The sequence below is a fragment of the Nicotiana sylvestris genome, chromosome 10, assembly GCF_000393655.2.
Source record: "Nicotiana sylvestris chromosome 10, ASM39365v2, whole genome shotgun sequence".
NCBI lineage: Eukaryota > Viridiplantae > Streptophyta > Magnoliopsida > Solanales > Solanaceae > Nicotiana > Nicotiana sylvestris.
In genome coordinates, this window is record NC_091066.1 from 15,851,798 (window position 1) to 15,923,886 (window position 72,089).

The 72,089-nt window shown below is 37.2% G+C and overlaps 3 protein-coding genes and 1 long non-coding RNA gene across 7 annotated transcripts; all 4 read right to left on the minus strand.

Annotated features, from left to right (window-relative positions):
- Positions 1–15,403: 15,403 nt before the first annotated feature.
- LOC138880427 (uncharacterized) lies at positions 15,404–28,280 on the minus strand. 3 transcript variants are annotated; one of them, XM_070160557.1, is made up of 4 exons: positions 20,897–28,280; positions 16,664–16,736; positions 15,956–16,244; positions 15,404–15,682 (listed from the first exon to the last, which is right to left on the minus strand). In XM_070160557.1, exon 1 carries the CDS (start codon positions 26,759–26,761, stop codon positions 25,658–25,660), a length of 1,104 nt encoding a protein of 367 aa, XP_070016658.1. In that variant the 5' UTR covers positions 26,762–28,280; the 3' UTR covers positions 15,404–15,682; positions 15,956–16,244; positions 16,664–16,736; positions 20,897–25,657. The 3 variants fall into 3 exon arrangements, with proteins under 3 accessions (XP_070016658.1, XP_070016657.1, XP_070016659.1); XM_070160556.1 differs by lacking the exon at positions 16,664–16,736; XM_070160558.1 differs by lacking the exons at positions 15,956–16,244; positions 16,664–16,736.
- Positions 28,281–33,464: 5,184 nt separating this feature from the next.
- Positions 33,465–34,094, minus strand: LOC104211160 (uncharacterized). Its single transcript, XR_011403229.1, has 2 exons — positions 33,997–34,094; positions 33,465–33,845 (listed from the first exon to the last, which is right to left on the minus strand). It is a non-coding gene; the product is annotated as an uncharacterized lncRNA (long non-coding RNA).
- Positions 34,095–39,876: 5,782 nt separating this feature from the next.
- Positions 39,877–40,593, minus strand: LOC138879042 (secreted RxLR effector protein 161-like). The gene has a single exon (XM_070158616.1). It carries the CDS (start codon positions 40,591–40,593, stop codon positions 39,877–39,879), a length of 717 nt encoding a protein of 238 aa, XP_070014717.1.
- An 8,099-nt stretch (positions 40,594–48,692) lies between these two features.
- LOC104244399 (uncharacterized) lies at positions 48,693–53,061 on the minus strand. 2 transcript variants are annotated; one of them, XM_009799809.2, is made up of 3 exons: positions 52,928–53,061; positions 52,479–52,768; positions 48,693–48,948 (listed from the first exon to the last, which is right to left on the minus strand). In XM_009799809.2, the coding sequence occupies exon 2, from the start codon at positions 52,759–52,761 to the stop codon at positions 52,486–52,488; it is 276 nt and encodes a 91-aa protein (XP_009798111.1). In that variant the 5' UTR covers positions 52,762–52,768; positions 52,928–53,061; the 3' UTR covers positions 48,693–48,948; positions 52,479–52,485. The 2 variants fall into 2 exon arrangements, with proteins under 2 accessions (XP_009798111.1, XP_009798110.1); XM_009799808.2 differs by having other exon boundaries at positions 48,693–48,953.
- Positions 53,062–72,089: the final 19,028 nt, after the last annotated feature.

Here is a 72,089-nt window from a genome sequence, read left to right on the forward strand (position 1 = left end):
TGCGGTGCGGGTACTCCAAGACCCCTGAACACCTGAAACACTATGTGAAATCTGAAATGCAAACTGAGCTGGCTGAACCACAAAACCTCTACCATGTCGTACTCTTCCTCCAAAATAAGGACCAATGGGTCTCTCCAGTCTACGAGGTCTCCTCACTTCCCTATACTCTTTCTTCTGACCTTGTCTGTCCTCTCTCTCTTGGACCCACCTGTCTTCTACTCGGCGATAGGTCATCACCGCCCGCTGAACTGGGACCACAGGCTATGTCGCTATGACGCTCGGAACCTGACCAATGAGAACTCGCTGCTCTGAAGTGGGGGTGGAGGAAGTCTGTGTCCCTTCCCCGATCTGTGAAGTAGTTGGTACAACCTGAATCAACCCTGCCTGAACTAACGTACCAAACATGCTCAGGAACTGTGCTAATGTCTCCTGAAGTGCTGGAGCAGTAGTAGCAGTAGGCGCATCTGGTGCCTGGGCTCTGGCTGGAACTGCTGGTGGCTCCTCGGTGGCAGCTAGTGCGGGTGCTCTTGTTTTACTGCGTGCGCGTCCTTGGCCCCGACCTCTGACGGCTCTCGCAGGGAGCGCGGGTGACTGATCATCTCTGGTAGCACGTGTCCTCACCATCTGTGAGAGAATGGAAGACAGAGGTTTAGGATTCGTGATGTCAAAAATTCCGCACGACAGGGAAATCAAATGAAGTGGAAATTTCCTAACGATTACATAGCCTCTCGTAGATAAGTACAGACGTCTCCGTACCGATCAACTAGACTCTAATAAATCGGCTTGTGATTCACGACTCCTATTAACCTAGAGCTCTGATACCAACTTGTCACGACCCCAGTTCGCCCTCCGTGAACCATCGTGACGGCACCTAGTCTCTATGACTAGGTAAGCCTAAGATGCGGAAGATAAACCAAATTTGCGGAAGAAAACAATTTAAAATAGAAATAGAGTAATAAAACAACGTTTAAAAGTGTCGCTCGGCATACACAATATTAACTCTTAAAACCAATACACTTTTCCAAAACCCGAAAACCCATGAATCACAAGCTAAGAGATACATAAGAAGCTCTAACTCCAGAAATGTCTAACAAAAGGGGAATACTGAAGGGCTATACTATCACAGAAAGATAGAAAGGGACTCCTCGGTCTGCGGACGCGGCAGATATACCTCGAAGTCTCTACCGAAGCACCTCGCCTCAAGGATGATAAGACAAAGTGAAAGTACCTGGATCTGCACATGAAAAACATGCGCAAAAAGGGCATGAGTACACCACAATGGTACTCAGTAAGTGTCAAGCCTAACCTCAGTCGGGTAGTGACTAGGAAGGTCAGGGCCCTACTGAAGTAAAATAAAAATATAAGGTATGACAGTATAAGATAAGTAGTACAGTTGAAAGCTAACAATACGAATTTAATACAGGAAAACAAGGAATTCAATAACTGAAACAGAGGCAAAACAATCACAAGGAAATAACCAGGGATCTCTCAGTATCCTGAGGATCTCTTAGTACCCTCAATATATGTCAGGGATCTCTTGGTATCCCGAGGATCTCTCGGTATCCTCAATATATGTTAGGGATCTTTTGGTATCCCGAGGATCTCTTGGTATCCTCAATGTATGATAGGGATCTCTTGGTATCCCGAGGATCTCTCGGTATCCTCAATATTTGCTAGGGATCTCTTGGTATCCTCAATATACGTGCTGAGGATCTTTCGGTATCCCGCACTTAAGCTCAAATCGTAAATGTGTTGCAATATTTTATTTTATATGTTAGTTTTAACTACAGAAATACGCATGGCAACACCCGATTCAAGCACATAAAATGAATATTATTAGATACATTTAAAAATAATTGATTTTTATATAAACTAATATTCTACTAGGTCCAAAATAAACAACAGAATGCTTTGAATTTTAAATATTATTTACGATATATCTCAATAATCTTTACATATAGAATCTTTTATTTTCTAGATTTATAATATGGTAGAAATGATCTTTACATGACTCTTCTTTTGCAAAATTCATCATCTTGATGTATCAATGAAGTGATAAATCAAGTCGAGAGAAATCCCCAAATACAGCTCTTAAGTTTTATTACTTGTGAATTCTCTTTTTTTTTTTTTTTTTTGCAGTGTTTCATGGCTTCACCACAAGAAAACAAGGTTCTCAAAATCCTCAACTCATTGCAAAGGAATGGACAAAACAACCAAAGCACAATTCCAACTTATATAAGTCCGCAAGAAATCAATTGCTATTAATCACTCGGTGACTCTCATGGTGAGAATCCTTTAGAATCTTCAGTTCTCTGCCCTTTCCAGGCACTCCATTTGCCAATTCAGCAAATAGTGCCAAGTTATACTCAAGGTTTTCAAAAATAAAAAAATAAATAATTGGATGAGATAAAAATACTAGGAAAAATTCAAGAAATGAGGAGGATTCATGAAGATAAATACAAGAAAAAAAAAATGCAAGGACCATCATAAGACGTAGGAATCAAAAAGCAATCGAAAAAATTGTCCTATGATGATCCTTTTATTTGTTTTTCCTTTGTTCATCTTCGTAAATCCTCCTCATTTCTTGAATCTTTTTTAGTATTTTTATCTCATCTAGTTGTTTATCTTTTACATTTGAAAACTATAAGAATGAACTTGGCACTTTTTGCTGAATTGGAAAATGGTGTGCCTGAAGAGAGTTTAGACACGGGATTCTACAGTATTCTTATCATAAAAATCATCGAGTGATTAACGGAGATCAATTTCTTACTCATTTCATGGGTTGAAATTGTGTTTTGGCTGTTTTGCTCATTTCTTTGCAAGGAGTTGAGGATTTTGGCGACCTTGTTTTCTTTTGGTGGATTCATTCACCATTGCAAAAAGAATTGCAAAGTACTAAAATTTAAGAGCTTTGTTATGATAATTCTCTTGACCTGATATATCATTTCATTTGTTCATCAGTATGTTGTATTTTAGGTAGGAAGAGAAATGTCGAGATTATCTATACCATATAAATCTGAAAAATAAAAGATCCAATATATATTGTTTGATTCCAATGATTTAAGAACACAATTCATGCATGTTAACCAATGTATTAATAAAATACATCATCTAACAAGTTGAAACCGATTTTAAACTTTCATACGCATCTATATTCCTGACTAAATTTCTACATATAGAAAGGTGAACAAAGATCCCATGTTTGACATAGTTGTTTGCAGTGGCGGAGTCAGAATTTTCATCAAAGGGTGTCAAAATATAAATAATTAGATACATCGAAAAATCAAGTAGAGTCAAAGTATAGTAAATATACATAAAATATAAAAAATTATCTAGCAATATAGTGTAATTTTCCGGCGAAGGGGTGTCGCTTGACACCCCTTGGTTCAACGTGGCTCCGCCACTGGTTGCTTGTTGTCATTTAATTCTTACAAGAGGGCAATTATGACTTTTCATGCTATCTTAAAAGCTTTCCTATCCTCTGCAACTGATACACATCTTCAGTCTTCTGCACGTTACTCACAATATTTCTGGAATGTTTCATAAATTTATTTTCTTTGGTATAAGTAATGTAACTTCACTTTACCCCATGATTCAAATACCTCTGTGAAATAGAAAATTAATTAAAAAGATTAAAATGTATAGTATTTGTTTAGAAAATATAAAGTTATATACTCCTAGAATCTTTATTAGCCACGTAAAAATAAAATCACATCCCATTTAACCTTTTTTATCTTATATGTTCAAAAATTATCTTGGATTTAATATAGACATCATTTCTTTAAAATTATGCATTACTTCCAACATGAAAGGATTGGAGTCTTGGCAAAAAAATAAAGAAAAATATTTAATCTTTCATGTTTGAAATGTTACTTGAAAGTTGAAACACAATTAAGAAATAGGTGTAATGAAAAGTAAACGTCTTATTTAACCTTTTTTTTTTTTCTTCTAGTTCTAATGAGGAAGAAGTTTGTAAAATCATAAAGTACGTTAATTTTGCTGACATGTGATATTAGAGACATGCGAACCAATATTGACAACTAATCTGAAAAACCTTGGGCCGTGCAAAGCACGATTACAACATCTAGTTATTATATAGTAGAAGTGCGGAAAAAGGCCCTAGGGAAGAAAAGATTGGGAGAGTATTAGCTATGTCCATTTAGAAGTAGCTTATTACAAAAATTAGCTATTTCATAAAATATTATTAATATTAGCCAATTAGTTATTTGTAGTCAAAAAGGTTAAATTTTTGTATTCTTTTAAGTTAGTGTTATTTAGAATAGAATGGATAAATCTTAAGGAGCTTGAATCTCAGTTTTGGGATGATTTGGTGGAGTTTTGAGGTGGTTTGAATAGAAAATTCGAAGTAGAAGATGAACATGAAAAAAAAAATGTGTATCACATTCTGTATCATTTGTGTATCATATCCGTATCAAATGTGTATCACATGTATATCCATGTATACCTGTGTGTGAGATACATGCGTGATGCATGTTTGATACATGTGGCGCAGAAGAATTTTTGAACTCGATTTTACGAATTTTTATACCAAATCAATACAAATCACCTCCAATCTCCCTCAAATTTGTATATTGACTCATCTATATATTTTCAATGAATTTTAACCGTACACATTGAAAAAGATCATTTTTGCTTAGATTTTTAGAATCTTGTATATATATTTTTTGTATTTCATAACAATATTTATTATCCCATCCATGAAATTTTCTTTCCGTCTTGCATCTTGTGTTACTAGTCACACTTAAAAATATGGAAAGAGATCTTTGCGTGTTATTCTTGGAGATAAAGAACCTTATTTATTTGGGTTTTTAATTTTTATATGTGATTGACTAGTTCTGGTAAATATTGTTGGAAAAATAATTTGATAACTCAAAAAGAAATATTCAAATAATTATGTCTAGGTTCATTCTCTTAATATAATATTAATGATATTTATTGTACTAATCAATTTGATTTATTTTCTTCATATTTATTTAGTGCAAACATGATTTTGAAAAATTGTTCAAAACGGCTAAGACAATTAAATAGTCTTAATGGCATTTACTAATATTCTGAGATGTCTTCTTTTGTAACAGAATGTTAGCCTTATATCAATTATTTTCATCATTTAAGGTTATTTGAATAGAACTTTGGTTGACTATCAAGAGTTAGACATCCTACTATATATATATATATATATATATATATATATATATATATATATATATATATATATATACATACATATTATCTAGTCCTTTCATTAGAAGACAGATTTGAAGACAAAATTTTCTTCTCGTTTCTTGTAGTCTGCTGGGTTATCTTTGTTAATCTTTGTTGTTTCTGCTCCTAGTTTATACTAGAAGAGCTTATTTAATCCCGGGGGATACGCCTAATTTTATTTATCATGGTGTGGGAGAAATATCCTTAAGAACAGTGTCTTTGACACGCCTCAAGCTAAATCTTATTCTCCATAATCCAATATCTTCCAATATTTTTTCAACAATATTAAGGATATTTCCACATTTTTTTATTATGGAGAATCGAATTTGACGTTGTCCAAGTTATTGTTCTAATTCTGAAAATGGAACCTACACTTCAAGTTTGCACAATGGTCTTATGGAGAATACCACTCTTTATTAAAATTATTTTTGTGAGCAATGAAATGTATATCAAATTGCTATTTCAATTTTGTGCATTATCGCATTATGGAGGGTAAATTGCACCATAAAATTAAGGTATGCTTTTTATAGTATTTAAATGCGCCTAAGCCTACAAAAATGTAGACTTTTTTGTTATCTATTTTTTAAAATCTTGAAAGCTCTAAGATAGTGGGTTTAAATTTATTCTTCAATTTCAATAAATTCGAGTTTTGAATTTGGTGTTATAAATAAAAGCACGGTTGATTTCTATACCCAAGTTGTATAAGTTCTTTGTTAATTCTATGAGAATGAAAGAGCGAATAATTTACTATACATATACATGATAATCATTCATGTCAAACAGAATTTGATAGATTTTTCTTATGAAAGGGAAGATGATGATTAATGTGTTAATTTTATAAACCTCCTCTGTATTAGTATGATAGAAATAATAGATAAGATAAGATCTCCGTGTTCTTGTGACTTATTTGGTGAAGCTATATCATTAGCTTGCTATTTATAAATTGGTGGAACTATTTATAAGTTGTGAAAATGTTATCTCCTTAACTTGAAATTTTCGAAAATATGGGGACCATGGTGTCCTGAGTTATCTAGCTTGATCCTAAGGGAAAAAAACTGTTTATTAAAATTATAACATTGAAGCCTTACAAAAATGAGATTTTTTGTGGAAAAGAAATTATATTGGAAGATCAAAAGTATGTTGTATTTTTGGCTCTAAAAAGTTATTTCATTACGGATCTCTTAGTCATTTGGGTGATGAAGAAATTATTGAATTATGATCTGCTTCCTATTGATTTGAGATATTTTTATAGAAGTTAAAGTTGCTTTTATATTTTAGAAAATTTTATTTTGGTGCTTGACTATGGAAGATACATAAAGAAAATAAATTTTCATGTGTTGAAAGATGTTTCAAAAAGCACTGGTACAGAAGTCAAGTTTTGTTTCATTTGAGATGATTTTATGCCTTATTTGAGAAATACTATGATTTAGTATTTTGTATGTGAATCTTCCACTGTATTAGAAGGATACAGTGATGATATTGAATTTCTGATTCAGATGAGAAAAAAACTAGCTAGTTGTTGTGTGATCACCTTTTGGTGGTTGTTACGATATTGGAATTTTCTAGCAATAAGGTTGATTAAGCAACCTCTTGGTGAGTTAAACTGACAACAATTATGTCGATGAATTGTGATTTCCAAGGCGCAATAGCCATTGTAAGAAAATAAATCTTTCAATGGGAAGAGTAGATATTTCACGACCCGGATTTCCCACCTTCGGGAGTCGTGATAGCGCCTACTCGTGAAAGCTAGGCAAGCCGCGTAATATAGAATCACTAACTCTTTTATTTAGCCTTTTTAACAATTTAAATTAACATGTGAATAATAATGAAATATTAACGATAAATAAATACATGCGGAAGACTTAATCTGATAACTTAGCCAAAATCAGTACGGCAATACCAACATACATCTCTATCCGGAATCCGGTGTCACAATATCACGAACCACCTATGAATACTACATACAAATGTCTGGAAAGAAAGGTACGATCTGTCTCTGAAGTAAATAAAAACAGAATACATATAAGCATAGAAGAGAACGTTGGGCCTGCGGACGCCTGCAGGACTACCTTGGGATCTCTAACCGGACTGAAGGCAGCCACCCAAAGCTACGGTCCAAAAGCTATCGCTTTGGGATCTGCACATAGTGCAGAGTATGCTATCAGCACAACCGACCCCATGTGCTGGTAAGTGCCTGGCCTAACCCTGCGAAGTAGTGACGAGGCTAGGACCAGACTACCAAATAAACGTGTACAGTTATATAATATGCAACGGAAAATAAAACAGGAATAAACAAGTAAGGATGGGAGGGGGTACATGCTGCGGGGGAATATCAATACCATCAGTAAATTAAGGGAAGGGAATAAGGACAATTTAGAATTTACAGTAAAATGATAAGGAACTCATAACCAATCTATAAATATTTTGTATTATCTATTGTTGCGGCGCGCAACCCGATCCCAAAACATAATAACATTGTTGCAGTTTGCAACCCGATCCATATCATTTATCACTATTGCAGCGTGCAACCTGATCCAATTATATTATTGTTGTGGCGTGCAACCCGATCCAATTATATCATTTTTGCGGCGTGCAACCCGATCCAATTATATCATTGTTGCGGCGTACAACCCGATCCAAGCATAATATTATTGCGCCGCACAACCCGATCCAAATATAATATTATTGCGACGCACAACCCGATCCACATATACAGTTCAACACCAATCAAAACAAGAGTCCCAGCAAGGGATCAATAAAGAAACAACACTATCCCGGCAAGGGAATCGACAGTAGTAAATACATCCCGACAAGGAAAAATCAGCTATAACCAAACTTGTTCCAACATCTAACTACCTCAACTAACACCAATACTCAATCATAAGTATTTCCACGAGAATAATCATAATCCTTTCTCAATACAGAGAATCAACAACTTAGGTATTCGTAGTATTTATTAAGAACACAACAATTTCAATTTAAGACTCACGGTCATGCTTGATACCAATGTATAGATACTCGTCACCATGCATATACGCCGTACTCAACAAGTAATATGTAGCAAATAGGACACAACTCCTAATCCCTCAAGCTAAGGTTAGACCAAACACTTACCTCGAACTTCCACGGCCAACTCATGCCTCAAACACCGCTTTTCCTTTAGAATTTGCCTCCAAACAACTCGTATCTAGTCCAAATTGATTTAACAACATCAATAAATGCTAAAGAATTCATACTCAATGCTCAATTATAGGTTTTCTATCATTTTTCCCAAAAAGTCAAAAATCAACCCTGGGCCCGCATGGTCAAAACACGAGGTTCGGACCAAAACCCGATCACCCATTCACCCACGAGCCCGAATATGTAATTAGTTCCAAAATCCGACCCCAAAACGAGGTCTAATAGCCCATTTGGCCAAGCTACAAAAATCAGCTTATTTTGAGAAGTGCTTTTTTTCAAAAGTGCTTTTCTCAAAAGTAATTTTGGTGAGAAGCAGTTTGTGTTTGCCTAATTAGTTTGAAAAGCACTTCTGAGCAACAATTAGTGTTTGGCCAAGCTTTAAAAAATGCTTCTAAGTGTATTTTTCTCAAAAGTGCTTCTCAAAAAAGTGCTTTTGGAGAGAAGCTACTTTTTTCTGCTTCTCCAAAACTGCTTTTGTTTCTCCTCAAAAGCACATTTTTCCTTCCAGAAGCTTGTCCAAACACCTCAAATTGAGGCCAAAAGTGCTTTTGGCCAAAAAAAGCACTTTTGGCCAAAAATAAGCTTGGCCAAACAGGCTATAAATTTCAATTATGCAAAAAGCTCTAACTCTACCCAAATCCCTAATTTTCTATCCTTAAGAACATGATTTAGGCCTAGAAATCTAATGGGTGTTAATGGAAATTGAAGAAAATGAGTCTAAGATTACATACCTATGAATTTGTGGTGAAGTTCTCTTTCAAAAATTGCCCAATTTGGAGTTTGGAAGAAGAAGTTATGAATTTTTGGTTTAATCCCGAGTGTGTTGTTACTGTTTAAAAATCGCTGGGCAGACCTTCATCGCGTTCGCGATAGGTCTGCCGCATTCGCGAAGAGCAGCCTTCCTCAGGCTTACGCGATTGCGAGTCCTCTTACGCGTTCGCGAAGGGTTGGACCCCTTGACCTTCGCGTTCGCGGGCCTGTGCACGCATTTGCGTAGAGGAACGATTACTTCCCAGACCAGCCCCCCATTTATGCTACGCGTTCGCGGGACGTGGGTCGCGTTCGCTTATTGCAACCCCCAGTGCTCCGTGTTCGTGATCCCTACCTCCCGTTCACATTGAACAAAATCACCCTTGTCCATTTTTCCTTTCGCGATCGCAAAGCACAGAGGGCCTGTGCATCAGAACAACAGTTTCTGCAATTTTTCACAAGTTCAAAACCTTCTGAAACTCATCCGAAACTCACAGGAGCCCTCGGAGCTCAAAACTAAGAAAGTATCAACTTTCACAACTACGGGTTTGAATCACCTCAAACGACTTCTAAGACCAAGTCCCATATTTTCCTACGGACCCTTTGAGACCGTCAAATCACGGGTCTGGGCCCGTTTACCCAAAATGTTGACCGAAGTCAACTTAAATCTATTTTAAAGGCAAAATTCATCATTTTTCACACATTTTCACATAATGGCTTTCCGGCTACGCACCCGGACTACGCATGCAAATTGAGGTGATGCTGAAAGAGGCTTTTAAGGCCTCGAAATGCAGAATTTGTTTCTAAAACAAGTGATGACCCTCCACCTCTAAAACAACTGTTCGTCCTCGAACGGACATAAGAAGGAAGTACCTGAGTCGGGGAAAAGATGGGAATAACGGCTCCGCATATCGGACTCGAACTCCCAGGTCGATGACTCAACAGGCTGACTCCTCCACGGAACATGACTAGAAGGAAAGCTCTTCGATCTCAACTGACGAACATGCCTGTCTAAAATAGCTACCGGCTCCTCCTTCTAAGACAAGACCTTGTCCAACTAGACAGTGCTGAAATCTAATACGTGGGATGGATCGCCGTGATATTTCTGAAGCATTAACACATGAAACATTGGATGCACGGCTGATAAGCTCGGTGGCAACGCAAGTTCGTAAGCCACCTCTCCCACTCGATCAAGAATCTCAAACGGGCCAATAAACCTAGGGCTAAGCTTGCCCTTCTTCCCAAATCTCATCATGCCCTTCATAGGCGACACTCGAAGCAATATCCGCTCACCGACCATGAATGCCAAATCATGAACCTTGCGGTCGGCATAACGCTTTTGCCTGGACTGAGTTGTACGAAGCCTATCCTAAATAATCTTGACCTTGTCCAAGTCATTCTGAACCAAATCCGTACCCAACAACCGAGCCTCCCTCGGCTCAAACCATCCAACCGGTAACCGACATTGCCTGCCATGCAAAGCCTCATAAGGAGCCATATGGATACTCGACTGGTAGCTGTTGTTGTAGGCAAACTCTGCTAAAGTCAAAAACTGATCCCACGAGCCTCCAAAGTCAATGACACAAGCTCGGAGCATATCCTCCAAAATCTGAATAGTCCGCTCGGACTGCCCGTCCATCTGAGGATAAAACGTTGTGCTCAACTCAACTCGTGTGCCCAACTCTCACTGAACTGCTCTCCAGAAATGTGAGGTAAACTGCGTACCTCGATCCGAAATGGTAGACATGGGCACACCATGAAGACGAACAATCTCCCGGATATAGATTTCAGCTAACCTCTCGAAAGAATAGAAGTCTGCCATGGGAATGAAATGTGTTGACTTGGTCAGCCTATCAATAATAACCCACACTGCATCGAACTTCCTCTGAGTCTGAGGGAGTCCAACAACGAAGTCCATAGTGATACGCTCTCACTTCCACTCAGGAATATCAATCTTCTAGAACAAACCACCAGGCATCTGATGCTCGTAATTAACCTACTGACAGTTCAAATACCGATCCACATGCGCAACAAAGTCCTTCTTCATTCTCTGCCACCAATAATGTTGCCGCAAATCCTGATACAACTTAGTGGCGCCCGGGTGAATAGAGAACCGGGAACTATGGGCCTCCTCTAAAATCAACTCTCGGAGTCCATCCATATTAGGTACACAAACTCGACCCTGCAATCTCAGAACTCCATCATCACCTAAGGTAACCTGCTTGAAACCTCTGTGCTGCACCGTGCCTCTAAGGACACACAAATAGGGATCATTATACTGCCGATCACATATACGCTCCAATAAAGAAGAACGAGCAACCGTGCAAGCTAACACACGGCTGGGTTCAGAAACATCCAACACCATGAACTGATTGGCCAAAGCCTGAGCATCCAAGGCAAGTGGCCTCTCACCGACCGAAATATAAGCAAGACTGCCCATACTGGCTGACTTCCTACTCAAAGCATCGGCCACCACATTGGCCTTTCCCGGATGATATAAGATGGTGATATCATAGTCTTTCAATAGCTCCAACCACCTTCTCTGCCTCAAATTTAGCTCCTTCTGCTTGAACAAGTATTGCAGACTCTTGTGATCCGTGAACACCTCACATGCCATGCCATACAGATAATGCTTTCAAATCTTCAACACATGAACAATGGCTACTAACTCCAAATCATGAACTGGATTGTTCTTCTCATGAATCTTCAACTGCCGTGAAGCATAGGCAATGACCTTGCCATCCTACATCAACACCGCACCAAGTCCAATACGAGATGCATCGCAATAAACTGTATATGGCCCTGAACATGTGGGCAAAACCAACATCGGTGCCGTAGTCAAAGCTGTATTGAGCTTCTGGAAGCTCACCTCACACTCGTCCGACCACCTGAACTGGGCACCCTTTTGGGTCAACCTGGTCATCGGGGCTGCAATAGACGAAAACCCCTCCACAAACCGACGATAATAGCCTGCCAACCCCAAGAAACTCCGGATCTCTGTAGCTGATGATGGTCTAGGCTAGTTCTTGACTGCCTCAATCTTCTTCGGATCAACCTGAATACCCTATGTCGATACCACACGATCCAAGAATGTAACTGAACTCAACCAGAACTCACACTTTGAAAACATGGAATATAACTGACTATCCCTCAGAGTCTGAAGAACTATTCTAAGATGTTGCTCGTGCTCTTCCCAACTGCAGGAATAAATTAAAATATCATCAAAGAAGACTATCATGAACAAATCCAAGTAAGGCCTGAACACTCAGTTCATCAAATCCATAAAAGTTGTTGGGGCATTTGTCAATCCGAATGACATCACCAAGAACTCATAATGCCCATACCGAGTGCGAAAAGCTGTCTTAGGGACATCGAATGCCCTAATCCTCAACTGATGGTAGCCAGATATCAAGTCAATCTTCGAAAATACCTTGGCACCCTGAAGCTGATCAAACAAATCATCAATCCTTGGCAATGGATACTTATTCTTGATTGTAACCTTGTTCAACTGCCGGTAATCTATACACATTCACATCGATCCATCCTTCTTCATAACAAACAACACCGGCGCACCCCAAGGCGAAACACTAGGTCTAATAAAACCTTTTTCAAGAAAGTCTTGCAACTATTCCTTCAACTCTTTCAACTCAAGCGGGGCCATACGATATGGCGGAACAGAAATGGGCTAAGTGCCTAGAGCCAAATCAATACAAAAGCCAATATCCCTGTCGGGTGGCATACCCGGCGGGTCTGAAGGAAATACCTTAGGGAACTCACGAACAACAGGCACAGAATCAATAGGAGGAACCTCGGCACTAGAATCACGAACATATGCCAAATAGGCCAAACACCCCTTCTCGACCATACGTCGAGCCTTCACATAAGAGATAACACTACGGGTAGAATGACCTAGAGTCCCCCTCCACTCTAAATGAGGTAAACCCGGCAAGGCTATGGTCACAATCTTGGTATGACAATCTAAGATAGCATGGTAAGGTGATAACCAGTCCATCCCCAGTATGACATCAAAATCAACCATGTCTAGAAGTAACAAATCTACACGAGTCTCAAGGCCCCCAATCACAACTATACAAGAACGATGGACTCGATCTACCACAATAGAATCACCTACCGGTGTATACACATATACAGGGACACTCAAGGAATCACTAGGCATGACCAGATATGATGCAAAATAAGATGACACATAGGAGTATGTAGACCCTGGTCAAATAAAACTGAATCATCTCTGCCACAAACTAGAACAGTACCTGTGATAACTGCATTGGAAGCCTCAGCCTCAGGCCTGGCTGGAAGAGCATAACATCGGGGTTGGGCCCCACCATCCTAGACTACATCTCTGGGATGGCCTGCAGCTGGATGGCCTCCACCTATAGCGGTCTGAGCTCCACCTCTAACACCTTTACCTCCACCTCTAGCACCTCTACCTCTACCCCTAGCTGGCGGAGCAGGCGGTGGAACACCTGGTGCCTGAACCATAGCATGGGAACCCTGCTACTACAACTGAGTACCCACTAATCTCGGACAAGCCCTCCATATATGACCATACTCATCGCACTCAAAACATCCACCTGGATGTTGCGGCTAAGGAAATTGAGACTGACCCTAGCGACCTGAATAACCACCCCGAAAACTCTAGAGCGGCGGTGCACTGATAGGAGCTGGTGGTTCACTATAGGGCTGCTGATCAGAATACTGCATATGAGATCCACGACCACCTGAAGCGCCGTAAGAAACCTGAAGTGCTGGCTGAAAGGGCCTAGGAGGATGGCCTCTACCATACAAATCCCTGCCTCCAGACGAGGAACCACTGAATCTACCTAAATGACGAGGCCTCTTTTCAGACCCCTGACCACCTTCCTGCGACAGAACGATCTCCACTCTCCTAGACACATTGGTCGCGTCCTGGAAAGAAATCTCACTCCCTGTCTCCTTAGCCATATGAAGTCGAATCGGCTGAATAAGTCCCTCAATGAACCTTCTCACCCTCTCTCTCTCTCTCGGTGGGAAGTATGATAAGAGCATGACGGGCCAAGTCGATGAATATGGTCTCATACTGGGTAATAGTCATAGAACCCTGCTGGAGACGCTCAAACTACCTCTGATAGTCCTCTCTCTGAGTGATAGGGATAAACTTCTCCATAAATAGCTAAGTAAACTGCTCCCAAGTCAAAGTTGGTGATCCGGCTGGTCTAGCCGAACAAAAATCTCTCCACCAAGTCTTGGCGGATCCAAATAAGTGAAAAGTAGCAAAATCGACCTCATAGGTCTCCACTATCCCCATGTTCCTGAGAACCTCATGACAACTGTCTAGATAATCCTGGGGATCCTTAGAAGATGCACCGCTGAAAGTAGTAGGGAAGATCTTGGTGAACCTGTCCAATCTCCACAAAGCATCGGCAAACATAACTGCTCCATCACCGATCTGAGCTACCACACCCGGCTGAACTACTCCAATTGGCTGAGCTGCTGGAGTTTGAAACTGGGGAGCCATCTGCTCTGGAGTGTGAGTAGCATGAGTCTGGGATCCTTTTCCAGCCTGAGAAACGGTTGGTGCTACAGGAAGCAAGCCTGCCCAGGTGACACTCTCCATGAGGCCCACTATACGGACCAGAGCATCCTGGAGTACGGGGGTAGTAATAAACCCCTCTAGGACCTAAGTTGGGCCAACCGAAACTGTCTGGGCGGGAACCTCGTCATCAAAGTCAACTTGAGGCTCCACCACTGGTGCTGCTGCTTTGGGCTGAGCTCTGTCCCTACCTCGGCCTCTAGCACGGCCTCGGCCTCGCCCTCTGCCCCTCATGGGAGCTGCTACTGGGGGCTCGGGCTATTGATCGGTGGATAAGGAAGCGCGTGTTCTCGCCATCTGCGAAAGAACAGAGTAGAAATTCAATTAGCATTGATAAACCAAACCGCACAACAGGAAAGAATAAATGTGAAGTTTTTCCTAACTCTATAGCCTCTGGGATAAATACAACTATCTTCGTACTGATCCCCCAAACTCTACTAAGCTTGTCCGTGAACTGTGAGACCTATACAACCTAGAGCTCTGATACCAACTTGTCACGACCCAGATTTCCCACCCTTGGGAGTCGTGATAGCGCCTACTCGTGAAAGCTAGGCAAGTCGCATAATATAGAATCACTAACTCTTCTATTTAGCCTTTTTAACAATTTAAATTAACAAGCGATTAACAATGACATATTAACGATAAATAAATACATGAGGAAGACTTAATCTGATAACTTAGCCAAAACCAGTACGACAATACCAACATACATCTCTACCCGAAATCCGGTGTCACAATATCACGGACCACCTACGAATACTACATACAAATGTCTGGAAAGAAAGGTACGATTTGTCTCTAAAGTAAATAAAAACAGAATACATATAAGGATAGAAGAGAACGTCGGGTCTGCGGACGCCTACAGGACTACCTCGGGATCTCTAACTGGACTGAAGGCAGCCACCCAATGCTACGGTCCAAAAGCTACCGCTCCGAGATCTGCACATAGTGTAGAGTGCAGTATCAACACAACCGACTCCATGTTCTAGTAAGTGCCTGGTCTAACCCCAGCGAAGTAGTGACGAGGCTAGGACCAGACTACCAAATAAACCTGTGCAGTTATATAATATATAGCGGAAAATAAAACAGGAATAAACAAGTAAAGATGGAATGGGGTACATGATGTAGGGGAATATCAATACCATCAGTAAATTAAGGGAAGGGCGTAAGGACAATTTAAAATTTACAGTAAAACGATAAGGAACTCGTTACCAATCTATAAACACTTTGTATTATCAATTGTTGCGGCGCGCAACCCGATCCCAAAACATAATAACACTGTTGTGGCGTGCAACCCGATCCATATCTTTTATCACTGTTGCGGCATGCAACCCGATCCAATTATATTATTTTTGTGGCGTGCAACCCGATCCAATTATACATTATTGCGGCGTGCAACCCGATCCAATTATATCATTGTTGTGGCGTGCAACCCGATCCAAGCATAATATTGTTGCGGCGTGCAACCCGATTCAAATATAATATTGTTGCGGCGCATAACCTGATCCACATATACAGTTCAACACCAATCACAACAAGAGTCCCGGCAAGGGATCAATAAAGAAACAACACTATCCCGGCAAGGGAATCGACAATATAAGTAAATACGTCCAGACAAGGGAAAATCAGTTATAACCAAACTTGTTCCAACATCTAACTACCTCAACTAGCACCAATACTCAGTCATAAGTAATTTCCACGAGAATAATCATAATCCTTGCTCAACACAGAGAATCAACAACTTAGGCATTCGTAGTATTTAATAAAAACACAACAATTTCAATTTAAGACTCACGGTCATGCTTGACACCAATGTATAGATACTCGTCATCATACCTATACGTCATACTCAACAAGTAACATGTAACAAATAGGACAAAACTCCTAATCCCTCAAACTAAGGTTAGACCAAACACTTACCTCGAACTTCCACGGCCAACTCAAGCCTCAAACACTGCTTTTCCTTTAGAATTCGCCTCCAAACAACTCGTATCTAGTACAAATTGATTTAACAACATCAATAAATGCTAAAAAATTCATACCCAGTGCTCAATTATAGGTTTTCTATCATTTTCCCCAAAAAAGTCAAAAATTGACCCTGGCCCGCATGGTCAAAACCCAAGGTTCGTACCAAAACCAGATCACCCATTCACCCACGAGCCCGAATATGTAATTAGTTCCAAAATCCGACCCCAAAACGAGGTCTAAATCCAATTATGCAAAAAGCCCTAACTCTACCCAAATCCTTAATTTTTTACCCTTAAGAACATGATTTAGGCCTTGAAATCTAATGGGTGTTAATGAAAATTGAAGAAAATGAGTCTAAGATTACATACCTATGAATTTGTGATGAAGTTTTCTTTCAAAAATCGCCCAATTTGGAGTTTAAAAGAAGAAGTTATGAAATTTTGATTTATTCCCGAGTGTGCTGTTTACTATTTAAAAATCGATGGGCAGACTTTCATCGTGTTCGCGATGGGTCTGCCGCGTTCGCGAAGAGCGGCCTTCCTCAGGCTTATGCAATCGCGAGTCCTCTTACGCAATCGCGAAGGGTTGACCCTCATAACCTTCGCGTTCGCGGGCCTATGCACGTGTTCACATAGAGGAGTGATTACTTCCCAGACCAGCTCCCCATTTATGCTACGCGTTCGCGGGACGTGAGTCGTGTTCGCGTAGAGCAACCCCCGAGTGATCCACGTTTGCGATCCCTACCTCGCGTTTGCATTTAACAAAATCCACCCGTGCCCATTTTCCCTTTCGCGATCGCGTGAAGGGCTTCGCGATCGCGAAGCACAGAGAGCCTGTGCATCAGAACAACAGTTTTTGCAATTTTTCACAAGTTCAAAACCTTCCGAAACTCACCCCAGCCCTCGGGGCTCCAAACCAAACATGCATACTAACTCAAAAACATCATATGAACTTATCCGTGCAATCAAATCGCCAAAATAACCTCTTAACCAACGAATTTAGCATAGAAATCTAAGAAAATCTCAAAACTTTCAAAGTTTCAACTTTCACAACTACAGGTCCGAATCACCTCAAACAACTTCCGTTTCTTATCAAATTTCACAGACTCGTCTTAAATCACATATAAGATCTGTACCGGGCTCCATAACTAAAATATGGGCTCGATACCATCAAAATTTAAACGCATTTCATTTCCAAAACTCATAAATAATTCCAGAAAATAATTTTCTTTAAAAAATTATTTCTTGGGCTTGGGACCTCGGAACTCGATTCCGGTCATACGCCCAAGTCCCATATTTTTCTACGGACCCTTCGGGACCGTCAAATCACGGGTCCGAGCCCGTTTACCTAGAATATTGACCGAAATCAACTTAAATTCATTTTAAAGGCAAAATTCATCATTTTTCATAGATTTTCACATAATGGCTTTCCAGCTGCGCGTCCGGACTGTGCACGTAAATTGAGGTGATACTGAAAGAGGCTTTTAAGGCCTCGGAACGCAGAATTTATTTCTAAAACAAGTGATGACCTTTTGGGTCATCACAAGATACATTCTCTTGAGACATAATGTGATAAAGCAATTGCTTAAAAAGAAATTTTTATACATATTATGTGTAGTCAAACGAGGATTTGGCAAATCCTTTGACTTATAAGTAAAACATCGAGGGGTTGAGACTTTTGCCAATTTGAGATGTATCAACAATGATGGTAACCCAACCTATGTGATTGGGGATCCCATGAAGTAGGTTCATATGGGTAATAACAAGTCATTAGTTGATCAAATGTGCACTATTAAATTATGTTTCTTCCTATGGTGTGTGTGTATATAGTGCAAGACTGCAAGAAATGTGAGGTTGAGTTATTAAACTCTTAATCCAATAATCTGTAATCTTTTATAGGTGGTGTATTGTGCTGCAGAATACACTTGATGGATGGATCTATATGAGTGTGGAGTGGGGCCGCTCCTATGAAATTTGTGGCAAAAATTTCTAGAGCACTCATGAAAACCAAACGCGCGCATGGCCTATTAGCGCAAAACCGTGATAAACAACAAAGTGTGTGGGGATATAATGTGATAGATAAGACACTAAACTTACAAAAAAATTCTTGGTTAATAGAAGTTTTAAACTTCACCAATTTTTCTGTAAGTTTAATCTTATTTTATCTAGGTCCGGTTCATAGTCCAAGAAACACCAGATTCAACGCATTATGCTCATTATGAAAACCCGGCAAAATTTTGTATTTTACTCTATTACTTAATATTCTTTTTGAGTTATATGGGGGATTGTTGGAAAAATAATTTGATAACTCAAAAAGAAATATTCAAATAATTATGTCTAGGTTCAGTCTCTTAATATAACATTAATGATATTTATTGTACTAATCAATTTGATTTATTCTCTTCATATTTATTTAGTGCAAATATGATTTTGAAATATTGTTCAAAACGGATAAGACAATTAAATAGCCTTAATGGCATTTACTAATATTCAATATTAAGATGTCTTCTTTTGTAACAGAATGTTAGCCTTATATCCATTATTTTTATCATTTAAGGTTATTTGAATATAACTTTGGTTGACTATCAAGAGTTAGCCATCCTACTATATATATATATATATATATATATATATATATATATATATATATATATATATATATATATATATATTTATCACACCTCCTTTTTACTACCCCCATAAGGGGTATAAGGGAGTTTTTTCAATTTAAGTGACAATCGAAACGGAATTATTTATTTAAAATTCAGATTCGCCACTTGGAATAATTTATGGTGTCCCAAGTCACCGGTTTAAAATTCTGAATCGAGGAAAGATTGACTATGTTTTATAGTCCGCGAACACAGAAATCCGAGTACGGAATTCTATTAACCTGGGAGAAGGTGTTAGGCATTCCCGAGTTCTGTGGTTCTAGCAGGATCGCTCAACTGTTATTATTGGCCTATTGATCTGATTTTTTTGAAACCTATGTGCATTTTAAAACTCTTTTTTAAGAACCGCTTTTAATAATCCAATTGTTATACAATTAATTATTTGATTACACGTTGCAAATTATATCACGTGAACCGTACCCACGATCCACAACATGATTATTTTATTAACAAGATTAAATTGTGGCCGTGTCACATAAATGTACCCCCGGATTTTAGTGGTTAAGCGTCACAACTACGTCACGGGAACCGTACCCGTAGTTATGACAATTATATAATTAACGCTCCTAAAGAAAGCTACGAGAGTTTGGAGCATTTTCTAAACTGGCTTTGTATTTATGTGAGGGCCATATGTTATGAATTTTATTTGCGTATGGCGCACCTCAAATTATTTTAAAGAAGAAGGTTTGTATATATACTTTTGAAGGCAAACTAAAGATATTCCTATTTATTTAATTTAAAAAAAAACAAGTACCCCAACCATGTCACGAGAATCGTACCCGTAGTTGTAATAGTTTAATTATGTGCCTAAATCAAACTACGAGATTCATGACGTAATTCCTAAATTAACTCGAGATTTGATTACAAGATATGGTCTTTAACTGAGCTATGCAAGATCACGGAAACTCAGAACCGAGCCCAAAACTTTGATGCAACGCTCAGCTCTGTCGCACTTAAGCTACAGGAAAGAACATTTTTCATCCCTTAGAATCACTTGCAAATGAAATTTAGACTATTAGCAACAACGATACCTCATCAAAAGGAGGGTAACTCTAAATCATTTCAAAGTGTCATCCTAATTAATATTGGAAAAATTTATTAACCCTTTTATATCAACCAATAACCATATTACGTATTAATTCTTGAATTCTATATTAGACCCACAGAACCCGATTAAGAGAACAACACAACGGGATCCACATTTCGTTAAGACTCACAAAAGCATACTATAATTAAACCAAATAGAAACGACACTAAATTGAAAGACAAACAAGAAAACACAAATATCCAAGCATTTCCCAACTGGGTATACAAAGTATATACTGTTCAAAATACCGCATAACCTCACGTAACTGATCAATAGTCAAAATTGAGGCCTCAAATCATCACATAAATGACGAAATGAAACAGAGGAAAAGGAAAACGAGTATCAGAGTGATAAAGGAAAAATTATTATATATTTCAGTGTAATAGAGCATCCAATGACGATTACAGCATTTCGAATCGAAAGTTCATACCTGAAACGCGAATAAAAGTCGAAATATAAACCATAACAATGACCAAATCACCACCGGAACTTCGGCAGCTGAACATCGCTTGAAATCGGAAAGGGTTTGACCCTGTTTTTGGCTCGTCCCAGATCTGTTTTCACTACTGTTCACTCAATTTTTTTGGACCGAAATTCCCCATCTTTGTTTTGTATGTATGTGTGTATTCAAAAACGAAGAAGAAATTGAAGAACAGAGGGTCGTTTGGTTTTGGTTGCTGCGGCATTGGTTTGAGAGTGCCTAAGGCCTGTTTTTAATTTTGTCTCCTGAAGAAGATGATGATCGAAGGTCCCTTTCTCTTTTTTTTTGTGTCAAAACAGCGGAGCCCTCCATAGTATAGGTCTAGGTTTAGGTTATTTCTTGTATTTTGCTAATTAATCCCTAGGTCTTTTGTGTATTAGGTCCCTAGGTTTTAATAAAGATGTTAAGGTTATTGGGCTCAGGGAATGGGCTTGGGAATTATGGGCTAGGTCCGAAAATTAGGCCTAAAAATAGGTTGCTCGAGTCCAAAATTTATTCTTTCCCCACGAACGAGATTAAAAATGCGACCTTATTTATTAATTTATCCTACTTAAGTAAAATAACTATTAAAATAAGACTGACAGTTAAAACAAAACTATTTTTGGGTATTTTTCAAGATTAAAAATGACTACAAATATTAATGAAACTATTATTTTGTAATTTTTATTTTCTTGTAATAAAATAAAGTAAAAGAGTAAAAATGAGTTGAAATAGCTATATTAGGCCTAAATTAAATATTTACGTGCTAAAATATGAAAAAAAATTGGGGAGGGTCGAAAATCACATGTCTACACCTGCCCCTTTTTGACTGGAAACGCGAACAGTTTTCAGACAAAGAACGACTAGACATGCTTTTTGACCCGAGCCTTATTTGGAGAAACTAAAACTAAGAGAAAAGGGGAATGTGACCGAGCCCTGGTATCTGAGCTGTCTACATATCCTTGGCTATAAAGGAATCAGGCCACGTGTAGTTCAGAAGTGAGTGAGATGATGGAGTATGCCGAGGTAGAGAGCCAGTCGAGGTGTCGTTTCGTCGAGGTTCCGGTCCGTGGTCCTGTTATTTCACCAAAATCAAAAGAAATAAAAAAGACTAACTAAGCCTGTCAACTATGAGTTACAAGATTCATATCTATAATCTTCTTAAACTTGATCTTGAGTCTTAAATGGTTCTTCATGCAGACTTTGGATTTGAACCTTGACGCTTGCTAGCTGTAGGTGCTAGTTCATTCTTTTCAGCTTTTTGGACCAAACCCGGACACCACACCATGCTTGTGACTTCAGTCATGTCTTGAGTAGCTCACATTTTCATCAACTTCTGCATCTGGATTCACTTCTTGCCTTTCTCTTTTTTTTTTATTGTGACTAACTTCTGTTGATCACCTTGGACTGTTGACTCGCATTCTTTTCGCGAGCTTCTTTTGTTGCTGACTTGAATTGTATTCTAAAGTGAATTCTCTTATTCTCCAGGTAGGTGCCTGATTGTTGAACTTGAACCGTCCTCCTTTGACCACTGTTTCCTTCCCTTTGTTCTCTGGGTGGGCTCCTGATTTCAAGCATTTGAATTATCTTCCTTTCCTCCGAAACTTGTCTTGTTCTCCCTTTGTTCTCCAGGTGGTCTCCTGATTGCCGAACTTCCTTTGAACCTTGCTGCTTTCCTTTGTTCTTCAAGTGAGCTCCTGATTGTTGTCTTCCTTTGAACCCTGCTGCTTCCCTTCGTTCTCCGGGTGTGCTCCTGATTACCAACAATTGCGCTGCTTTTCCTCGAAACTTGAACGGCTTCCCTTTGTTCTTCAGGCGGGCTCCTGATTGCTGAACTCCTTTGAACCTCATTGCTTCCCTTTGTTCTCTAGGTGGGCTCCTGATTGCTGTCTTCCTTTGAACATTGTTGCTTCCCTTCGTTCTCCAGGTGGTCTCCTGATTACCAACACTTGCGCTGCTTTTCCTCGAAACTTGAACTGCTTCCCTTTGTTCTTCAGGTGGGCTCCTGATTGCTGAACTCCTTTGAACCTCGCTGCTTTCCCTTTGTTCTCCAGGTGGGCTCCTGATTGCTGTCTTCCTTTGAATATTCCTGTTTCCCTTCGTTCTCCAGGTGGGCTCCTAATTGATGTCTTCCTTTGAACATTGATGCTTCCCTTCGTTCTCTAGGTGGACTCCTGATTACCAACACTTGTGCTGTTTTTCCTCGAAACTTGAACTGTTTCCCTTTGTTCTTCAGGTGGGCTCCTGATTGCTGAACTCCTTTGAACCTCGCTCCTTTTGAACCTGATTACAACAAAAGACAAAAAAAAAGAAATTTTTCTGCCCCAGTTTGATATCGGGAACATATGTGAGTGTTAACCGAATCATGGTACCCGAAAGCTCTAAGAATTTAAAAGCTAAATCCCATTATCCAGGAGGGTCCTGAAAATTTATAATTAAATCTCATCTTAAGAGTGACAACTTCAAAGCTAAATTCTATTTCCTAAAGGTAAAGCTTACGCTAAATCTTCTTATCTATGAAGGTCTTAAAACTTAAAACTAGATCCCATTATCCAGGAGGTCCTGAGAACTTTAAATTAATCTCATTATCCAGGAGGGTCCTGAACACTTAAATTAAGTCTCAATATCCAGGATGGTCCTGAGAGGCCGAGAATGAACTTACCTGAGCCGCGCTCTCTTCCTAAGGATCTCTGTAGACCGAACAAAATTCCTTGCCCCTAAACCACGCTTTTCCTCATGGAGGGTTCCTGTAGATCGAACAAATATTCTTTCTACTTCTCAAACCGTCTTTGTGCTGACAAAATTTGAGCACGACACTTGAAAAAATTTAAACTTCCAAGCTTTGATTTGGACACAATTTTCGTGCCTGTTTCAAACAAAGAGAACTTGTGAGTTTATAAATATGGTGGTTGGTTTGTGGCCTTGATTTTGAGGGCGATTGCTCCTTCACTTCCCATGATAACTTTGATTTCAACTCGAAAGACCTTGCTTGTTTATAACCACTTTCTCTGTCACCCTTACCACGGAAAATACCTCTGATCCGTTCAAACCCAATACAATTCATCTATTGCATTGTGCTTAGGCATTGACATATACTGAGCCTTTGTGTTTCATAAGAATCCCAAAGCACGTCAATTGCCACCCACTTAGTGCGCATGCTGTTCTTTCCTAACTTAACCCACTGGCCTTGGCCTTGAGGTCTATTGCCCCTTCACTTGCCATGATAACTTTGATTTCCGCTTGGAAGACCTTGCTTGTCATTGGTTAACCATTTTCTCTGTCAACCTTATCACAGAAAGTACCTCTGATCCGTTTAAACCCAATACCCTCTATCTATTGCATTGCTCATAAATTGACCCATATAGAACCTTTGTATTTTACATGAATCCAAAACACGTTGAGTGTTGCCAACTCAGTGCGTCTACTGTTCTTTTTTTGACTTATGCCACTTTGATGTGCCAGACATATTCCGTTTGTGCAATTGGAAAGCTGGTAGCAAATTTTGTAGTCATTTCTCATATGTTCCGACCAAACAGACTCAGGAAGAGGAAGTAAACAAGACAAAGGAACAGAGTAAAGGACAATGGAAGGATCATTCCTAACAAGAAAATTACAAAGTAGAAACTTATCGGATGTGGATACCAACTCTAATGACCATGACATGCATTTTTGTATTAATGACCTAATCTATCAAGAAAGTCTAATGTTCAACTCTTGTTGTACCTTTTCGCCGTGAAACTGGGCTTCAATGCTCCGATTATTCTATCTGATTCTCGATTCCTATTCGACTTGTGGGGCCCGAAGGGTTTTCACCATCAAGCCTCTCTCATTTTGTTCCTTCTCTCAACTCACCATCGCCCTATGGTGCCTGTGAAGGTTTTCACCAATAAGACTCTCTCATTTTGTTCGTTTCTTCTTATTTTCTTTGATTCTGCAGATGACAAAGCATTAACCATGGTAAAAACATCATATACTCTGGGCATGTCTAAACTCAGCACTCTCAAAGATTATCTAGGAGGTCTATTTTGGACTGCAATATGGCTTTTGGATAGGGTTAGAAAGAAGGGACATGCCTCCGTCAATTCGGAGAAAACTTCCTTGACTTTATCTTGTAACTTTAGATGCACTTGAACTCAAAGTTGCTTGCTCCAAATCATCCGGGATGCACTCTCCCTTAACGAATTCTTGTCGCCCTATTAACTTTCCAAATTATCTTCCCCAGTTTCACACAATTCGGGCTTTAAGTGATCTCAAAATCCCTTTACTTAATTCGATCAAATGTCCTTATTATCTTCAAAATTGTTTCATTGTTTCGTGATTAAACTAACTTTAAAACCAGGCCTAGAATTATGCATGCATATCATGTCACTAGAGCCAGCATGAGAAAAGAAAAAAACTATAAAAGGAGAATAGAGCTAAACAAAAAATGACCAGAGATAACAGAAAACAGGAAATTGCATTAGACAGACGGTGAAAGGGTTTGAACAACAAGACAAGCAAAATAAACTGGGGTACAACCCTGGAACAAAACTAGACAACACTAAACGAGCTACTACGACTAAACAAACTAGGCAAAATAAAAGGATAGAAGGGTTCGAGTCACAAAGCAATATTCGGATTACAACCCTAAAAATAATCCGAACAACAGAAATGACAACAAAATAAACCACCACAACTCCTCCCCGGGATAACCAAGAATGGAGCGTCTTTCCAATTACCAGGCACAATATCTTAGCCACTGGGTTTCGCATCACCATTACTAGGACCTTCACAAGTCTTCACCACATTGACTTTAGCGAATTGCGTTTGGGTCCCTTTTGCCGGCTCGTTTTTAAGATCAAGCTTTGATAGCGCTGAAAGCTTCGCAGCACGTGGACCTCTGAGGACCTCAGAAGAATTCTCATATTCCTTTTCAAAACAAATCATACCCACTGTATGCGTCTCATTATGAACAGGCGATGTACTTTGGCTAGTGTCTACTGCATCTGGATTTTGCACGATAATGTCACCTGCATCAATAAGCTTCTGAATTGCTTTTTTCAGGTGCCAACACTTTTCTGTGCTGTGACCCGGGGCATTAGAGCAATATGCGTACCTTTGAGAAAAATTAAACTTCTTTGGCAGAGGGTTTGGCATTTTTATCTGAATCGGCTTCAGCAGGTCCAATTGCCTCAACCTTTGGAACAAACTGGCATACGATTCTCCAATATAAGTGAAAGCCTTTTCTTTTTTCTGTTGTCTTTTCAGTTTGTATTCTAGCCTCGGTTGGAACCTTTTGCGAGCAGGTGGCTGATATGCTTGAGGGGGCGGGTAAGACATTTGGGGAAGTGGTGCGGGCCATCGCGGGCCTCGCGGGTGTGGAGCATATGGTGGTGCATTATGGATAGGGTAATGGGAAAGTGATGTTTGACTTTGGGGTTTCTGTAGAGAGAAGTAGCATTGGGAAGGATCATCTGGTGCACAAGGATATCCATGGGGTCGATGTCGAGGCTGAAAGCGTTGAGCAGGAATGCCCAGTGGATCATCTTTTCTACTTCTCTTTCTTTTACCCAAACTTACTGGGATGTTCTGAATGTCTTCCGTAATATCTTTCATTGCCGAATAACTCATGATTTTGCCTGACTTGATTCCCTCTTCTACCATCTCCCCCATTTTTACCACATCATTGAAAGGTTTACCCAAGGTCAGAATCAAATGACTGAAATAGGTGGGCCCCCGGGCTTGTAGGAAAAGCTCAACCATTTCTTCTTCACCAATCGGGGGACTGACTCGAGTAACTTGCTCCCTCCATCTGAGCCCAAACTCCCTAAAGCTTTCCTCCGATTTCTTTTCCATCTTAGATAGGGAGGAGCGGTCTGGGGTAATGTCTAATTTGTATTGAAAGTGTTAAACAAAATCTTGAGCCATGTCGCCCAATGTATGTCACTTACCGACATCTTGACGATTATGTCATTCCAAAGCTGCCCCATCAAGATCTCACTGAAATACGCCATCAACAAATCATCTTCCTCGCCAACACTTCTCATTTCCCTGCAATAACCCCTCAGATAGGATACCGGATCTCCACGCCCCTCATACAAATTGAACTTTGGCACTTAAAACCCCACAGACAGATGAACATCAGGGAACATATGAATCTGATATCTCATCCCTTACATGCTCTTTAAGGACTGTTCTATACCTTTCAGCTTCCTGGATATTTCATCTCGCCCTCCTTTTCTTATGACCTTTTCATTTTCAGCATGAGGCTCATTCCGAGGGCTCTGCTTGTATGAGTCAAGAACTTTGTGGGCAACCTCTGAGGGGTAGTATTAGGCATCATGAGCTTTGAGTGGGTATTCATTGTTGGGGATAGTGGATATGACAGGAGGGCAATTTTGGGGAAAGGTAATTGGAGGACGAGTGATGGATCTACTAGGGTGATTGGGAAGGTTGTGATAAGCGAGAAAATCTGGAGAGTATGGGGAATCATCTGGCACTATGTCTGGAGTTTGGTAAGGGTAGCATCTAGGAAGGTAAGTGGTGGCGATGGTGGTGCTTTCCCAGTCATCCAAGCCCGATTCATGTCTGTCATGTGTTGTCTTAACATCCTCACCTCTTCAACCAACCCATTGTCTTATTCAACCAATTGCTTTTGGGCGCCCGTATCAACCAACTCAGTTCTGTTGCCATCTGTCATTGCCTTTCAACTTTATGTTGTAGAGAAGAGTTACCACTTTAAGAACCACAAACTAACCACCTTTCTGCTATAATGAAGATAACAAAAGGAAAAAAAATGAAGTCATCACATTACCGTTAGGGTATTTAACATAAGATAATCTCACTTTATGTGCAATGCACCTAGCCAGAGTTATTGGTTCTAAAATGACTCCGAGGGTACGAAGGTCAGTTGGCATCATCCCAATTTGTTCATCTCAATCCTCTCTTTTCTTTGCTTTTCTAGCACTTGCTTGCTCATTTTCCTTCCTTTTTATTCAGATTATCGCTCTTTTCTTTCCTCTCATTTCTCACATCCCATAATTTCACCTTTTTTTTCCTTTTTTTTTCTTTTGTTTTAATAAAAAGAAAAATGATTCGATCGAACCCTAGGTAGGTTGCCTACGTATCATGACGCCGCATGAATCAGATCTTTGCGTAGTTCGGGAAGATCAGGAATAAAGTAAACAAACTAACGTTCCCATTTTTTTACCTTAATGAATACTCTGATGAGAAATTATTAAGGAAAGCCCATTAGAAGAGAGAAATATTTTTTGATTCTTGTTTCTTAGATAGGAAACCTAAAGGATGAACCAAAGAAAAATATTTTGATTTTCGTTTGATATCCTGAAAGAAAGATTTCGAACCAAGAAATGAAAAAAATAAAAACAAATGTTTTTGGATTTAATTTGATTACCTAAGGGAGAAACTCTGAAAATAAACCAAAGATAAAGTACATTTTTTTCTTCTATGTACAATATCCTAAAATTCTAGCAGAAATAAAAAGAATTTTTTTTCATTTTTTGTTAATTTCCCAAAGAAGAACCTCAAAAGAAAATCTTTTTTGGATTTTTGGAACTAAAATCTTAAAGAAAACTTTTAAAGAGGTACTAAAAGAAAATTCTCTTTTTTTTTTGAATTTTTAGTCTTAATGTACTAAAAGGAAATATAACTGTCATTTTTTTTATTTTGAGTTCTAGAAATTAATTTCCTAAAGGAAAACCACGTTGAAAGAATTAATATTCTCAAAAAAACTTCTAATAGAAATATAAAACGCGAAATCTCTTCTTCTTTTTTGAATTTTTGAGTTACAGCACACTTTTTTAAATAAAAGGTAGAAAGTAGAATAACAAAGACTCGACATTATTGTACAAAACTAGAAAGTAAAAGACGACATAAAATGAAGAACAGACTCAAAACATAAAAAAAAAAATAAAACAAATCTCCTTAAGCAACTCTTGAATGAGCGATCCTTACTGGATGGTCACAGAGTGTCTGTGATGCTCAAACTCCGGTAAGTAGATCCACACATGTATAAAAAAAAAAACTCAAAACAACACTAGGTGAGACAATAACACTCCCTATTATACGCATGCAAGACATGATTGAGGCTATTTTTGCAAAATAGCTTATGTGACCAAAAGGTGGCTAGAAGTGCAAAATTTGACTAAGACCCCGCAAAGCCAAGAACCTAAGATTCACTAGGAAGACTGAACCCTATATGGGTTGCCTACGTATCACGCCCCGAAAGACGAGAATCAGGTATGCGTAGTTCGGGCAAATTGGATACGGGCGAGAAATAAAAATAACAACTAATTCAGAGAAAAAAAATATTTTTGTCTTTTGTTTTGAAAAATGATGAAACATGTAAACTCTTTTTGGATTTTCTTTTTTCTCTTTTTTTTTGGTTTTTTTTTTATTTTCGGAAAATGATGAAAAAGTGCAAAATCTTTTTTTGACTTTTCATGCTTTTTTTTTTCCTTAACAAAAATGTGACAGAAAATATAATCGGGCCCTACTTGCTTTATTTTTCACACTTCACCCTCTTTTTCTCTTTTTTTTTCTTTTTCATTTGCCCTCATCTATCATTGATCCGCCAAATGACCCTTTTACCCTTGAAAATTGTAACATGTAGCACATAGGATGCATCAGGATGGTCTTTTATTTTTGGGCACACCTGTCCTAGACGGACCTAGCCCCTGTGTTGAGTCCCCAAAGTCAGATGCACATGATGCAAACAAACGTTCCTACTAGGGATCCGGCATGAGGCTGAGTTATTATAAGTTCAAAACCTGGGTATGTTGTTCTAGACTTGTGTACCCGAGCGGATAACTCGAGCCGAGGGGGGCTACGTACCGGGAACCAAAAGCCATCCGGCTTTGTAACTTTTCTGAGCCTCTTCCTAATTTAAGGTATGACACTAACAGAAGAGGAGTCATGTCAGCGTGCACATTCCTGGAAATGAGAAGAAAAGGGTTTCGTAGCAGTTTATATACAATTCAAATAATATCAAAGTGGTAAAAACCCGACATTTAGCATATTAGGCTCACACACGTAAAAAATCAGATAATAAACAAAGCCAAATATAACGATTATTTTAAGCTTGAATTCTTGAACCCTGAACCAGAGATTCTGGGTTCTTGTCCCCAGCAAAGTCGTCAGAGCTATCACACCTCTTTTTTACTACCCTCGTAAGGGATATAAGGGAGTTTTTCTAATTTAAGTGACAATCGAAACGGGATTATTTATTTAAAATTCAGAGTCGCCACTTGGGATAATTTATGGTGTCCCATGTCACCGGTTTAAAATCCCGAATCGAAGAAAGATTGACTCTGTTTTACATTCCGCGAACACAGAAATTCTGGTAAGGAATTCTGTTAACCTGGGAGAAGGTGTTAGGCATTTTCGAGTTCCGTGGTTCTAGCACGGTCGCTCAACTGTTATTATTGGCCTATTTATCTGATTTTAAAACATCTTTGAAACCTATGTGCATTTTAAAACTCTTTTTTAAGAACCGCTTTTAATAATCCAATTATTATACAATTAATTATTTGATTACACGTTGCAAATTATATCACGGGAACCGTACCCACGATCCACAACATGTTTATTTTATTAACAAGATTAAATTGTGGTCGGGTCACATAAATGTACCCCCGAATTTTAGTGGTTAAGCGTCACAACTACGTCACGGGAACCGTACCCGTAGCTATGACAATTATATAATTAACGCTCCTAAAGAAAGCTACGAGAGTTCGGAGCATTTTCTAAACTGGCTTTGTATTTATGTGAGGGCCATATGTTATGAATTTTATTTGCGTATGGCGCATCTCAAATTATTTTAAAGAAGAAGGTTTGTATATATACTTTTGAAGGCAAACTAAAGATATTCCTATTTATTTAATTTAAAAAAAAAAACAAGTACCCCAACCACGTCACGAGAATCGTACCCGTAGTTGTAATAGTTTAATTATGTGCCTAAATCAAACTACGAGATTCATGACGTAATTCCTAAATTAACTCGAGATTTGATTACAAGATATGGTCTTTAACTGAGCTATGCAAGATCACGGAAACTCAGAACCGAGCCCAAAACTTTGATGCAACGCTCAGCTCTGTCGCACTTAAGCTACAGGAAAGAACATTTTTCATCCCTTAGAATCACTTGCAAATGAAATTTAGACTATTAGCAACAACGATACCTCATCAAAAGGAGGGTAACTCTAAATCATTTCAAAGTGTCATCCTAATTAATATTGGAAAAATTTATTAACCCTTTTATATCAACCAATAACCATATTACGTATTAATTCTTGAATTCTATATTAGACCCACAGAACCCGATTAAGAGAACAACACAACGGGATCCACATTTCGTTAAGACTCACAAAAGCATACTATAATTAAACCAAATAGAAACGACACTAAATTGAAAGACAAACAAGAAAACACAAATATCCAAGCATTTCCCAACTGGGTATACAAAGTATATACTGTTCAAAATACCGCATAACCTCACGTAACTGATCAATAGTCAAAATTGAGGCCTCAAATCATCATATAAATGACGAAATGAAACAGAGGAAAAGGAAAACGAGTAACGAAATTTTCAGAGTGATAAAGGAAAAATTATTATATATTTCAGTGTAATAGAGCATCCAATAACGATTACAGCATTTCGAATCGAAAGTTCATACCTGAAACGCGAATAAAAATCGAAATATAAACCAGAACAAAGACCAAATCGCCACCGGAACTTTGGCAGCTGAACATCGCTTGAAATCAGAAAGGGTTTGACCCTGTTTTTGGCTCGTCCCAGATCTGTTTTCACTACTGTTCACTTGATTTTTTTGGACTGAAATTCCCGATCTCTGTTTTGTATGTGTGTGTGTGTATTCAGAAACGAAGAAGAAGATGAAGAACGGAGGGTCATTTGGTTTTGGTTGTTGCGGCGTTGGTTTGAGAGTGCCTAAGGTCTATTTTTTATTTTGTCTTCTGAAGAAGATGATGATCGAAGGTCCATTTCTCTTTTTTCTGTGTCAAAACGGTGGACCCCTCCATAGTATAGGTCTAGGTTTAGGTTATTTCTTATATTTTGCTAATTAGTCCCTAGGTCTTTTGTGTATTAGGTCCCTAGGTTTTAAGAAAGGTGTTAAGGGTATTGGGCTCAGGAAATGGGCTTGGGAATTATGGGCTAGGTCCAAAAATTAGGCCTAAAAATAGGTTGCTCGAGCCCAAGATTTATTCTTTCCCCCCGAACGAGATTAAAAATGCGACCTTATTTATTAATTCATCCTACTTAAGTAAAATAACTATTAAAATAAGACTGACAGTTAAAACAAAACTATTTTTGGGTATTTTTCAAGATTAAAAATGACTACAAAATATTAATGAAACTATTTTTTTGTAATTTTTATTTTCTTGTAATAAAATAAATTAAAAGAGTAAAAATGAGTTGAAATAGCTATATTAGGCCTAAATTAAATATTTACGTGCTAAAATATGAAAAATCTTGGGGAGGGTCAAAAATCACATGTCTACAATATTATGTAGTCCTTTCATTAGAAGACAGATTTGAAGACAAAATTTTCTTCTCTTTTCTTGTAGTTTGCTGGATTATCTTTGTTAATCTTTGTTGTTTCTGCTCCTAGTTTATACTAGAAGAGTTTGTTGAATCCTGAAGGATACGCCTAATTTTATTTATCACGATATGGACGAAATATCTTTAAGGACAATGTCTTTGACACATCTCAAGCTAAATCTTATTATCCATAATCTAATACCTTCCAATATTTTTCCAACAAATATATAATTAATGACTAAAGGTTGGTAAGTTTAAACTTATTTGGAACATTTCTATAACATTCAGAAAAGATTATATAGTAGAAGTGAGGAAAAAGGTAAACTAAAGAGAAAAAGCAGATCGGACACCATAATTCCGTGTGAATACGTGTCTATTTGCTTAATAAGCCATTTATATTTAAGTATGAACTGCTTTTACATCGTTTATATATTATGGTTAAAGAGATATCTTACTCCCTCCGTTTCACAATAAGAGCTCGTTTGACTTACTCCCTCCGTTTCACATTAAGAGCCCGTTTGACTTAGCTGATTTAGAGTAGCTCATAAGCATTATATGTTAAAAAGTACTTTTAAGCGTTGAAACTGATTTAAAAAATAAGCAGTTATGTATTTGAATAAAAGAGCTGAAATTAATATTAAGCAGCTGAAAAACTGGCTATACGAAGAGTTTTGTTTTAAAAAGAAATATTTTAAAAATAGAATAGTAAATATTTTGGTCAACCTAAAGTGCTTATAAGCTAAAATTTAATAAGTTATGGGAGACCAACTTATGGCTTTTGGCTTATAAGCATTTAACTTATAAGTACTTTTAATTTTACCAAACGCGTAGATAAGGCAAAAAGCGCTTATAAGCCAGTTTGACCAGCTTACTTAGCCAAACACCCTCTAAGTGATCAATTTGCTTTAGGCACACCCATTAAGAAAATACTAAAATCTAGACAGAAATAATTAGTGCGAATAAACTACTCTTAATTAAATATTGCAACATAATGTAATGTGAAGAATAAAAGACTTTTTAGGGATACATACATAAGGGTAATTTTGAAAAAACAAATTGAATTTTGTCTTGATTATACAAATGGACACTTAGTTTGGACCAAAATAAAAAAGTAAATTGTTCACCTATTGTGAGACAGAAGGAGTAGTGTTTAAAGGATAAAACATTCGTCGGATTGTTGGAACTACAATCCACATTTATCCCATTCATCTATAAACTGCACAAACTTTTCGATCTAGTATGAATTTCCACAAACTACAAATCCACATGGTCGTGTTTTTAAATCTCGTTGCAATCTTTCCAACTCTTTTGCACATTTAAACAAAAGGCTCTCTCGTTTGCACCTACAGCACTGAAAGCAATCTGCTAATTGATTATTAGTACAAAAAAAAAAATCAAGTAATAGCTGGCTGATAAAGGAAAATTAGAATGAAATGTGACTATCAGCAGAATAGACTCCATAAAGGAGATGTTGAGGAAATCCAATATCAATAACAGTAAGCTATTTTCTTACATAGGAAGTCTTTCATACTTAGAAAAAGAGGTGATCTGAGATTTTAGGTCATCGTCCAACTGGAAACGTGACCTTGAGAATGTATATCCATGGCTCCTCAGATAGCCATGAGATCACCATATTGGCGCATCAAAATGATGGAACCTGCAAAGAGTGCTGAAGCTCGAAGCAGTTTCTGCAAAAAGGTATGCAAAACCAAAAGTTAAATAGGACGTGAGACTAAAATGCTATCATTTTGTTTCGGACAAGCACAAAAATAATGTACTATTATCTGCTTAAATTTTTAAACAAGCATGACAAATATTCGTTGATATAACCATTGAACATCGGATATACCACCAAGAACCTGCAAAGCGACTTATTATGAACAATAAAACTGCTTTCATCCACCCATATTTTTGAGGGGCGTGGGGCAGAAGCTGTTTACGAATAGCTAACTGACACGCCTACATTTCATTTTCTCCAGGCAATTTTTCTTTTAAATGGTTATACCTTTATAGGGTAGGGGTAAGGTCTGCGTACACACTACCCTCCCTAGACCTCACTTATGGGATTAAACTGGATTTGTTGTTGTTGTTGTTGTTGTTGTTATTCTATTCATTGAAAAGCATCGGTTCGATATGCTTCTTATGTACCCCATAAAACATTGACTAGCAAAATCACAATGTATGTAACAGCTGCAAACAAAATCAGATTACAGAGTCAAGATAATGGTAAATTAATTATTAGTCATTATCGAATACACAGTATCAAACAAGAATGAGATGATATTTGACAAAGAAATTACACATTCAATATAGTGAGCACGGGTTGAATACATAGTATCAAACACAAATGAGATGATCTTTTAACAAAGAAAGCACATGTTTAATATGGTTAGCATGGGTGGTTTTAGTTTTGGGCTTACAAAAATTAAATCCACTCCAGCACCACATTTACAGGTCTCAGTCTTAAGGTCTTAAGTCCAACCAATAAATTTCTTTTGCACCGGCTGGGCACGGTAGATTTTGGAAACTCGGGCACACTGTCAGTTTAAACGTCAGACAACAAAATCCAGCATATAGGCTAGTTAAGGGCATCTTTATCAGATGTAATCTCACCAACTAAACCTTATTGGTTCTACATCTGCATCAACACAATCCCGAGTAGACCAACATACATTATCATCTTTTGATCAAGAGGGAAGATCAACTATGCTGAAACTATGAACAGGGCCCAAATAAAAAGGATGAACAGGGCCCAAATAAAAAAACGAACAGGGCACAAATCAAAATTAGTTGAGAAATGTTTTCCACGAGAACAATATCCTTTTTTTCTGACCCAAATTTAAAATAAACAAACAGGGTTCAAATCAAAATTAGTTGAGAAATGCTTTTCACAAAAAAAAACTCTTTTTGTTCAGACCCAAATCCCAAAAGAAAATTTATGGTCTCATAAAAAGCCTGTAGACCAAAAAAGTGACAACAAACAAGCATACAAAATTTGTTCTTGAAGCACACAAAATATATTTTTGCTGGAAATTCTTCTCTTACTAAAGAATAGAGCTGAAAAAATCAAGGGATTTGCAATGTTATCCCCTCAACAACTGCTGATTAGGTACACATCGACATGGTCATACACAAAACAGAATCCAAAGAAAATATGCAGGATTCTGGTAAACAACTAGAGCTATTTTTGTTAAGCAATATAATCTGTATCCTTTCACCCCCTTCCCCTCCTCCAAAACAACAAGGTTGGTAACCGAACATGTCCACGAAAAGTTGCATTGTTGACCAAAGCTTTGCACACAAAAAAATTATGGTCATGTTGTTGATGTAAGTGATAGGCTTCCAAAAGTCCCCTCCCCCCCCCACCATATCCTTCCTCTGTTTCTTCGCTCATACTTGAAATATAAGTTCCAACATGTAATCCTCTTATATTACCTCAAAAACAGACCCCAGCGCAAAGTTCAGCGGCGATCTCTCTTGAGAATTAGTAACATCATTAGCTTTTTTTATTATAAATTTATGACTAAGCAATCCATAGGTTCAAAACTGGGAGGAGTATAGGCCCGCCCTCTATCCTGCTCCCACTTAAATACGAGAAATTGCAGGCAGTGGTGGAGCAACATAGCTCCAAGGGGTGTCAATTATGTTTTATGCATATACACTACGTATTGAATATGAATCCCCTTCACTTCTTCGTGTATTTATGTTTTTCAAATTTTTTAACTTCCCTTAGTGAAAATCCTAGTTCCGCTATTGATTGCAGGGTTCAAACTCGTAAAATACACCATCCTCACCGCTGAACCAAAGCCCTAGGGGTTTTACCTTTTCATTAACTTGTTAACCCAATTACTTTTATTAAAATTTAACAATCAATCAACTACATCTCAATTGAAAACTAGTTAAAGTCGGCTATATATATAAATCCTCTGTATCCATTCTGCTTCATTCAATCCACTTCATTTAAAGTATTAGATAAGTTGTATTTAAGCAAATTAGGGACAGATCAAAAAATTCTATCACCTATTACTTCTAAGAAAGAAGAGGAAAAGGAGTTACCATGTTGAGATTCCACTTTTCCTCATCATGGACCTGAGAATTCCAGAAAGCTTTGACTTTGTTCAACGATATCACTGAATCCGCCATTGAATTGAAGATGGTACAAGTGAGAGCCGCGATTTTGAGTGTACTCTTTTTAGGGTTTACTTTTTTTTTTTTTTAAGGATTTAGGGTTTAAAACTTTAAAGTCTGTATATTATGGAGGTTACCTAACAAGGGTATTCTAGTAAACTTACCCACTTTTGATGCTTTTTCTTTTAAATTTATTATAAATTTCTTTTTTGCTTTGCGATTTTTCTACGTGGTTTATTAGCTTTCTGTTTGACAGCGTGCATAAGAATAATGCTAAATAGAATATATTAGTAATACTGTTATTTGTTATGATTGCATTAGCTATGCTTACATATTTTTTATCCATTTTTGGTTTGATTTATATAGCATTGTACAATTTCTAAAAGAATTGTTTGTTTTCAAAAATACTCTCCCATTACTTTATCGTTTTTAAAAAAATACATGTTGAGAAATATTTTTATAAAAAAAGGTTTTAGAAATATTATTTCATTTGTCTACCTATATTGTAGTATAGAACTGAATATTTATTTATAAAACAGAAAATATGCTAAGTATTTATTTATATACTAGGGATATAATTTTATTTCCCACTTTCTTGAATTACTAGGCAAATGAAGTTCGATTTAAGAAAATGAAAGGAAAATGAGTTGATTATAAGTGCATTCCAATACATAATAGTAGAGTAAGGATTTATAAATTTATAATGAAGAAATTGACGAAGTATAGATATAAATAGCGGGAGCAATTTCAATATCAAACTTGCATTAATATAATAACATATTTTAATCAAGCTATTTTTTAAGGGCAATTTTATCTTTAACTAAATTAATGCATACATTAAAACTCATTGCATTGTTAATCCCATGATTTTCTATGCATTAATTATGCATAGGATAATAGCAAATAGGGTATATAACTAATGTTTGCATAGCTAATGCATAAGTTCAAAAAGTGTACAAATAAAATATTATTAATACATAAAACTAATGCATACATTATTTTATTTAATGCATCCTACCTAACGACCCCGAATGGAATTGTTGGGATAATGAATTGGAAAAACATAAAACTTATATGGCATATAGACATCAAGAAATTGTGAATTAAGCTATTTAAATTCAAATATTTCTTTTTGCTAAATTCCTTTAATCACAAGTATAATGATGCATTAATTTTTTATTTATATAGAAACTGCCTAGAGAAACTCGCAGCCGCAATCCTTTGGGTGAACACTGGTTAATCTGTTTATGTTACAATAGCTGGTAAACTACACAGAAAATGTAGGCTGCACTAGGCAAGCTCACTCAACTAACTCAGTCAACCCTTCCAGTGTAATGATGCGTTAAATTAATCTGATATTATCACAAGTATAATGATGTGTTAAATCAATTTAATTTTAGAAAGTTCTAAGCACTAAAGGACAATAAGTTCGGTTTTTTGGGTATTTTATGAAAGAATGTGAATCTCTAATTTAACATAGAGTAAGTTTGGATTCTCATTGTCATTGAGAGAGAAAAAATATTTGGTTGAAGTTCAAAAAAGGAAAACTTTGAGATTGCAGTTGGAAAATAGTTTGTGATTGTGTTTAGATATGAAATCCACTTGAAAAAAAATTAAAGCAGCGATTGACACAGGATAATTTTTAATATTAGTAGTAGGAAATCAAATTCATTTCATTTTATTTTGATATTAGCCAAAATCCGGTCTAGTGCCGGACTTTTACCTTCTTCGATGCCATTTACTAGAAAATACTTCTATATTATGTATAAATTTTTAATTAATATTTTTTTTTTTTAGAAAAGAATCAATTTAGTTAGCATATTTGCAATTGCAGTGGAGAAATAACACGGAATTGTCAGAGTTATTGCTACGGAATTGACAACTCATTTGAAATATACGAAAGAAATTGACGAATTCATTCTGTCAAAAGATTTCGGTCAATTTTATTGATAATCCCTTTGGTCTCCATCTTCTAAACAAATTGAACCGCGGCTGGAATTATTGGTCGGTGGTGATTGTCACGGTGTGTTAGAGCAACCCTTAATTCTACAATCTAAACCCTAATCATAATTGAGAGAGAAGAGCGTAGAAAAATACTGCGGAGTATATACTTTAATGTACACACTAAGTGTACTTATATAGAGAATATTAGGGTTAACTAATAACCCTATTGGGCCTTAAAGCACCCCTTATGGGTGGACCCAATTTTCCTACATCTCTCACTCACACATAATGGGAGTGTTCATCTAATATGAGAAACATATTCTCATCTCCTCAATCATTCATACAGGGAAGTAGATCGTGCGACCAGCATACTGTGAGAGCTAAGTGCTATATATCTGTTAGGAGTATATAGCCTTTCGTCGAGTGAAAACCTGCAAGTAAATCATAAAGTATGCAATACCCTAGATCATGTAAATCACATTTGATATAGTCTCAAAATCTCATATATCATTATTTCTTGTATTCACAATTATAACTCATAAGTTATAATTGGTGCACCAGTGAATACAAATAAATGAGATTCCATCAATGATCTTCCTCTTCTCACGATTCCCTTAACATTAGTATGACTGCTTTTCTAGTTATGCTCCGCTAGACCGAATCTGTGTCCATGGTCTTTTGGAAATACACTAAGATAGCTAACATCACACTAAGTCTCAAGTATCTGATCAGAGTCTCTAAGGGTACAAAATCTTGAGCCATCCTAAAGCTCTGGGTCTCACACAATAATAAGTTGAGAATGGACTTATGTTAACCCAATTGGTCGACATTAGCACACATGGTATGAACATGTGCTACAGCATTTTCTCCCTTTTTTCATGGAGCGTATGTCTTTATCTCATAAAGAATGCTATACAGATGATATTTAGACGCCATAAGTATCTAAATTTGAGTTCTTTGATCCACAATATCATTTTTAACTCACATCTAGCTCACAAAGTAGACTAGGTGAACATTTTTCACCCTAATGACCTTATGTCATTGTTTAAGCGACATTCTAATTTTAAGCGAATAGCTCTCAAATTATCCTTATGATAATTTTGCTTAAAATCATGTCTTATCTCCTCACATCACTAAGATAAGGAGGCGGTTTCCTGTGTGAGAAGGCCAACCTCATGTCTACTCGACATACTTAAAAAATGAACAAAGAATGTACATAACATTCAACAATAAAAATATGTATGTATGTAAATCAACTTTATTGATAATCAAAGAACATCAGTTTGAGAACACGGGAAAATAAATAACAAAATAAAGTATCTCAGAGTCTACGCAAGCCTTGAGACCTAGTGTGCCTCACAAATGCATCTCTAGACAAAGGCTTGGTCAATGGATCTGCTAATATATCTTTTGTAGACACATACTTCACATTCACTACCTTGCGTTTAACCATGTCCCTCGCATAGTTATACTTGATATCTATATGTTTGGTTTTACAATGAAACTTTGGGTCCTTGGTGGAGGATATTGCAGCCTCACTGTCACAGTAGACTAATACTGCTTTAGTAGTTTCAGCAATATCCAACAAGTGCTCCAAGAACTTTTTCAACCAAACAACTTCTTGTGTTGCTGATGCGAGAGCCACATATTCGGCTTCCATCGTAGATAGTGATACACATGATTTTTTCTTACTACTCCATGATATGGCCCTATCACTGAGTAAGAATACATATCCTGAGGTAGACTTTCTCTCGTCTAGATCTCCTCCATGGTCAGCATCACTGTATCCAACTAATCGCAGATCCTTGCCGCCTTGATAACAAAGGGCATAATCAGCAGTTCCCTTCAGATATCTCATAATCCTCTTTACTGTTTGCCAATGTGCTAAACCTGTGTCGGTCTGATATCTACTTACCAAGCCAACTGCTTGGCAGATATCAGGTCTAGTGCACACCATAGCATACATTAGACTTCCGACTGCGCTCCTATAAGGAACTCGGATCATTCTTTCTGTCTCTTTAAGAGTCTTAGGACACATCTGACTTCCCGAGGTATGGCCTTTACTGATAGGAGTTTCAACTAGGCTACTATTTTGCATATTAAATCGTTCAAGAACTTTTCTAATGTAATTCTCTTGTGAGAGATACAATAGTTTCTTTGGACGATCTCTTGAAATCTAAACTTCAAGAATATATGCAGCTTCACCCATATCTTTCATCTCAAATTGGGATGATAACCATGACTTTATCTTGGTTATAAACTCCTTATCATTTCCAGCTATAAGTATGTCATCTACATACAATGTTAAAATCACAAACTTGTTTCTTGATCTCTTGGTATAAACACAATGGTCTTCATCCATCATGGTAAAACCATTGGATACAAGAATATTTTGAAAGCGTATATACCACTGCCTTGAAGATTGTTTGAGGCCATAAATAGACTTCAAAAGTCTACAAACCTTTTGTTCGTGGCCCTTTTCAATGAAACACCCAGGTTGTTTCATATAGATTTCTTCATCTAGTTCTCCATTGAGAAAGGCAGTCTTTACATCCATCTGATGTAATTCAAGATCCAGGCTTGCAACAATAGCTAGAACCAGGCGAACAGAGGTAAATCGTATAGCAGGCGAGAAAGTCTCTTCGTAGTCTATTCCTTTCTACTGTGTATACCCTTTCGCCACCAGTCGAGCCTTAAATCTCTCAACTGTGTCATCAGCCTTGAGCTTAATTTTGAGAACCCATTTGCTCCCAATTGCTTTGCGTCCTTCAGGGAGGTCAACTAGTTCCCAAACTTTGTTGACTCTCATAGACTCCAATTCATCTTCCATTGCTTTTGTCCATTTATCCTTAGAAGGGCATGAGAGAGACTCTTTTACATTTTTAGGCTCATTTTCTTCTTGTAGGAGCATCATAAATAGTTCTCCGCCTTCAATATCAAATCGTCGACGGGGAATCTTTTTACAAGAACCACGTTTTACTTGTGATTCATCATTGTTCCCATTTGGATCAATGTTGCTCTCACTCGGATCAAGATCATTCATCCTGCTCCCACTTGGAACAAGATCTGTGACCATCTCGCTCCCACTTGGAACAAGATCCATTTGGTCACTTCCACTAAAAGTAGAGGGATTACTCTCATTCGCATCTGATGGTGAAGGAGGTCTTTGATGAGAAACTAATTCACCATTTTCTAAAATTCTCCTACTCGAATTAAGTGATCCTTGTACTTCTTGATCCATTATCTCAAATAAGGTTAGGTCTTGACCTACCTCTCCCTTCTTAGGGAACTCATCCTCTAAGAATGTGACATCTCGTGATTCAAACTCGGTTACACTCCCACTGTCTTGTTGACCTATAAACACATAAACCTTTGAGGTTTCAGAGTATCTTATAAAGATACTTTTCTTTCCCCTCGGGCCCAATTTGCCATATTTGTGAGAGGAATCATGTGTATAGGCAGCACAACCCCAAGGTCTTAATACACTTAGGTCGGGTTGTCTTCCAGTCCATAACTCATATGGAGTGGTGGTAACTGATTTTGTTGGCACTCGGTTAAGTACAAAGGTAGAAGTTAGCAACGCATCACCCCAGTAACTAATTGGGAGGTTGGCTTGTGCCATCATTGACCTAACCATTTTTAGGAGTGTTCTGTTTCTTCTCTCCGCAATACCATTTTGTTGTGGAGTATTTGGGATAATCAACTGATGAACTATTCCCTTTTCATCACATAAATTATTAAACTGAGTTGATAAATATTCACGACCACGATCAGTTCGAAGAGCTTTTATCTTCTTGTCTAATTGATTTTTCACTAAGCTCATATAGCTTTTGAAGCAACTTATTGCTTCTGATTTGTGGGAAATCAAATAAACATAACTGAAACGGGTAAAGTCATCAATAAATGTGATGAAATAATTTGCTCCATGCCTAGCCCTAACATTCATAGGTCCACAGATGTCCGAATGGACTAATTGCAAAGGATATTCGGCTCTAGTCGCCTGACCAAAAGGTTTTCTTGCAGATTTTTCAGCTAGACAATTTTTACAAGTGGACAATTCCTCATGTTTAATGCTAGAAAGCAAACCTAGTTTTGCTAACCTTTGCATTCTTTCTTGGCCAATATGACCAAGTCTAGCATGCCATATGTTTACATCACTATCATATTTATGTGAAGAAACAAACATAGAAAAACTAGCATTATTATTAAATGAATCATAATCCAAATCCATAATAATTAAACCTCCGGTCACATGACCAAAACCAAATAAAGTTGAACCAAAAGTCAACTTGGCAGAATTGCCATGACAAAACAAGTCAAATCCTAACTTAAGCAAAACTGAAACTGAAATAACATTCCGGCGAATTGTTGGTGCAAAGAGAACATCGTGTAGTATTAGGTCTCGACCACCACGCAGGACTAACTTGCATGTACTGATCCCTTCAACAACAACTTTATTGTTGTTGCCTACATATATCCACTTTGCTCCACGTGGAACTCGCCGAAATTCAACAAAGGCACTGCGTTCCCAGGCTATGTGGTTCGTTGCTCCTGAGTCTACAATCCACAAAGGATTAGATTCAGCTAGAAAAACAGAACTAGAAACACAAAGTTCACTAATTCGAGCATCGTGAAATACCTTTCTAGGAGGCTCAGAGCAATCTCTAGCATAATGACCCTTCTTGTCACAATTATAGCATTTCACTTTAGCAACTTTCATAGGTTTGGGACGTCTGTTCTTGCCTTTTTCAGTCTTTGCTCTTTTAGCAGGCTGAACTTGAGGTGGCCCTCTCTTTTTTCCCCAGTTTTTTTTCTTTGAATCACTCTTGATTTTGGAGATTGTTGCCATGTGCAACTCAGCTATTGACTTTGCAGCCTCAAATCGTTCCTCCTCTAACTTAAGGTGTCTCCGGACATCTTCCAGAGTTGTGATTATCTCATTATGGGTCAAATGCATTTTCATATGATCCCAAGAACTAGGTAAAGAACGTATGACAGCTTGAATTTGTTGTTCATTAGTCAACACATGACCAACATCTTTCAACTCCCCGATCATATTTGTCATTTGCCTCAAATGTGTTTTCATTGAATGTTCTGGGCGTTTCTTATATGAGTCAAATTTGATCGTTAAGGATCTCAGCCTTGCAGTGGAACAGGTACCAAACCTTTTCCTCAAAGCATTCCAAAGATCCATAGCTCTTTGGTGATCCTTAAACTCTCTTAGAATGTCATCATCTAAGGTGCTCAACAACGTAATGCGAGCAATGGAGTTCTTTTTCTTCCAACTGTCATAGGCTTCACGCTCACGCCTATGCTGAGCAGTGTTACCTTCCTCAGGCTCATTCATGACATTGTTGATGGCCTCCAGAGCCTCTTGCTCCTCTAGCACATACTGGACTTTCAAGCTCCAGGTTTCATAATTGTCACCATTGAGTTTCAACCCTTTGTTGAGCTCAGCAACAATGTTTTTCGAAGCAGTAGTCATTCTTTAACAAAATAAAAATTAAAATGAGGATCATGTAAAAAAATAACGCAAGGCACGATGTTCTACATACATACATATTATGACACTAAGCATTAATTGATTAGGTTAATAAACACATATATTAATTATGGAGTCGAAAATTCACTATGTTCCCAATCATCGTCCAAGAATTAAAATATGCTGAAAATTAACCTATTCAATTATCTAGCTAAGTGTCTTAATCATGTTTAAGACAACATAATTATCTATCATGATTTTACAATTCCACGTGGATTATAAGTTAAAAAATAACTTATATTAGCATGTAAATAAAATTAGTGTCAAACTAATTAACATTCATTACATGCTATACAAATTCACATAAAATTTTACTTTAATGTTAAACTAATTAACATATTATACATGTTGAACAAATTAACAAGTATTGTTAATATTAAACTAATTAATATTGATTTCATGCTAAATTAATTAACATAAAGCATGTGTTAAACTAATTAACCAAAGTAATGTTAAAACAATTAACATTTCAAGCATGTTAAATAAATTAACATTTTAAAGCATGTTAAACAAATTAACAAATAATTATAATGTTAAATAAATTAACATTTTAAAGCATGTTAAACAAATTAACATTACAAGCAATTGGGATAATAAAACAATTATAGTTTCATTAAAAGAATACAAATACTAAATTTATATTCTAAAAATTAAGTCCATATGACTAATTTTATAATCTGAAATTTATTAATAAAAAATAAAATTCTCTTGGTAGTATTTAATTAGGCCATTAGCCCATAGTAAAAACTAAAGAGATTATATATAATGGGCATTTAGCCCAAGGTTATAAATCTGCCTCTTTTTAAAAGAAGTACATCAACTCCAAGCCCAATTAAAGGTTAATTCTTCCCTTTTAATCAACTCTAAGTAGGCCTTTAGCCCATCAAGAAAAATAAGAAGCTATTAAATTGAAGCCACCAGAAAAAAAAATATTTTTAGGCTTATTTTAACAGATTAATCAGATTTTAAGGAGAGAAAAACCCTAAGTTTCTTCTCCACTTTTTCTCCAACTCTTTTAGTCGCCACTCTTCATTGAAGCACCAAGCTTCAACCCCCCCTCCCCCCCCCGCCCTTTTTTTTTGTTTATTCTCAGAGAAGGGGGAAGCCAAAGCCTCTCTAGCCTTCTTCTTCTTTTTAGTGGATGAAAAACAAAAAAAAAATGTGGATATCCACCACCAGCGACGGCGGCGGTAATCCGACGGCGGCAGTATTCCGGCTACTACAAGGCGGTGGCAGATCGAGACAACAAAAAAAACTGATCTCTTTGCTTTTTTCTCTTTTTTTTTGTAAAAAAAATTTCGAATAAAATTCCAGATTGTTTCAAGTCAGTGTTGAATACTGATATACTATTTCAATTACATACAGTAATTGATAAAACTTAATGAACACTGATTTTATTTTATTTTATTAATAAGATTCTTAAAAACGAATTCAGATCAAATTAATAAAAAATCATTAAAAAGTTAAATTGATTAACTTGTTCCAGTTGCACAGAAAATTTGATATGAATAAACACTTAATTCTAGATACCACTATATACAGCTAACATTATTATTATTTTCAATTGCGTGGCAGACATAGTTCTATATTTACATAGAGTAATAGAACTATTCTAATATATATTTCGGACCAGAAAACTAGCCTACTGCTCTGATACCAATGAAGGAACACGTTAATCTAAACACATTAGATAGCGTGTAAATCGTAAAACGAGAACTTATTTGTTCTTCGTGAAGCGGAAGCGAAAACGAATTGAACCGCGACTGAAATCATTGGTCGGTGGTGGTTGTCACGGTGTGTTGGAGCAACCCCTAATTCCACAGTCTAAACCAGAGAAAAGCGTAGAAAAATACTGCAGAGTATATACTTTAATGTACACACTAAGTGTACTTATATAGAGAATATTAGGATTAACTAATAACTCTATTGGGCCTTAAAGCACCCCTTATGGGTGGACCCAATTTTCCTACACTATTAATTAGAGCAGTATTTCTTGAATGGGATTTAAGTCGGGGAATTTTCATAATTACATATGAAATCATAAAATATTTCATAATCTACAACTGTTAAATAAATAACATATTCTACAACATAATCATAAATAAAGAAGATATTTTTCAAGTGTGGTACCTTCCCGGTAAATAAGGAAATTGACTATGAAGCATATTTAATTATCCCTAAAAATCCTCCATTTCGTTAAATGGTGATTATGAACCAATCATCATTCCTTGGCAACGATAGGTACTCTATTTTGATATGTTTTCATTCTTTCAGATTCCTTCTTTATCTTGGGATATTTTTTCCCAACAAAATTAGATCTATGATTCTATTCTATTGGGAGTAAAAAGAAAAAAGGCAACATAATGTATCATACTTTTTTGTAGGGTAAAAGAAAAAAAATAGCATTTGGGTCATAAAGAATATTAATAAGCTGCTACAGACCAAAAACTTAATCGACTTATTCCATTTTTGTATGTACTCTAATAAATAATAGTTAATATACCAATTGATCTACTTGAGCAGCACATGTATATAGTATACTGTATATATTTAAAATATATTACTTACATAGACTTACTAGGAAAGTTTAAAAATTAAGTATATGTATATAGTATACTGCATATATGTTAAAAATATATGAAATATATATTCATCGATACTAAATAGTATGTAATAATTAATATATCATTGATTAATAAGATATTAGCATACTGGTATAATATTTGTGTATTTGAGTATATTGATATATTATATTTATTTGAAATATGCAATATAGGTTTTTACATATAGTAATGGTATATCAAATATACTATAATCATATACACAACTAGAAGAGAGAGAACAGGAAAAATTTTGAAAAAGAAAAAGGAGCACATATGTAGTTGGGTAAGAGAATCTCAAGAGAGATATACAAGGATACATTTTAGGTAAGAGAATCTCAAGAGAGATATATTATAAATATAAATAGTTGTATGTTTTAAAATAAGTTGTATGATATGTAATTTTTTAAAATTAATTGTGACTTATTTAAATAGGTATTTAATAGGTTGTATTTTGGGTAAATTTCTCATTTAGGTCCTACTGCAATACTGCTGGTTCAAGCAAAAGGGTCCATTGCTATTTGTTATGACCATTTCTAGCTTTCATCAGTGCGCAGAGAGTTATAAAAACTCATTGAATTATACTCCCTCGTCTCATATTATCAGTCGTTGTTACGAAAAATAGTTATCTCGAATTATTTGTCACTTTAGAAGTTCAAGACAAAATTGATTACCTTTTTTTCCTTTTTACTTTTAGTAGTAATAATTATCCTTGAAGATTACAAACACCTCAATTATAAATAACTTTGTTCAAATAACAATGAAAAAAAATTAAATATTAAGACAAATAAGGGTAAAGTAGTCAAAATTTCATCCTAATTAATTTTTCTTAAGGGACACGTACAAGAGAATCATTGGAGTAGTTGTTTCATGTCTCTCACCAAACAGGCAATCTTGTAGTTGCACAAATCTGCTATGTATGACAACATTTTATCTACTTTGTTTTTAGTACCACTGCCCCAGGCTTTCGCAAACGCGATTCACCTAGAGTGAACGCGAAGAACAAACGACCTCCAGCCCAACTCCTTCATCACGAAGGCGAGACTCCCCTCGCGAACGTGATGAACACCAAACACCAGCAGAAATCAGCCATCACAAACATGCTCCGGGTGGTCCAAGACTCACTTGAGCCATCCAGGACCCCCTCCAATCATGCCAACAAGTCCGTCAATACTATCGGACATATCCAAGGCCTCCAAATACAGATGGGATCATTACATCTAAGAATCAAAGATCAAACCACAAGTTGAACTTTTCTTAAGTTCAAGAACTTCTAGTCCTTCAACCAAACGTCTGATTCATGTTGTCATTGAATTTATTATCCTCTTCTCTATCACGTTGTATTAACGAAAATTTATATCTTTCGGATCGAATCGGTTGCTTGTGGCCCATCATATATAAAATTAATTGCTTTGACCTTGAAAATTATTTTTTGGGTTAAACAGATTTGTATATGCGCATTTACACCTTCCACGCAATAGAAGCATCTGCATTATGGGTGTTTTTGTGGAATTTCAACTTATTACAGTTTAGTTGCAAAGTAATTAATGCCTGCCACTTATTTCATAGATTAGGGCTAGTTTATGTACCCAGCATCTGGTAGCTAGAGCACTGAGATGTTTTACCATTGCAAATAACGTAAGATGTCTTTCCCTTTCTGTGTTTACTGCCTCCTATTCTTTACCTTAAAGTAGTTGTTACAGGATGGAAGATTTTCAGCACCATCGTCCATCATCTATAGCAAGCTTCATTGATTTTCCCTCTACAAAATAAAGCTTTGAATTCTAACCTTCAAGACCACTCTTACATTCTTCAAGTACTAAGTTTACTACTGATAAGTTTGACGATGTCCGTCAAACATAACAGGTCGTCTCAGTCCTGAAGCTAAACACTTCGTGCAAAATAAGTTTACAAATAACATAACCAAATGGCATTTGCACCCAATCTTGTAGCTTCTTTCAATTAGTGCACACCTTCAACTTTAACATCATGAGATAAGCAGAACCAAGGCAAATAACACAGCCTCATAGATTCATGAAATTAAGGATTCGATCATTCAAATGCAAATTTTAAACAAAAGCTAAATATCCTTATGAAAACAAGGTACCTTTGACATCATTGATAATGTCGTGATTTATTCAATTGTTCCACTAGTTGAGCATGGAGAATGTTTAGAAACCAGATAATACACATTAGAAACAATCTGGATCACCAAGTACGGTAAAAGAGCTCCTTTGCTGACCTCTCCTGGCTATCCTGCAAGTAAAACCAAGACTTGAACTTCAATGTTCTTATAGTGTTGTCAATCACAATTTAATACAAAAACAATGCCTCAGTAGCAACATCTTTGGGTTTGCCATAAATCCTCCTTTTTTTTTTGGATGAAGTGGGTTTGCCATAAATCTTCACTGCCGTTACGCCCCATACGGACTCGTTTCTTTCCAATATTCAATAATTTGAGGTCTCTAATACTAAGGTTCTCTACATTCGCTATTGACATACACAGCCAAAAAATTTAGGGAACATGGAAAAATATGCCACTGAACTACACGTAATGGTCTAGATATGCTATCCATCAATAGTTGCAGTTAATTACTATAAAAATTGATTAATTTCTAATTAATTTGATTAGTATCCACAATAGCCACATGGCTTAATACTAATCTGATCAGTACCATCAATGGCTTCCCCTTTCCACCACCCGCCTTCTCCTCCGCCTCCCTTCTTCTCCACCTTGAAACAAAAGTGCTAAGGCCTAGGAATCTGCAGCAGTTAGCGAAAAGAAATAGAACCCAGATCAAATAAGGACTAACTAATCCAAAAGCAACGTCCTCAACAACTAAAGATTATTCCTTTTACTGTCCCTTGTGATTTCTATTTTAATCCAAAAAGAGTCTTTAGTTTTCCCTCAGAGGTTAGAATCCCCCATTCAAGCATTTATTTGAGTATATTGAAGCAATTAATATATTTCAAACTCACTCTACTCAGGAAATCGAGCTTAATGACACACCTCTTCCTTCAACAAAGGAAACCTAAAAAGGTCCATTCTTGGGATATCCAAAAACGTCCTTGGTCAAGAAGGAAATGGGTTGAGTCTGACTCGGTGATAACTTAGAGGTGAAGAAATATCCAGGTTGTTTTTCATGTGACTTGGGTTCTAGCCGGAGAAGGAACCAGCAAGAGGAGTGGAAATGCTTCAGGTATTTGATGGCTAATAGTGGTGGCGGGAGCAGACAAAGAATGAGAGGTGATGGCAGTAGTGCTGGTGGCAGAGGAGGTGGTGCAATGGTAGTTTAATGGACTCAAATTCTTCTAAGAGAGCAAATGGGTTCATTGATCTTAACATGCCAGCACTAATGGAAGATGAATATTTTAGCCAATCAGATGTTTCTGTAGTTTCAGATTTAAATTTTGTAGCACCAACTCATCAAGAAAGGCCATGCCTTTGAAGAACTAAAACATGGAGAGATAAAATGGGGGTTGTTCAATATTTACTCTAAAAACCTCTAAGAGGTTCCCAGTGAAAATTGTCAGGTATGATGGGAGTTCTTGAATTTGCAACTGCTGATGCATATCCAGCAGCATTATGTTGGTGGTGAAATGGTGAAGCAGCACTGTTGACAAACCCCCGCTGAGTGCCTCCAACCTCCTTCCTTTCTTTAATTTTAAGCTACATATTGGACACGTGGACTAATTAGAGATTAATCATTTTTTAGTTATCAACCGTCAGTAAGGGCATATATGTGGCATTTTTTTTAACAGTGAAGGCATGATTGACCCCAATTACTGAAGGATGGCATATATAGACCATTTCTCATGGTTCAGGGGCATATTTGACCCTTTTCTCAAAAAATTAAAGAACTAACAAAAACTGGACCTAAGAGTACTAACATGACTAAACCTTAATGGTACATTTTTCGCTAGATGTGCATGAATTCCCACAAATTATAGATCTTTTGAGGAAAGCTTATTTCCATGATTTTAGGTCTCCCTAAGCCCTTTTAATAATTCCTATTATCATGGTTCTATACCTGTAAACTAGTAGATAAGTTCCTAATGTTTTAGGTAAAATCTAGTAGGAGTAATCATTAACAAAATAAACTAAAGGAGTACTTTGTCTGTCGTACAACAGTTAGCACTTAGTACTATCCTCATACCAATTTAATGGGCAGAAGGAAGCTAAGTACAAGCATTTCCAGGCATGAACGGGTAAGAGTCATACTGCGCGCTCTTCTTTGCCCATATTCGAGTCCATGGCAGGTCACAATATAAATTGACAAAGATGTTCATATATTTTCACAATACCAGTGGTTTAGAATCTTCAATGTGGGAATGATCAAACTTGAAAGTATCTCGCTAGTGCATCAGAGTAAAAACTAATCAAGCTCTAGAGGAATAGACACATCTGTACTACAGAAAACGATACAAGCAGTTTTTGTTACAGGATACCAAAATAAAGAGGTTGCTTTCAACTGTTAGAATACAGTAAACTGCAGCATGATCCTCCAGTCTCTATAGTGGGAACTTGTATCTAAAAGAAACAAAAACCAAAATAGAACAGAATGAACTCAAAAAATTTAGGTATAATTTAGTGAACGGTAACTGCAAAAAGTTTCACAAACGCCCGCAGTGTCCAGTTGACCTTCTTCTTGTGGGAATTCATGATTCAAGATTTGTTGCGAGGGATTTATGATACCACAAATAGAGACTAAAGCAAGTGGTAGAGTCAAAGCTGGTATCAGAGAGCGTACATTGACTTATTATAATCCTACAACCACTCCTACAGCATGCCTTGTATGATGCTCAAGGCTCTCGGTTTAGTAGCAGCTGAGCTCAAACAATGGATATAGCAAGCCCTTGCTGGTCTAATTAGGGGAATTACCATAAGCTAACAGATCAAAAAGAAAAAAAGACTGACTTTATCAATGAAAAAAGAAAAGAGAACTAGGGATTCATTTGATATTCTCATTGGTTTATATTATGAAGAGACGGGTTCGACTAATACCCAAGCAGATGCATCACATGTCTAATAAGTAAACCTCTTATAATCCAAACCAAACAAGCATTACCACAAAGAAGTAACATACAAATTTTCAAATAAAAAAAATAGTGGCTGACATGTACGACCCCTTAAACTTGCCTGAATTTTTCATTTAGACACTTGACCTAGGGGTTGTACTTATTGAACAGCTGAACTTGAGCCAAATTGTACCTATTAGACACCTCACTGGACAATCTTCCAAAAAATGAAGTGCGTGACTTTCAAACACTATGACATGGTAAAACAAGCGAATAAGTAGGCGACACAGTGTAAAATTAGGTGCCATCTATATTTGAGAGTCTTTGCCTATGTACTTTCAAGGTTTTGCACCTCTCAAGCACAAAGAAGAAAGAAAAACAAAAATAAATCACTAACGTTTTTCACAAAACTAGCGAGAAAAGAATGTAAGATGAAAAAAAAATGTTAAAGAAAATTGTCTCACGCGGTCACATTTGGTGTTTCACACACATTGTGCCATGTCAGCAATGTGTGCGTAATAGGTATAATATGGCTCGAGTTTAGGTGTTCAATAGATACAATTCTTAATTCAGTGTCTAAATGAAAACTCAAGGCAAGTTTAAGGGGCCGCATATGTATTCAGCCAAAAACAATTTTAAACTTTCTCAATCACAATAATTCTATAACATAAGCCTCAATTTTTCTCCTCCTTAAGCCATTACAGAAAAAAAATGAAGAATCTCCAGCAAAAGCTACAATCATATCTTAAATTTACTACTCACCAAAAAGTCATTTGGAAGTAGAGGCGCCGTCCTGAAGGAGGTCATCATAAGGATCGCGGCGGCCGGGGACTTGGCTGATCTGTGGGTCCCAGAAGTTCTGAGCATTGTGCCGATCAAATGTCCAGAAACCATAAGGACGCAGCGGATAACTCCACATCTCTCTAGTCTTGCTGCACCTCTCCTTTGTTGCGTAAACGTGTTCCCGAAACTTGCGATCTCTCTCCTTCGGATCCTCCATTAATCTCAATATCAAGTTCTCCGCAAATTCCATTATGAATCCCATTTTTATCCTGAGAATTATGCCAGCAAAAACAAAATTTGCGTCTAATTAATTCCAAAGAGGAAAAAGAAAACCCTAGGTAATTCAACTTAGAAATCTGAGATTCGTAACTCCATTTTAGGGGATCGAATTTTAGTACAAGTGAAACATGTGGAAGATACGAACTTACCTTTGCTGGTCGTTGATTGAGAGGATTTGCGAATGTGATTTGGAAATGAATGCTGCTGCCTGCTGCAGTCAATCGGAGCAAAGGACTAAAACTGTATCGGGTCAATGGGCTAACAAGGCTCGGCAACCATTTTGTTTCGGGTTTTTTCCACTTTTAACGCCGCAGAAATTATTTACGTCGATAGTCCAAAAAATGTATAAAAATTATAATTTTTTTGTATATTATATACTATATATATATATATATATATATATATATATATATATATATATATATATATATATATACACACACACTCAGCTATTATTTTCAAAGCGGTTATACAATATCATTTTTCCTTTTTTTCCTGGTCACAAAATATGGGTGATTGACACAAAAGTGATTTTTGGGGGTTGATCATGAAATTTTATCACTGGAACTAATAATATTACTGAAATGACCCTAATATATATAGATGCGCATTTAATAAAATAATTAGGACTTACTACTCTAATTAGGTTGCACGGCAAAGATGGTGACAAGAGCAACCAAAATGGGTAAACTACGTCATGCATGACAAATTGGTAGGATTTCATATTCTATTCAACTTAAGTAGCTATTATGTTGCATAACACACAAACTATACAAGGTTGTCATAATTTTAAAATTACAAACAAAAGAGGGAAAAAGCATTCCAGAAGGATAGCAAGCAGTGCCTTCGGGGACATCCGATAAAAACGATAGCAAGCAAGTTATAACAAAACATTAGGATTTCATGCTTTATCCTACCTAGCTATCTTGTTGGATAACTATAAACTATACCGGATTATCATGTTTCACCTATGATACCTCATTTAAAGTTACTAGGTGGTGATGGCCCTCGCTTAGCACGGCCCCAATATTGCACGAGTTGAAACAATTGGTGCATGGCAACGATTGCCAGATATAAACAACATAACAAACTAATAGTCGGATATCATTCACATGCATTTGGAAGCAAGATCTCCACTCATGGATGTTATGTAGTTCCTTGAGACATTATCATCTTTATATATATGTAGTAGTACTATTACACATTGACAAAAGGTGACATATTTCCTGCTGCAATTAGTCTTCCTTTTTGCCGTCTTTGCCAGAAAACCTACAGAATTATGATGCAATGTCAAACGTAAGTGCCCATATCTTTAACAGATAAGAGCTCGTTTAGATTAGTTGATTTGAAGTAGCTGATAAGCATTAGGTGCTGAAAAGTAGTTTTTAGTGCTGAAACTGATTTAATAAATAAGAAGTTACGTGTTTGGGTACAAGTGCTGGAATAGATAATAAGTTGCTGCAATATTTGATAAAAAGTGTTGACAAGCTCTTTTTCTGTTAAAATGACTTAAATAACCTTAGAATTGTTTACACTTATAAGGACGTAATTTCTTCAAAATTTTAGATTCCAGATCGATTCAGATACACAATATTTTATTTGTCATTTTATTTTAAATACAACTGTGCTTAGATAAGATAATTTTTATGATAAATAAAATTTATTTTATGATAAGCATATAATCATAAGTTATAATAATTAATAAATTGACAAAATTTTCTCACTAAAAAATAAAACCTAAATAGGACTAAATATTTGAAGAGAAACAAACATTGTCTTCATCACCACAACACTTAGAAAGCAGTACTCCAAAAAATTAATATGTCCTCCTTTATTATATATAGTTCAAAGATTAATATACAATTACATAGATATAAATATGCAAAGGAATAGAGAATTTGCATATCTTAAATAGTCAATGAGAATTGCAGACTTGAAGAAGCGGGGTGGGGCGGGGGAGGGGGGGGGTTAGGTTGAAACTTGAGACAGTGAGCATCCATGTAGGAGTTTTATCTAAAAAGGAATATTTTAAGGATAAAATAGTAAAAATCTTGGTCAAACTTAAAGTGCTTATAAGTTAAAAATTCATAAGCTGGGGATGACCAGCTTATGGCTTTTGGCTTATTTTTGACTTATAAGCACTTGGCTTATAAGCACTTTAACTTTACCAAATGCGTAGACAAGCCGAAAAGTGCTTATAAGCTAGTTTGACCAGCGTATAACCTTAGTCAAACACCCTCTTAAATGCAAAATTTGTTTAAGTAATATAGTTCTTGTCAAGTTCATGATTTAGATAAAAATATTAATTTTAATCGGACAATTTAAACACTTAAGATGGAACTATAAGAAATTATTGCAGACTTCCTCAATGCAAGGCATGTCTATCGGAAATAACCTCTCTCCCTTTGTAAGATAAGGGTAAGGGTAAGGTCTGCATCACATTACTCTCTTCAGACCCCACTGTGTGGGATTGCACTGGGTTTGTTGTTGTTGTTCCTAAGTGCAAGGCATGCCTTATCTACCTTTGCACATATGATCGAAAATTTGCTTGGTCAACAAAGAAAGCTTATTTACTGAAGAGAGTTATCAAGATGTATAATAGTAAATGACAATGCCAAAAAAACCAAGAATGAAATAGACATTGGGATTAGTAGTAAGAGTCTTTCAAAGCAATAGTGAAGAGCAACAAAGAGCGGGACTTTGAAGTTTTACCTAATAGTTCTGAGAGAACATTTTAGTTATCTTAAATATCAATCAGGCTCAACCTTAACTTTAGCAGGTCTTTTCATTATTCATTTAGGATCATATTTCGAGCCAACTTCCACATATCCACACTTAGGGATATATCCCAAAATGTTACACTTATTTATATGGTTCCAAATTATCAAGAGAAAATTGACTTATAGCTTTGCAAGTAAATGAAGTAGCATATGTCTAGTAGTATCCACAAGTTGGACATCAACTTTTCTTTCTTAGCTATAGGTAGAAAAAAATAACACATCAACTACAGCAATATCCACAGACACTAAGACAACGTAAAACTATAATTTTAATATCTTTATATGTTCGCGCATAATGTACAATTTGATAAAGTAAGATGATCAAATAGCTGTTCCAACATGAATTCTCTCTTCTGTTTTTACAATTGGAATGCTTCTTCTCTTTGTTTTTGCAATTGAAATGCTTACCATTGAACACCCTTACTGCAAGGAAGTAGCTTTAATAAATCAAAGTTGAGAAGGAAAGAAGTTGCCTAGATAATATCGGATCGTCAAAAAGCTGTTAGATAAAGATAAAATCGTACAGCAGGCATGCCTCAAGATAACTACACAAATCATTGTACCAAAAGTGACTTAATTTAGAAAGAAATAATATATAACAACAACAAAAACAACAACATATCCAGTATTATCCCACACCACAGGGTTAGAAATATATAATATAGTAGCTTAAAACTCTCTGATCTGTTTATCATTTTTTGTCGACAAAGTTTCAAACGAATTACAGCAATTCACCAAAGAGCTACTTCAGCTTTTCTGTCATATTGGAGCCGAGAGTCTCGTAGAAACAGCCTCTCTGCCCCTCGGGGTAGGGGTAAGGTCTGCGTACATATTACCCTCCTCAGACCCCACTTGTGGGATTATACTGGGCCGGTGTTGTTGTTGTTGTCGTGGAAAGATTGCAATGCAAATGATTATATCACAGTTCATAAATACATGTAAGTGCAAACGATGAAACCCACCATACTTATTTATCGAGCCAATATGTCTTGCCAGAATTAAAGATTAGTGTCTTACCTCACAAGGAGGAATGCGAACAGATTTATAACAAAACATCCCAATCCTGATTTTTAAACATGTTATACTCCCTCAAAGAGTAATCCTATTAGCAAAGAGAAATATGAAGTATGAGAAAAAAGACTATAACAGTGCATAAATACATGAAAACACACACACACACACACACACACATATATATATATATATATATAAGAAACTCTGATAATGCATTCTGGAAATAAGAAACTCTTTTGGCAGATTTTTCCTTTCAAATAGTTCTTACTGTATCCATGTGAACGTGTAAATAAGCCACTAACTCCTTCAGCTAAAGTACACTTCTCTCTATGGAAGCAACCTTGCCAAAAATACTAAATATACTGGATTAAGGTCTCAGAATATAAACTTTCCACGAACAAAACATATTACATGGGCCCTGCATATACCATAATACAAAATTAGCTCAATACACAAATCACAAGTTTAAACGATCTAATGGAAAGAGGAACTTACGCATTCATACTACACACAAATGTGTTTGCTTTTATGCTTGTCCATCTTTTTTCAACTTGTCCATCTTCTCTACTCTAGTTACTTAATTTGTAGTCTGCTATACATGTATTTTTCATTGCTCTTATAGATAGGCGCTCTTTCACTCTCTCATATTTGATGCTAAGAAAATGATTAACTTTTAGGTGAATAGTTAAAGAAATTTTCGTCCATTTTAGCAGTTACCTCTCGCATAAGTAGGAAGAATATAAGGCCCTATCTAGAAACAATATATGTTTTTGTTCAAACATAAAACTTTCCTCAAGCTCAAGAGTTAATCGAGGAAATTGTATTTCCTCTTTTTCGCACAAATATAGGCCTCCTCCACCAAATAACTGAGTATTTTGGACTACATAGCGCAATGCACTACCTCTTGTATGCAATAAACCTAAATTCTTAATTGTACCTCAAAATGATGTCTAAAAAGAAAAAGAAAATATAAATTAGAGTAAACATGACATAATTTAGCCATAATTGGATCAATATTTGCAGGGAAGATCAAATCATATTTATTACGTTGTTACTCTACTTTGGGTACCTGAAGTTGGAGTAGTCTCATCACTTGCCTATTCTAAGGCCTTGACAGTGTTGCTCCACATCAGTTCTGTCAAAATTCTCATGTACAGACAAAACTTCACTATAGAAATCAAAACTTTACAATTCCAGAAAGGTGTAAAAGGCAAGCAATTCAAACCTTAGGCTTGCTATTATTAAATAGTTTTAATTTTGATATGAACTGTCACGACCCCAGTTCGCCTTCCGTGAACTGTCGTGACGGCACCAAGTCTCTACGACTAGGTAAGCCTAGCAAATGCAGAACATAAACGAAACTTGCGGAAGAAATAATCAAAAACCAAAATAACTGAATGGAAACAATAGTTATAATACCACTCGGCATATACAATACAACATTCTCAAAACCAATTAGACTATCCCAAAATCCGAACACTCACGGAAACACAAGCCTTTGGAATATCTAACAATCTAACTCCAGAATATCTAACAAGAAAGAAAATACAGAAGGACAATGTTTAACAGCTAGAATAGAAAGGGACTTCTCGGTCTGCGGATGCGGTAGATGTACCTCGAAGTCTCTAGAGCAGTCGCCTCCTCAAGGATGGTAGGCCTGAGTAGCGGTACCTGGATCTGCACATGAAAAATATGTGCAGAAGGGGCATGGCTACACCACAACGGTACTCAGTAAGTGCCAAGCCTAACCTCGGTTGGGTAGTGACGAGGAAGGTCATGGCCCTACTGAAATTAAAATAAATATAAAGATGACATGATAAGATAAGCAGTACAATTGAGAATCTATAGTAAGAAACTATACAGGATAATAAGAGTACAATAACGGAATTAGAGATGAAGGCAAACCACAAGGAAGTACCACTCATAACAAGAATGATAATCGGGGATCTCTTGGTATCCTCTATGTATACAAGGGATCTCTTGGTATCCCGAGGATCTCTTGGTATCCTCAATATATGTTGGAGATCTCTTAGTATCCTCAATATATATTGGGGATCTCTTGGTATCCCGAGGATCTCTTGGTATCCTCAATATACGTGCCAAGGATCTCTTGGTATCCCGCACCTCATTCCAGATCAAAAATACGTACAGGGAATCTCCCGGGATGCCATCCCGTAGTCCCAAATTAAAAACACACAACAACAACCCAAGAATACTCAATAATTGCTAAATTCCGTACTAAGTAAACAGTTAATTCTAATCTAACATCCTTCACGAAATACAATTGAGGCAGTTTAAGCAAATAGGCAATTAAGACAACTAAACATGCTTTTCTAACTAACAACAGGCTAAATTCGCAAGTAGAATAAAACAGGAAAAAGGAACTCAATTGAAACACTTAAAGAAAAATCGGATTTTCAACAATTAGCTCAAGTCCGCACTCGTCACCTCACGTACAAGGCATTTAAATTATCAAATATATCATATCCTAAGGAAAAGGTCCCCCACACAAGGTTAGACAAGCCACTTACCTCGAACCGGCTCAAAATCAACCTGAAACCACGCTCTTGCCATGAGTACTCGACTCCAAATGGCCCAAATCTATTCAATTCAATTGCATAATGTAAATTACAATTCAATTAACTGATTCTACAATTAAATTCTAAGCTAATACGCAAAATTATGTAAAATAACCAAAATACCCCGAGGGGCCCACATCTCGAAATCGGGTAAAATGTATATTTCTAGAACCCTTGCACTCTCACTAGTTCAGTCATATCAAAAGTACCAAAATCGGACCTCAATTTGTCCCTCAAATCATCAGTCAAAAGTCTCCAATTATATATCCCGAGATCTTCGCGAACGCAACAGACCTCTCGCGAACGCGAAGAAGGTCTGTCCAGTGTTTTAAAAACAAAATAAAAAATGGGAGTCTTCCATAATTTTGTATTTTCAAAACCAAGAAGGCTTATAGGCGATTTTCAAGAGACGGGTTCTTCCCCAAAGTGTTGGTAAATGATTCTAAACCACTTTCTTCCAATTACCCATTATTTTTCATCAATCTTTAACCTAAAATCTAGGATTTTCATGGTGGAAATTGGGGATTTGGGTAGAATTAAGGCTTTTTGTATAATTGGGATTTAGACCTCGATTTAGGGTTGGATTCCGAAACTAATTACATATTTGGGCTCGTGGGTGAATGAGTTTTGGTCCGAACCTCGAGTTTTGACCAAGCGGGCCCGGGGTCGATTTTTGACATTTTGGGAAATTGTTGGGAAACCTATAATTTTATATTGGAATTGATTTATTTAGCAATAATTAATGTTATAAAGTTAATTATGATTAGATATGAGTGGATTGGAGGTGGAATCTAAAGGAAAAATGGTATTTGAGGCTTGAGTTTGGTCATGGAATCGAGGTAAATGTTACGGCTAACCTTAGCTTGAGAGATTAGGTATTGTTGCCTTATTTGCTACATGTTTAGTTGTTGAGTACGACATATAGGTGAGGTGACGAGTATCTATACGTTGTTGTCGAGTCATAGCATGAGAGTGGGTCTTATACGTATGACTATTATGTTTTTTTATACATATTGTTCATGCTTAAACTGGTTATTCTTCATGTTAAACAAGTTTCAGTATGTTTTTCTGGTATTGGATATTTTTTGAGTATTGACTCAAGTTGAGATTTATATTGTGAAGTTAAATGTTGGAACATGGTTGTTTATTGATGATTCCCTTGTTGGGTTATTATTGTTTCTGCTGTTTGGGTGAGAAAGAGTGTAAAACATGAAGGGTGATGCCGTGCAATATTTTGTGAGTGAGTGATATAGCACGAAGGGTGATGTCGTGCCATATCCTGTAAGTGTTAATGCATGAAGGGTGATGTCGTGCCGTATTTCTATATTGATAATGCATGAAGGATGATGTCGTGCCATGTTGTGAGAGAGTTAATGCACGAAGGGTGATGCCGTGCCGTTTCTGTTGTTTCTTATGGTAAGGACGAGAGTAAAAGCACAAAGGGTGATGTCGTGCACATGTTGCTATGTTATTATTTCTGTTGGTTCAAAGCATGATATTTACTGTGTTTCTGTACTGTACTATTTTTAGAATTCGACCTCCCCCTCATCATGTTTTCCCCCTTCCCGTTAGTACCTGTTGAATTTCCGTTATTATTATTTTCTCATATATGAATTAACTGCACAGGTTTATATTATTGTCGTGTCCTAGCCTCGTCACTACTTCGCCGAGGTTAGGCTCGACACTTATCAGTACATGGGGTCGGTTGTACTGATACTATATTCTGTACTTTCTGTACAGATCCCGGTACTGGACCACACTGATCAGAGTTTGGGTTGCTGCCTTCAGTCCACAGGAGACCTAAGGTAGATCTGCCGGCGTTCGCAGACCCTGGAGTCCCTTTACTTATATCCTAGTTTTCCATGTATTTCCTTTAAACCAGTATTTGTAGAAACTCTTAGAAGTTCGTGGATTGTGACACCAGATCTTTCGGGTAGTCGTGTATTAGTATTTTAAACTATTATAAAATTTCCGCACTTCATATTGTAAGCACGTGATTTTTGACCCTCCCTGAGGATTTTCACACCTTTTTAGCATAAATATGTAATTGGGTCTAATATAGCCATTTTAACGATTTTTACTTTATTTCGTTGCAAAAAAGGAAAAAATTTCAAAGAAAATATATATGTAAATTTTAGTTTATGTATCTCTCATAAACTTGAAAAATACAAAAATTGCACTTTATTTTTGTACTTTATATAATTTCGAAAATTACAAAAAACAAATAAATAAAATATAGTTCTATTAAGGTTTTATAGTCATTTTAACTTTGAAAAATACAAAAATATTACCTCATATTTTATCTTAATATTTAAAACGAAAATTACAAAAAAATAGTTTCATTAATATTTTGTAGCTATTTTAAATCTTGAAAAATATTTAAAAAGATATAGTTTTGTTTAAATACTAGTCTTATTTTTGGTAGTTATTTTGCTTACATAGGACTAGTTAAGCAACGTGTTCCTATTTCTCGGGTCCGGGCAAAAGAATAATATTCGGGTTCAAACTACCCGGTTTTAGGCCTAATTTTCGGACCTAGCCCATAATAAACCGTGTCCAGGACACGTGGGGAACCCCACCACGCGTGGGGGACATATGCCTTGAACCCCACCACGCGTGGGCTCATTTTTCTGGGCAAACCCATGCTAAATACACGGACAAAAGCATTTTGAAAGGGGAGGACTTTGAAAAGAAGAAGAAGCAAACCCTACAGACCAAAAAACCACCGAAAACCCTCACTGTCCAAACCAACCAGTCCTACACCCTAAACCATCGTCAAACCTACCCGAACCAGCTTCCCCCGACGCTCGAACCACCGGACCCGTCGAGCAGCAGCTGTGTCACCTTCCCTCCGTCGACCCACCTCCAACCAGCAACCACCCATCACCAAACGACCACTCCGTCCCGGCCAGCTGACCCCTCTCCGTCTCGCCTGCGTCGACCAAACACCACCACCAAACGACCACCAAACCCCCAGCTCGACCCAACACCACGTCCAAACCCCCTAACGCACCAGCCTCGTTGTCACTGCCCAGTCCGTCACCCCCCGGCGACCACCAGCAGTCCACCATTTCTGCTTCGTCCGTCGTCCCCCACACACCACAACCACACGATCAGTTGAACCTCCATAATGGGTCATTCACGCTACTGTCCAACATGTTGGTTCCCTGCGTTCCATTTTGTTGTGCGATCTCTTTTTGTCATTCAAAGTGTCATTGCATCCCAGCCCGTTAGTTTGAGTCCATTTTTGGAGATCGTTTGTTGAGGTCTGTTCGGAGGCGAGTATCGAAGCTTCGAGGTTGTTGTCCGAGGTTTCGTCGCAGGTCCAACGCATCGGACGATAATATCAAGTAGGTCATCTCTGTCCGTGTCCTTCATATTTGCTGTTTAGTAACATGTACATGCGTTGTTGAAATATAATCCTAGTTCATGCGGATAGTACGCGAAATTACTCGAGACATATATACATGATGATTGCGAATTGCTATATTTGATAATTAACTCCGTATGGTATTGAAATTTGGCCGTGAATGTCTTTTCCGTTGTTTCGTTATTTTAAGTAGCTATTTGACATTTTGTTTCTTCATGTTTAAATTGTTGTTATCCAAATATTTGTCGTAATAGAGGTTTGCATGAAAGGTGTTAATTATTTAGTTTGTCTTAATAGTTGTTTATACATGTGGTAGTAATGTTGAAATTATAGTAGCAATTTTAATTCCGCGGAAAAATACTCGCTTCATCAAATAGGTTCAATCTATAACCTATGACCTCGCAAAGTAGCAAAGAATGTAGTTATTTTAGCCTTATCCTATTTCTAAAAGAAAAAAAAGAGAAAAATAAATAAATAAATAAAATGAGACGAGCCTCGCCAAAAAATACAAGCTGCGGGGCCCTCCAAATGTATATATTAAATACTTAGATTCCGGGACGGGCCGTTTAGCAAATTTCACGGCCCTACCCAAAAATAATAATGCGCTAGTGGCTTTAGGCGCGCCTCTAATAATTTAATTTTTCCTAAATTCGGGTGCACATTTATGTGACCCAAATCTAAATCTCGACGGAATCGAAATGTGTCTCTAAACGCGGGTATATTGATTATGGCGTGGCCCGAGATGCATTTCCATGACGTTGCAAATTCTTTTAAAAATAATGAATGAGACGAGCCTTGACAAACAAAAATGTAGAAGCTACGGGGCCCTCTAAATGTATATATATTAAAAATATTTAGAATTCAGGAGGGCCGCTTAGCGAATTTCGTGGCCTTCCCAAAATAATAACACGATAGTCTCTTTAGGCGCGTGTTTAATAATCTACTTTCTTAAACTCGGGTGTGCATTTCATGTGACCCAAATCCAAATCTCAAAACATCAAATAAAATGCGTTCCGGATTGTGGGTGCATTTCATGTGACGCAGTCCAAAGACGTGTTTTAAGCGATGTTCACATTCTTGTAAAAACAATAATAATAAAGCGGTTAAAAGTTAAAATTTGCACATAAGTTCATACTTGTATAAAATCAGATAATCAAGCCGAATATAACAATTGAGCGACCGTGCTAGAACCACGGAACTCGGGAATGCCTAACACCTTCTCCCGGGTTAACAGAATTCCTTATCCGGATTTCTGGTACGCAGACTATAATATAGAGTCATTCTTTTCCTCGATTCGGGATTAAAATTGGTGACTTGGGACACCCTAAATCTCCCAAGTGGCGACTCTGAAATAAATAAACCAATCCCGTTTCGATTGTCCTTTAATTGGAAAAAACTCCCCTGCGCCCCCTCGGGTGCGGAAAAAGGAGGTGCGACAGCTCTGGCGACTCCGCTGGGGACGTAACACCCAGAACCACTGGTTCAGGGTTAAGAATTCGAGCTTAGAATAATTGTTATTATTTGGCTTTATTTATTATCTGATTATTACATGTTTTGAGCCTAATGTGCTAAATGCTGCTTTTACCGCTTTGATATTATTTGAACTGTATATAAACTGTGCCGAAACCTTTCTCTTCTTACCTCCGGGGATGTGCTTACTGGTTGAGACTCCCTATTCTGTTAGTGTCATACCCTAAATAAAAGAGGCTCGGAAAGTTTCTAAGCCGGCTGGCCTTTTGGTTCCCGGAAAGGAGCTCCTTCCTCAGCTCGAGTTGTCCGCTCGGGTACACTGTCTAGAACACCGACCCAGGTTTTTGAACCTAGTATAACAAAGCCACATGCCGGATCCCTAGTAGGAACGTTTATTTGCATCATGTGCATTTGACTTAGGGGACTCAACATAGGGGTTGGGTCCGTCTAGGACAAGCAACCTGAAAATAATAGACAATCTTTCGGCATCCTATGTGCTACATGTTGTATTTAGTCAAGGGCGTATGAGTCATTTGGTCATTTCCAGCATGATGTTATTTTAATCAAAGCATGGGGAACATTTGTGGAATCCAAGAAGCCTTGGAATTCCCTATGTCCCCCACGCTTGCTTTTGGGAAAGCACATGGGGAACATTTGTGGAATCCAAGAAGTCTTGGAATTCCCCTATGTCCCCCACGCTTCATATGTTGGGAAAAGCGCATGGGGAGCATTTGCGGAATCCAAGAAGTCTTGGAAATCATTATGTCTCCCATGCCACATTTTTGAAAGAAATAATAAATATAAAAAATAAAAATACAAATAAAAACAAAGCATGAAAATTCAAAAAGATTTTGTATGTTGTCATCATTTTCCACATATAAGAAAATCGTGAAAAAAGGAGAAAATAACAGCATAGAAGTCCGAGTAGAGTCGAAACTCTGCCGAAATTTTGAAAATGAAAAAATGTCTTGTTAGTTTGTTATATTAAAAGCAAAGGAAAAATAAAAAAAAATCATCATTGTTCTGTCTGGTTTTTTTAAAATATTAAAGAAAATAGTTTGTTTTGCCATTAAATGAAAATGAAAAAGAGTCTGGTTTTTTTAAAAAATGTTTTATTTTATTTTATTTTGTTTGTCTATGAAAATGCCAGAAATAAAAATAAAAAGAGTCCGGCGTTGAATGTGATTTTATTATTTGTTCCGAAAATAAACATATATAATCCAAAAAAAAAAATGCAAAAATATTTTGACTCTTCTTTAAAAGTTCAAGCATTTCTTTTACTAAAGGTAAAAACTCCAAAAAAAAAAAACATTTTCTTTTTCTTTAGAATAGGAAAAACAAATGAAAAATAAAAGAAGGAATGTTTTAGGTTTTACGTTAGTTAGTTTGTTCGTTATGAATGAAAAATAATAGTTTGTTTGTGTTATATATATATATATAAAATAGAAAATGGAAAAGGGTCTTCTCAAAAATAGTCTATTTGCCCGAACTACGCGGGTTTGATTCTCACCGGATGTGAGATACGTAGGCAACCCTCATCGGGTCCAACCCCACCTTTTGCTAAAAAAGCCAAAAAAAAAAACAAATAATAATAATAATAACAAAAAATACATGTCAAATTTTAGTTTTTGTCATAAAGAAGTCGGGTGACGCTGTTTTATCAAGACATAGCCGAATGTTCCCGAAAGGGACGCCGGAAGGCTGACTTTGCATAAACAGCCACCTTTGGGTCATTTTAAGATTTGGTCCAGTTGACCCACACAGCCTTAAAAATCTTCGTCCCCGAGACGTTGACAGGCCGTGTTTGCAATATAAGGTTTTTATCGTAATTTGAAAAAAAAAACAAAGAGTAAACGGTCAGGTGAATGCCGTTTGGATGTTTAGTCAAAAAAAATGAAAAATAAAATAAGCCGAGCCAGCTTCGGCCGCGTCTTAAACCGTTCTTGCCGAAATAGCCTTAGAGTATCTTTCAGTTGTCGAAAGGCTATTTTCGTAAAAGAATGGACAAGTTTGTAAAGTGTCAAAATAATCCTCCCCGGCCTCAAAATTCATGTGAAAATTGGAAGGGGCCACATTTGCAAAAATAACTGTTTGGTTGCATTTGTCGAACAGAGAAAGGGAGTTAGCCTTTTGTTTTTGAGTTTATAAATCTCTTGATTAGAATAATGTGGGTTGCTTGAGTTTCAAGTTTGTGGGTCATCTTCAAACCTTTGAAACTCAGTTTGTTCTAATATGAAAATTGAAAAATGATTACTGTTGTTTATCTTTTATTGGCACGAACTACGCAAGGTCTGATTCATGCGGGGTCATGATACGTAGGCAATCTCCATAAGATTCGACCACAACAAAAAAAAGAATGGAAAAAGAGAATGAAAAAAAAGAATGAAAAAAAAGAAATGAAAAAGGAAAAAAAAATGAAAAGAAAAAAGAATGAAAAAAAAAGAAAGAAAAAAAAAGAAAAGATGTTGTCAATAATGAGGACCGACTGAGTCCATTCTAACCTGTTTGTTTTGCAAATAAGTTAAGGTGGTTGGTTTGTGGTAAGCCGGACAATGACACCCAGAATCCTTTACTTGCACCTCCTGATGCACACTCTGCGGGGATCAGGCCTGATGACGGAAGCATTCGAGTCCTATTGGGAACTTGTTGACTAAGGGTAATGATATGGAAGTTGGCAATGGTCATTGCAATACTAATGCAAAGCTCAGTGGCTACGATGCCAAGTTTGATAAAATGGGAGGACGCTCCGTTCCTTGGTTAACAAGAAAGAAGCAGTTGGTGGCTTATTTTGTTGTCATTCCTGTTTGTTCGGATTATTAGGATTGTAATTCGGATTTTGTTTTGTGTCAATATCTTTCCGCTTATCTTTCCGTTTGTCATAGCGGTTTGTTTAAGTTTTGTCCAGGTTGTTTAGGATTTTATTTCGTTTGTTTGTTATTCAAACCATTTCACCGGTAGTCTAGCACAAAATCCAATCTTTTATTATTTCCATTCACCTTTTTGTTTAGTCTTTTTATCATTTTTGTTCAGCGCCGATTCGAGTGACATGACATGCGCACACAGTTTGGGCCTAATCTTTAAAGTTAATCATAAAACCCTGGAAAGGCGATCAGACCATTTAAAGAAAATAAGGACGGTTTGAGATTATTCAGAGCTCGAGTCATGTGGAACTGGGGCAAGTTAAACACAAAGAAAACCGTTAAAGAAAGATTCGCCTAAATTGGCATGAGGGTCGTTCATAATAATGAGAATGAGAGTGTCGCCCAACGGTGCTTTAGAAGTGACAAATGAACAAACAGATGTTGAATATAATTGTCAAGTCCAGCACCATCAGAAGAGACTACAAATTTAAATTGTGTTGTTTGCACTAAGCATGTTTTGAAGACTGGAATGACGAAGGCATTTTGTTCTGCTACCCAAACACTTTATCCTTCGTTAACCCCTTTTGAGCCTTATTTATTTTTTCTTTCATACCCCTCGTTCGGAATCAGTAGCAACGACTAGAAGATGCGAACATGGAAGATAAAAAAAAAAAAAGAGAATAGCAAAACAACAAAAAACAAGCGAAAAAAAAAGCAAAAGAAAAATAAGAAATGAGTGAAAAGAAAGTCACAAGAAAAAAGAGGAATTGGGAACTACGTTTGACCTGATTCCTCAAAGAGGATACGTAGGCGCTTCACGGCTCGGTCATAGTTTTGAAAAATGAAAAAATCAATTAAAATATCCCCAAGCAAGAAACTGGGGCAAAAGTTGCGTTTGATGTAAATAAATCTAATTCCGAAGGTTGTAATTAATAACCCAAAATTAATGCATTTTTGAGCCTTTAATACCCTTTCTTTCTAGCCCTATCCAAAACCCACATTACGGTCCAAAGAAAGACCTTCCGATCAGTCTTCAAAAGATGCCAAGTCAGACAAATGAAGAGTCTTACCGGCGAACATAACATTCTGTTCCACAGCAGAAAGGACTCTAATCTCCAGCAGAAAGAGTCATACCGGCGACACTCCAAATCCCCAGCTGGAAAGTGATACAAATGAGAGAGTCTTATCGGTGAAAACCTTCACAGGCACCATAAGGCGATGAAAGCTGAGAGAAGAACCCAAAAATGAGAGAGACTTGATAGTGAAAACCCTTCGGGCACTACAAGTCGAATAAGATTGAGAATCAGAGGGGGAATCGCCAATTGAAGATCTTAAAAGATGATTGACGGCAGAGGATAGGCCACATACGCATGTCATGGCCATTAGAGTCGGTATCTGCGTTTGATAGATTTTTATTTATAGTTTCTTTTGTAAAAGAGTCATTCGTTTCCTTTGTCTTTTATTTTGTTTCTTTTATCTTTCTCCTTTCATAGAAAAATTCCCCAATAGAGTCTGTCGGGCCAGAACAAGTATGAAATGACTTCAAATATGCCATCAGCTTTTCAAGATGAGATCTGACTAGTACATCCAAATGGTATAGTCAGCAAGGAACAAGCGCGAGGCCAGTGTCAATAAAGATATCCCCAGCAAAAGGGAATTGACAAAAGGATTGACGAGCGTCAAGAGGGATATCCTTGCCAAAACCAAGGTTATAAACCTCAAAGACAAGGCCCGTGAACAAAGCAAGGAGAGCAGTGAGCATGATTTGGCGAAATCCATACTAGACTAAAAGGTCGGAGAAATGCCAGTTTCCAAGCTATGCCACAAAAGAAGAGGGATATCCCCCAGCAGGAAGGGATTATCCCCAGCACATAATATCATCCCCAACAAGTTGTTGAACGCAGAGCAAGGAAGGAGAAAGGGAAAGCCATCCCAGTAGGAGTATCACAACCAACCACCATGTTTTAAACTAACAAATTTTGTTTGATTTGAAACAGGTAAAGGAAATGGCATTGATGCAGAAACGCATGCCACAAGGGATATTATCAAACTGGGGCAGAAAATTTTCCTTCCATTTAGAAAATTTTCTGGAAGTCAGGTACCCCCAGCTGATAACATTTTACCCCCAACAGGTAAGTAAATAATTCCTCAACAGTGTTATCCCTAGCAGTTGCGAGGGGTCCAACACAAGGTTGGAAAGTCGGTATCCTCAGCGGTTAGACTTCAAAGGAGGAAGCTAATAATAATAATAATAATAAAAAAAAAAAGAATAATAATAACAAAAAAAAGAAAAAAAAAATAATAATAAATGGGGAAAGTAGAAAGGGAAAATTCATCCCAACAAGTATTCAAGGTAAGACATCTTCAAGTCTTAAGGATATTTTGGGTTCATCCACCCTCAAATAGGATATGTCGGGTTCATCCGCCCTCAAATAGGATATGTCGGGTTCATCCGCCCTCAAATAGGATCTGTCGGGTTCATCCGCCCTCAAATAGGATATGTCGGGTTCATCCGCCCTCAAATAGGATATGTTGGGTTCATCCGCCCTCAAATAGGATATGTCGGGTTCATCCGCCCTCAAATAGGATCTGTCGGGTTCATCCGCCCTCAAATAGGATCTGTTGGGTTCATCCGCCCTCAAATAGGATATGTTGGGTTCATCCGCCCTCAAATAGGATATGTCGGGTTCATCCGCCCTCAAATAGGATATGTCGGGTTCATCCGCCCTCAAATAGGATATGTCGGGTTCATCCGCCCTCAAATAGGATATGTTGGGTTCATCCGCCCTCAAATAGGATATGTTGGTTTCAGTCTTTTTATTTCAAGTGTTGAAATTAGGAGCCCGCCCAGATAACAGAGGCATACATTTCCTTCCTAAGTTTATTTTACCAATAGGAGACGCACTTCCTAAGAAAAGTTTTACCAATAGGAGACGCACTTCCTAAGAAAAGTTTTACCAATAGGAGACGCACTTCCTAAGATAAGTTTTACCAGTAGGAGACGCACTTCCTAAAGACAAGTTTCACCAGTACGAGACGCACTTCCTAAGTTGATTTCACCAATAGGAGACGCACTTCCTAAGTTAAGTTTTACCCATAGGAGATGCATTTCCTCCTAAGTTGTTTTTGAAAAAAAAAAAAAAAACAAGACCTAGTCTGATGAACCTTCTCCTAGGATCAAAATCTTAGTCTGACGAATTTTTCTCCTAAGATAGAGACCTAGTCTGACGAACCTTCTCCTAGGATCAAAATCTTAGTCTGATGAATCTTTCTCCTAAGATACCAAAAAGAAAAGACCTAGTCTGATGAACCTTCTCCTAGGATCCAAATCTTAGTCTGACGAATTTTTCTCCTAAGATAGAGACCTAGTCTGACGAACCTTCTCCTAGGATCAAAATCTTAGTCTGATGAATCTTTCTCCTAAGATACCAAAAAGAAAAGACCTAGTCTGATGAACTTTCTCCTAGGATCAAAATCTTAGTCTGACGAATTTTTCTCCTAAGATAGAGACCTAGTCTGACGAACCTTCTCCTAGGATCAAAATCTTAGTCTGATGAATCTTTCTCCTAAGATAACAAAAAGAAAAGACCTAGTCTGATGAACCTTCTCCTAGGATCAAAATCTTAGTCTGATGAATCTTTCTCCTAAGATAACAAACAAAAAATGACCTAGTCTGATGAACCTTCTCCTAGGATCAAAATCTTAGTCTGACGAATTTTTCTCCTAAGATAGAGACCTAGTCTGATGAACCTTCTCCTAGGATCCAAATCTTAGTCTGATGAATCTTTCTCCTAAGATACCAAAAAGAAAAGACCTAGTCTGATGAACCTTCTCCTAGGATCAAAATCTTAGTCTGACGAATTTTTCTCCTAAGATAGAGACCTAGTCTGACGAACCTTCTCCTAGGATCAAAATCTTAGTCTGACGAATTTTTCTCCTAAGATAGAGACCTAGTCTGACGAACCTTCTCCTAGGATCAAAATCTTAGTCTGATGAATCTTTCTCCTAAGATACCAAAAAAAATGACCTAGTCTGATGAACTTTCTCCTAGGATCAAAATCTTAGTCTGATGAATCTTTCTCCTAAGATACCAAAAAGAAAAACCTAGTCTGATGAACCTTCTCCTAGGATCAAAATCTTAGTCTGACGAATTTTTCTCCTAAGATAGAGACCTAGTCTGACGAACCTTCTCCTAGGATCAAAATCTTAGTCTGATGAATCTTTCTCCTAAGATAACAAACAAAAAATGACCTAGTCTGATGAACCTTCTCCTGGGATCAAAATCTTAGTCTGACGAATTTTTCTCCTAAGATAGAGACCTAGTCTGACGAACTTTCTCCTAGGATCAAAATCTTAGTCTGATGAATCTTTCTCCTAAGATAACCAAAAAACAAAAATGACCTAGTCTGATGAACCTTCTCCTAGGATCAAAATCTTAGTCTGATAAATCTTTCTCCTAAGATACCAAAAAGAAAAGACCTAGTCTGATGAACCTTCTCCTAGGATCAAAATCTTAGTCTGACGAATTTTTCTCCTAAGATAGAGACCTAGTCTGACGAACCATCTCCTAGGATCAAAATCTTAGTCCGATGAATCTTTCTCCTAAGATGCTAAAAAAAAACATTTTGAAAAAAAGAGTCATTTTCCTAAACCCAGGCGCCCACCTGTATAACGAGAGGAATACATTTCAATTTTTTTCATTACAAGTGTTGAAGTTGGGAGCCCGCCCATAGAACAGAGGGATACATTTCAGTCCTTACATTTCAAGCATTGAAGTTAGGCGCCCACCTGTATAACAAGGGAATACATCCTAATCTAGTGTTTAGTTCACTCTCAGCACTGCATCAGTAGTATCAGTGGGCTACGATTTTGCTAACGACTCACAAACCTTCCCAGTGCAAACTGGGTTAGGAAATTTTGTTTGTTTTGTTTGTTTTGATTGTCAGGGACCCGCCTGTAGAACGGAGTTTGTGGTATGTCAAAGATCGAAGAAGTCAGGAGTCCGCCTGTCAAAGATCAAGCAGTGACCCACTGGAAAGCAGAAGGATTACAACAGAAATCCCCAGCATTCAATCCAAGTTAGAAGCTCGCCTCAAGAACGCGAATCAATAGTCTGGGATGATCAACAGAAGCTGGTCACACAAAAAAAAAGCAAAAACAAGAAGAAAGAAAAGAGAAAAACAAAAAAGAGAAAAATACGGAAGTGGAGAACAGATGTGGTCTGCTCAAGAACTAAC

Excerpts from the sequence above, each read along its gene's own strand:
- LOC138880427 (XM_070160558.1), bottom strand. The coding sequence starts at position 26,761 with ATGGAAAAGAAATCGGAGGAAAGCTTTAGGGAGTTTGGGCTCAGATGG.
- LOC138879042 (XM_070158616.1), bottom strand. The coding sequence starts at position 40,593 with ATGTGTCCTAAGACTCTTAAAGAGACAGAAAGAATGATCCGAGTTCCT.
- LOC104244399 (XM_009799809.2), bottom strand. The coding sequence starts at position 52,761 with ATGGGATTCATAATGGAATTTGCGGAGAACTTGATATTGAGATTAATG.